Below are 71,724 nucleotides of genomic sequence, written 5' to 3' on the forward strand. Positions count from 1 at the left end.
TAAAGGGTTAGGGAATGGGAAAGGCTATTTAAAAATGCTACTGATTGGGCCCTGTTACCCTATACCAGACCTGGTGTGAAACAACTTTAAAACAAAACTCTGGATGCTGAATGTGAGCACGGGTTCCATTAACTGACAACAGTAAAACAGAACGACTTAAAACAGGGAAATTTAAACAGGGATTCACTTAATGCAAATAGGCAAAGCCGCAAAGGATTTACTAATAAATCCCATGTCCTCAATTACGTTGACTCACGTTGTTCTTGTGAAGGTACTCTGTGGCCCTTAACACTTGAATAAGACATTTTCTCAGTCTCTTACTCTCCAGTCCATTAGGAAACCGTTCCAAATCATCCAGAACAGTGTGATCCACAAACTCAAACACCAAGAATAAACGTTTCTTCTGTTTAAACACCTCAATAAGATTCACCAGGTTTTCATGTCTAAATTGCTGTCAGGTGATAAGAGAGACAGACAGAAAATTGTAATCATTCACAACTGAGACTTGTCATGCTATATTAAAAACAACAGTTAAGATAGAATACAGGGTGAAATTTCCTGGTTTCTATTTCCATGTGGTCTCACTCTTGGACAGGATTGTGAAAGGGGAGCACCAGATGGTAGGGGCAAGAAAATTCACGGTGATGTCATCATTTCCTCCCACCTGTCTCTTTTTCATTTGGTCAGCCACACTTGAAACATCCTTCCAGCAAAGCCATTGAAAAATCCACCTGATATAGAGTTCACACCCTCTCTCCACAAGGACAGCTTTCACTTTGTTAACATCAGAGAGATTATACAGAGATTTACAAGAGCTAAGGCCTGGGTAAGATGCTCTTTCAGAGAGTCACTGCAAACATGATGGACTGAATGGCCTCATTCTGCCCTGTAGGGATTCTATGGATCATGCCACATGTTCTATTTACTCACTGGTTCATTGGGGAAATTTTATTTCAAATTTGATAAATCCATCCCAATACTTTAAATGTTATATAATATGGATAAATGTGAGGTTATCCACTTGCATAGCAATAGAAGGAAGGCAGTATATTTATTACTTGAATGGATGTAAATTGGACACTCAATGAGACCTTGATATCCTCATTCATCAGTCATTGAAAGTAAGTGCACAGGTACAGCAGGCAGTAAAGAAGGCAAATGGTGTGGAGAGAGTGGATTTTAATATAGGGATAGGGATGTTTACTGCAATTGTATAGGGCTTTGGTGAACCCATACCTGGAGTATTTTGTGCAGGTTTGGTGTCCTTATCTGAGAAAGGATGTCCCTACTATAGAGGGAATACAGCGAAGGTTTACCAGGCCGATTCCTAATATGGCAGGTCTATTAAATGAGCAGAGACTAAGTCGGTTAGAATTATATTCACTGGAGTTTAGAAGAGTGAGAGGGAATCTCATAGAAATTTATAAAATTCTAACAGTGTTAGGCAGAGTAGATTCAGAAAGAGTATTTCCAATACTGGCAGAATCCAGAACTCGGGATCATAGTTTGAAGATAAGGGGTAAACCTTTTAGAACTGAGGTGAGGTGAAAATTCTTCACCCAGAGAGTGGTGAATGTGTGGAATTCACTACCACAGAAAATAGATGAGGCCAAAACATTGTCTGATTTCAAGAAGAAATGAGGTATAGCTCTTGGGGCTAAAGGAATTAAGGGATGTGGGCTGGGGGGAGGGGGGGTGTGGGGGGGAACAGGGGAGGTGAGATCAGGATATTGAATACAATGATCAGCCATGATCAAAATGAATGGTGGAGCGGGCTCAAAGGGCTGAATGGCCTACTCCTGCTTCTAGTTTCTATGTTTCTATTCTCCTCAGTCTCCACTTCCCCTTCCCCCAACCAAATTGATTATAATTCATGCTCTTACCTTCAAAAATCGTATTTCTCTGACAGCAATTTTCTTTACCAGCCTGTCATCATCTCGGTCCTGAAATCTTTTGATGGCGACTATTTGTCCTGTCTCTTTGTGCCTGCATTTCATCACTGATCCATAAGTACCCTCTCCCACCAGTCCTAGATTCTCATACATTTCCATTTCTAGGTCTGATTTTTTAAAAACCTGTATCAGAATGCATCATATGTTGCAGTTAGTTACCAGTTCTGAATTATATCCAGTTAAAACATATGGAACATTTTATTTAATGGCACTTTATTCCTATTCTGCTTTATGAAATAATTGATAATAAAGGAAGGTGTGTTGTTGTAGAATTGTAGAGCACCCCTGGCTAAGGATAAAAGCTTCAAGGTGGGGTTCCTAATGACAGTTCATTCTATCCTACTGATGTTCTGTAAGGGCAGCACTGAAGCAGAGGTAAATGTTTCTTCAGAGGGGTATGGCTGTTCTCACAATAACATTGGCATGTCACTCTTTTCATTGCCCACTGGACAATGTTTGAAACAGCCATGTTTACTGATCTAATTTCCTCTTTCAAGGACAGACATCTTGCTTTTGCTTTCTACTTAATCATTACTCACAAAATCCACTCACCTGATGAAGTAGCAGCGCTCTGAAAGCTCGTGATACTAAATAAACCTGTTGGACTTTAACTGGTGTTGTTAGACTTCTTATTGTTCTCACAAAATGAGGGAAATCATTTGACCCATTTACTTCATCCATCCATTCAAATTCTCTGTTACACAATCCCTTAAATAATTCCAGCCATCCACATCCTTGGTCTTGTGGCTCAGTGCGTCGCGCCCCTGCCTCTAAGCCAGGAGCTACCTCAGGACCCCAGACACTGCTGCCTCTTGGCGCCAGGGACTCGGGTTCAGTCTTGGGTCACTGTCTGTATGGAGTTTGCACATTCTTCTCGTGTCTGCATGGGTTTCCTCCAGGTGCTCCGGTTTCGTACCACAGTCCAAAGAGGATCAGGTTAAGTTGATTGGCCATGCTCAATTGCTCTTTAGTATCCAAAGATTGTAGGTTAGGGGATTTGTCATGGTAAGTGTGTGGGGTTCTGGGAATAAGGCAGGGGTGCAGAGGAGGGAGGGTTGCTGGGTAAAGATACTTTCTCAGAGAGTCAGTGCAGACTTATTGGGCCACTATTTCAAGAATTAATATTTCAATCCAACGGTTGGCTTAATCGTGCTTGACAAGTTTGTTTTGAAATATTGGGATTGGAATTTATAATTCATAGAATCATAGAAATCCTACAGTGCAGAGGGAGGCCATTCAGCTCATCAAGTCTATACTGATAACAATTCCACTCAGGCCCTATCCCCATAATCCCACATATTCACCCTCTTACTTATGCATCCTGGGACACTAATGGGCAATTTTAGCATGGCCAATGCACCTAAGCCTCACATCAATTTTTGAACATTCAGACAATTTTGAGATTAAAACTGGAATTATGAAAACCAGACAGATTGGAAAGTCAGTATTGTCAAACCAACTTAAGATCAAAGACTGTGAGAATCAAGCAGATGAGTTTGAAAGCAGGACTGGAGGTTGTTGGCACCAATCTTCTCAATTGGAGGACACAACTGTGTTACTGTAATCCCATTGCTGGTTACCTATTAATTTGTTGGTTTCTAATTATTGTTACAGAGGTGTTCACCCCAAAGATGCACAACAAATGAACTATTTAAAAAGAGAGCTTAAAAACTATTCATTCTCCTTAATGTAACTACTGAACATTCATGCTGTTTTCTTATGCAGAATTGCAGTCTCGGAATGAAATGGGCAATAAGATTGAATTGGTGCTTAATTTAACTTAAAAAGTTACACTGTTGTTTTGAGTCAGAATTATGTCCCATTTTACGGAACAGGACTAATAATGTTCAAGGATGGCAATGGACAAGAAAGTGGGAAAGAAAAATTAGGCATGGTAAAGAAAAATAGCCAATTGCTTTTGCAGACAAGGGTCAGAATTTTCCGATCTCGCCCACAGCTGGGATCCTCCAGCCCCGCTGCAATGAATGGCATTTTGGCTGAGCTTCAAATTCTCCATCCTTGCTTCCAGCAGCGGCAGGGTAAGTGGGATTGGAGAATTCCAGCTAAAGTTTGAATATTGGACATTTCTAAATTCCTAACATTATCCAACACTGACGACACTTCAAGAATTTTCCATTGGTTGTAAAGCATGTTGATACATCTTGCGTTTGTGAAAGTGCTGTGTAAATATAGCCTTTCTTCCCTCCTTCTTGTGGGAGATTTGGATTAGTGCATGTGAGGGCAGTGGTGTTGAGGGATAAATCTTGATCAGGACATTAGGAAAGTACTTGTCTGATGACCTTCTGAATAGTTCCATGGGATCTTTTATGCCCCCAGCCCCCTGCCAAAGAGAGCAGCCAAATAGCCTGATTTAAGGTCTCATCTGAAAAACTACATCTCTGCCAGGCTAAATATCTTTGTGTTTAAGATATAAACTTCCGCACAGTGGCAATCAGGGTTGGGTTGCCAGTCCAGCTCTTGCCTCTATAACTTGAAATTTTCCTGATCCTTCCTCGCCCTGTCTTCCAACTCAGAAGGTAGGGCATTCAGGGCTGGGGATTCCCACAGCCTTCAGTCGAGAGAGTTGGACACAGGAAGGCCCGTGACTCCTGTTTTCGCAGTACTAAGTGCCATAAATCAGGAACTTTTAAATATCCAGCCACTTTCAAGCCAGGGAATAGGTAGGTTGGTTGAGTAAGCGGTTAGAATGTGGAATGGGGAAGAGGCAGGGCACAATCAACCAGAGCTTTCACACATGAAATTGTACATATAAAAACACCTTTCGTCTACATATCCTACTTACCAATTTTCCAATTAAAATTCTGGTGTCCACAATTATAATGGAAAAGTTCCTAGTAAACTTTGCAGATTGCAACTTAATACCCAGCAGTACACAGGGTGACATGTTTATCCAGCTAGTTTCATTATAAATACAGCTAAAGGAATTTATAATTGAAATATAACAATAACTAAAGGTATGACATTAATGTAGCTACTGTACCACATTGCACATCATGGATGGATTTTTACCATCACTTTACGCCTGTGATGTGGCAGGAAAATGCCGTAAAATCGGGCGTAAAGTACCTAATGTGAATGATGCCAGTTATTGTGACTGGTGTGTTTTTACAACACCTGGATTTCTGGCGCAATTGGCCTCTAGCTGGAAAAGGGCAAGAGGCTGATGAATTTGTTTAAATTTATCTATATGTCCATTTCAATGAGTTTAATGAGCCTGGCGCTCAATCGTCTGGGCTCACTTGCCTTTATGGCCTTGCTGGGAGATGTTCTCTCCAGCCAAAGAAACACTTGCTCCCCATAAATGGGGAACAGTCATGTTGGCCTTTCCAGTAGAACCATGGGCCATTGAGGCCCCCTCCCCCACTCCTCCCAGGGGAAGTCGAGTGCAAGGCAGGGGTGTACCTTGGGCAGTGCCACTCTGGCAAGTGGGCAATGCCAGCCTGGCACCTGGATAATGCCCACTGGACACCTTGGCAATGTCCACTGGGCAGTGCCAAGGGGTGGGGCAAATTGGAAGCAGGGCCTGTGGCTGGGTGGGGCCAGTGGGGGTAGGGGGCCCACTGCCACTGTGCATGCAATCGGTGAGGGAGGGAGCGAGTCCATGATTGGTGGGACAGGGAATGGGGGGACTGCGATCGGTCCGGGCAGCTGGGGGGTGGGGGGGTTGGTGGGGGGTGGGGGGGTTGGTGGGGGCTGCATCACGGACCGCTGTCCCCGTGATTGTGGAGGCGAGGGGAGCTAGTTGAGTTGCAGACAGTTCACTCCCTGTCTGTCAAACCCCTGCGACTGATAATACTGCAAATGCACAATACCTCCCTCTGTTGGCTTTCTGGTGAGTTAAGCCCCTCCCACAGCCTGTCCAGCCAGAAACAGACTAGTCTAAAATTTCAGAGACAGAGTGCACAAGATTGGGCGTGAAAACTTGCCAAAAAACACATCAGGAACTCTCCCATTTTCAGACTAGCTGGACACTTAGAAAAAAATCTTGTAAAATTTTGCCCCGTGTTTGAACAATCCCACGTCCATTAGTTCCACTTCACCTGAAAACTAAACTTGGTATTGCTATGAAGAAGTGTTGCACAAACTATTACTCAATCATGTAATCCAGTGGAAATACATGTGGAGGGCAATTCTCCCAAAAAAGTTTTAAGTGCTGAATTTGCAGGAAAACTGATGTAATTCATGATTTTTCAGTGGGAGTTCACACTCGAATCTCCCACACTCTGTGCAATGCAGAGGTTGCAAACATGAATATCATTAAAAGCTTGGGAAGGGGGGGGTCTATTCATACAGGACTCTGACAGTTCCAGAACTCTGCACATGCGCAGTGGCTCCGAACTATTAGCCTGCAGTTTGCTGGTCAGTTCAATCACTGGCCAGCCCAGGACCCTTGCAGTGCTGCCCCCCAATGTCCTGATCATGGCCCCCCCCCCCCACATCCATTCAGGGCAAGCCCCAAACCACCACCCCACCCTAAGCGCCCTGATCTCCAAACTCCCTCAGCAGTAATGCCCCAGCAGACTCCTTGGCAGAACCACCCCGGAGACATCCTCAGTCCCCCCGGCAGACCCTCCCCCTCCATGGGAAGCAGATTTCCCCCACTCCCAAAGACCAGCTCACCCACCCCGCCAGCCCATCCGAAGACCGGTCCCCCTGCAGTCCCAACTGATCCCAATGCAGACTGGCAGTGGGACCCTACACTCCCACTATTCACCCCTGGGCCAGGGCCCAGCTGGCGCTGTCCCTAGGCCCCTGCCCCCTTGGCACTGCTGCATATCCAATGTGCAGTGCCAGGGTGGCCCCTGGGCCTGGGCAATTTGCCCTTTGGGCAGTGCCATGGGTCACAGGCTGGCACTGCCATGGTTCCCATTCCAGAGGGCATCATACCCACACTGCCCAACCCCTCCTGGGAGCCCCGATTGCCCCCCCCTTTCACTCCAGCAGTGTGTCCCACTACTTCCCTGAAAGTGGAGAGCTAGTCTGAAACCGTGCTGTCAGGATGGGAGGAGCTAGCGGGCCCAGAGACTTCAGTCACATTTAAATAACATTAAAGTAAGGTTTTAATCACTTATCTGCTGTTCCCGCCAGTTTCCAACAAGGTCCTCACTGCACCAGATATCCGGCGCTTGGAGATGCACATGCGATGGGAACACATACACAAATCCCATGAATTGGCCCACACGCGATTCTCCCAGTCCACCGTGCTAACTGGGAGAATTGGGTGGGAGAATTGCCGGTGTGAGCTTTTTGATTTATCCTTAGCAAAGCTTACAGCAGCTATTAATTACGTTGCATTTGCAAAGGACACAGGCTGTCTTATGGGGACATAAGGCAGTACTTTCCCATTGTGCCTGCAGCAGGTTTGGTGGCGGGCAGAGTGGAGATTCCATTAGGAGCTGAAAACTCTGCCAGCATAAAAACAGTGTGAAATTCTTCCAATGGGAGGGTAAAGGAGGGTCGGGGGAGGGGTACATGGGATTAATGGAGTACTACATCATTTATTGTAAGGGGATGCTTAAAATGTGGGATGGGGGCTTGTTAGTGTGGCACATTAGGAATGGTTTGCACCTGCACTCAGAAGTCAGGATAACTGAGATTTGGGAGGGTCACTGTTACCCTTCACCCTCTGGAAACAGGAACTATCGTCTTGGTTCCTTTTTAGTTCAGGGGTCTGCAGACAGGTGTCAGGGAGTGCAGACATTCCTGCTGCAAAATGGGAAGGAGTCAGATGACAGGTAGTCCAGTGGCTATGTGGACCTCTCAGCCTGAAGTCAGAGATAGGAGACGGTGCAGAAGAGTAGCGGGCATGCAACAGGTGCAACAGCACGATGTACCCCAGCTGCAGGGAAGGGCAAGGGCTGTGTGCTGCACAGAAAAAGGTACAACTTGGCATGCAGGACTATCCCTGGTCTTGGCACGCTTTGTACTGGGCCTCAGAGGGAATGGCGATGGTCACTGGGGTTATCTGCAGCTTGTAGTTTGGGAAGTCATAATACAGGAGGAGCAGGTGAAGTTCTCATCAGAGATGGTGGTGGGGGGAAGGGTTTGTACATAACTGTGCACAGTCTCCATATGGAATGGGTAGAGGTCCAGGTGAGGCCACCACATCAACGATGGGGTCCAGTATTCATGGTGGACGGCTGGACACTCACAGGTGGCATTTCTGTCTGCACATCATGAGGCTCCAGGTAAATCGGTAACAGGGAGTGAGGGAGGGCAGCTTGAATTTCACTGTAATAAACGTGAAGCACCACCATCTTGAAATCGCAATTCGAAGAAGAATGGAGTGCAAAGCTGCTTTGTTTAATATAATTTTATTCTCACCTTATCACCACTTTCCCCTCCTCCAATCCGCCAATCCCCCTTCCCACTGCCGCTCCATCCCATCCCCACTGGGCTCCAGATGTCACATCTGTGGAATGGAATATTACTCATTTCTATGCATACTAAAATCTCAGGGGTGAGGTTGCAATAGACACAATGTGATCAAGGCTCCCTGTGATGACTCAGGAAGCTCACTGCAAAGGGATGGTGTTTTAGTTAACCCATAACCCTGTGGTGCATGTACATCTGGGCCGATAGTTCACTGGATCCACTCAGGGGTCTGCTTTATCAAATGTTCTGGTGATGAGTTCCATCTGGTTAGGCACTCACTTCTTACCATGGGAATCAGATCCCATGAGTCCCACAGGGAGGTCAATTAAGGATTCCCCATGTACGTTCTGAGGATTATCACGCCTCACATAGATCTCTCAATCGCAGCTTCCCTTTCTGCACCCTTTAACCACAATTGTCTTCCATGTTTTCTTTTATAGAAAAGGTAGCAGTGCGAAGATCGAGGACTCAATGTTGTGCTTCTCCAAGGCCTCATTCAATGGAGGAGGCAAAAGAGGAAGAGGTAACAGTGCACACAGCTCCTGTAGGAGACTCAGCCTGGGGGATATGCCCCGGGGAGCCTGAGCATGAATAGTAGGATGAGGAGTAGAGGTTTGCCACATCAAGGGTTTATCGTTAAAGAGTCTCATGCTTACAGATGAGGAAGAGGCACCACCGGCGATGGCTATGCTTATCCAGAGATCTTGTACAACACATATGCTACATTCTTCATGAAGACCTGATGCCATATGGGGTTGAATGATCCCCCCTGCCAGTATCTTGAATGTGATGGGTCTGGATTTTTCCACAGAGTAACAGGGGACCTGTGCAGCATTTCTCAATTGGCAACACATCGCTGCATGAAGAAGGTGACCTCCTTTACAGGAGGGCCCATCATTATGGCAGCTCTGCTTTGGATGAGGAAAGTCAGGCTATGAGATTCACTGGCTTCACCGCTACCTCAGACATCCCAAGAGTGCAGGGAACAACTGTACCCATTTGGCTATATAAGCTCCATGACAACAGCCCTTAATGTTTAATATAAATCACAAGGGCTACCATTCCATATCTTTTGTTCATAATTTCTGCATTTAATTTTAGCTATAAAACTAACTCTTTACTTGTTTACTTTAGGAACCTAACTGGTTTATTTCTTGTACTGACTTATACACTGTTAAATATATATTCAATTGGCAATATCGCTTTCCTTTTAATTTCAAGTTAAAACCAACTCAGGAGTGGGACAAAGAAAGGAGCTAGCTCACCCCTGCTAACCTGATTGTGACGGGATTGACTCTACATGTAAACACACGCACTTTGATTATGTTCTTTTCATTACAATTTGAATAAAATATAATCTTTTCACACAATTCCTATATTACATTGGTAACTACACTTCAAGAGTGCTTCACTAGCTATAAAGTGCTTTGAATTTCCAGTGATAATGAAAGGCACTATTGTCATGAACAACTTCATATGATGTTTATGTGTTAAAACTGTCTCCTTTAATTCAAATTAGGTTAAGGAATAGATCAATAAAGATGCAGTGGCAAACATTTAAGGAGATGTTTTGGAATGCACACAGTAGATGCATTCCAAGGGACAGACCAACAATCTATAGTTAACTAGAAAAGTTAAAGATAGTACCAAACTTTAAGAAAAAATATATAATTTTGCAAGGATAGATGGCAGGTCAAAAGATTGGACCAAAATATCTAGAAAAGCAAAGGATGACTAAAAGATTAGTAAGGAGGGAAATATTAGAGTAAGAGAGAAAGTTGGCCAGAAATATAAGAATCCATAATCAGGGTTTTTATAAATATTGTGAAAAACAGAGTTAATAAAGTGAGCATTGATCCTGCAGAAAGTGGGTCTGGAGAATTGATAATGGAAAACAAGGAGATGGAAGATGAATTGAATGGGTATTTTGCATCAGTCTTCACTATAGAGGACACCATCTCCAAAGAAAATGGGAAGGGACAGGAATTTTGGAAAATACAGTCAACAGAGAAGTAGTACTGAGTAAATTGTTGGAGTTACAACCTGACGATTCAAGTCCTGATCAACTTTATCTGAAGGTCTTAAAAGAAGTATCTCATGACATAGTTGATGCATTGGTATTGATTTTCCAAAATTCCCAGATTCGGGGAAAGTCCCATTAAATTGGAAGATAACAAATGTAACTCCATTATTCAAAATGGGAGGGAGACAGAAAGTGGGATACTACAGACCCATTAGCTTAACATCTGTTACAAAATGTTAGAAGCTATTATTAAAGAAGCTACAGCAGGGCACTTGGATAAGCTCAAGTTAATCAGGCAGAGTCAACATGGTTTTGTGAAAGGGAAATCATGTTTAACCAATTTATTGGAGTTCTTTGACGAAGTATACTGTGGATAATGGGGAACTGGTAGATGTACTGTACTTAGATTCCAGAAGGAACATGATAAAGGGCCACATCAAAGGTTATTGTGGAAAATAAAAGGTCATGGTTTAGGGGATAACATTTTCACGTGGATAGAAGATTGGTGGACTAACTGGAAGCAGAGAGTAGACATAAATGAATATTTTTCAGGTTAGCAAGATTTAACAAGTCTATGCTAGGACTTCACTATAATTTTTATAAATTACTTGGATGAAGGAAGTGATGATTGTCAAATTTGCTGATGAAGTAAAGATAGGCAGGAAGATAAGTTGTGAAGAGGATATAAGAAGGCTACAGAGTGATGTAGATAGGTTAAGTGAGTGGCAGACAGTGCCCCAGGGGTCGGTGCTGGGGCCTCAGCTATTTACCATTTATATAGATGATCTGGAGGAGGGAACCGAGTGTAGGGTGTCGAAATTTGCTGATGACACCAAGATTGGTGGAACGGCAAATTGTGCGGAGGGTGTGGAGAGTCTGCAGAAGGATCTAGATAGGCTGGGCAAATGGGCCAGGAAATGGCAAATGGAATTTAATGTTGGCAAGTGTGAGGTGGTCCACTTTGGTAGGAATAATGGTAGGAAGGATTATTACTTACGTGGCGAAAAACTGCAGCAGGCGACGGTGCAGAGGGACCTCGGGGTCCTTGTGCATGAGTCGCAAAAACCCAGCTTGCAGGCGCAGCAGGTGGTCAGGAAGGCGAATGGGATGCTGGCCTTCATAGCGAGGGGGATTGAATATAAAAGTAGGAAGGTCTTGCTGCAGCTGTATAGGGCATTGGTGAGGCCGCAGCTGGAGTACTGTGTGCAGTTCTGGGCGCCGTACTTGCGCAAGGATATTTTGGCCTTGGAGGGAGTGCAGAGGAGGTTTACTAGGCTGATGCTGGAGTTGAGGGGGTTGAGCTATGAGGAGAGGCTGAATAAATTAGGCTTGTACTCGTTAAAGTTTAGAAGAATGAGGGGAGATCTCATTGAGACGTATAAGATGATGAATGGGATGGATAGGATAGAGGTGGAGAGACTCTTCCCGCTCAGAAAGGATAGTAGAACTAGGGGGCACAGCCTCAAGATAAAGGGGGGGCGGTTTAGAACAGAGTTGAGGAGGAACTTCTTCACTCAAAGGGTGGTGAATCTCTGGAATTCTCTGCCCGTTGAAGTGGTGGAGGCTACCTCGCTAAATATTTTTAAGACGCGGGTTGATGGGTTTTTGATAAGAGTGGGGATTAAGGGTTATGGGGAGAGGGCGGGAATGTGGAACTGAGCCACGACAGATCAGCCATGATCTTATTGAATGGCGGGGCAGGCTCGAAGGGCTAGATGGCCTACTCCTGCTCCTATTTCTTATGTTCTTATGTTCTTATGTAAATGGAATATGTGGAAAAATGTGAAATTGTCCATTTTGGCAGGACGAATAAAAAAGAAGCATATGATGTAAATGGTGAGAGTTTGCAGATTATGACTGAATGCCTCTAAATCAGGTTCCATTGTCATTGTCCTAGTGCATGAATCACAAAAGGCTGATATACAGGTATAGCAAGTAATTAGGAAAACTAATAGGATATTATAATTTATTGTGAGGGGAATTGAATACATAGGAATATAAGGACATAAGAAATAGGAACACGGGTAGGCCATCTGGCCCCTCAAGCCTGCTCTGCAATTCAATAAGACCATGGCTGATCTTTTCATGGACTCAGCTCCACTTTTCCGCCCACTCACTACAACCCTTAATTCCTTTACTGTTCAAAAATCTATTGATCTTTGCCTTGAAAACATTCAACTGCTTTAGTGGGCAGGGAATTCCACAGATTCACAACCTTTTGGGATAAGAAGTTTCTCTGCAACTCGGTCCTAGATCTGCTCCTGCTTATTTTAAGGCTATGCCCCCTTGTTCTGGTTTCATCCACCAGCAGAAAAAAACCTCCCTGCTTCTATCTTGTCTATTCCCTTCATAATTTTATATGTTTCTATAGGATTCCCCCCCTCCTCATTCTTCTAAATTCCAATGAGTATATTTTCAGTCTACTCAGTGTCTTCTCTCCAAGGTGTCACAATGGTTAGCACTGTTTCCTCACAGTGCCAGGGACCCAGGTTCGATTCCCAGGTTGGCTCATTATCTGTGTGGAGTTTGTACATTCTCCCTTGTGTCTGCGTGGGTTTTCTCCACATGGTCCGGTTTCCTCGCTCAGTCCAAAGATTTGTGGGTTAGGTGAATTGGCCATGCTAAAATTGCCCCTTAGTATCAGGGAGACTAGCAAGGATAAATGCATCGGGTTATGGGGATAGGGCCTGAGTGGGATTAACCAAGTACCAAGAAAATTACAGCACAGGAACAGGCCCTTCAGCCCTCCAAGCCTGCACTGACCATGCCTGCACTGCTACCTGCCTGAACTAAAACACCCTATCCAAAGAACAAAGAAAATTACAGCACAGGAACAAACCAGACATGTTGGCAACTTTGGTGCCATATTTGACCCCGATTTGAACTTCAGACCACATGTCTGCACCATGACCAAGAGTGCCCATTCCCATCTCCAATATCAATCAACTCCATTCCTCCTCAGCTCATCTGATACCGAAATCTTCATTCAATCCATGGTTAGCTCCAGACATGATTATTCCAATACACTCCGGGCTGGTCTCCCACTCTACCTGTAAATTTGACATTATCCAAAGCTCTGCTGTCTTGTGTCTTCACTCTCATTTAACCTCGACTCTGCGTGAAGTAACATCGTGAATTTGAAGTTCCCATCCTTGTATTCATATCTTATAGAGCCTTGCCCTTTCCATATCTCTGCAATCTCCTCCAGCACAATCCTGCTTTGGAATTCCCTCCCCATTTCTTGTTCCTCCTTTAAAACCGCACCTTTGGACAAATATTTGACTATCTCCTCTAATGTCACCTCGCCAGGGCCAATGTCAAATTCCAATTCTCCTGTGAAGCACTTTGGGACATTTTATTACGTTGAAGGCACTTGTTAATACAAGTTGTTGATGTGATAAGGCTAATGTCTAATGTCATGAAAGTGAAAGGACTGCATGAAAAGGTCGGCTGTCCAAAATATATACTCGCTCACACAAACTTCACTTGTAAGCAGTCTTACTGAAAGGGAGCAACTTAACCTCAAGTCTTCAAGTTAAGGGACAGCCAATTGTGGCACCTGAGAAACTGGGCAGCTTTTTGAACCAAAATGAGGCCCGTTTTTCAGTTTTCATACACCTGAGGTGAGGGAAGTCACTGCTGCTAAATGAACATTGTTTCCTTTAAAGGATTTGATTCTCGCCTGTACCATACCTGATTTATTAGAACAATGCCAGGGGTGGGTCACTTTGGTTTAGTAGAGACGAGAGAAGTTGTGAATTCCTTTCATTTAAGAAGGCAAGGATTGTGGTCAGTGCAGTCTCGATGGGCCAAATGGCCTACTTCTGCACTGTAGGATTTTATGATAAGCCAACCCCCTCAACACGGAATCAACCTAGCGAGTCTCCTCTGCACCCTCTCCAGTGCCAGTATATCCTTTCTCAAGTAAGGACACCAAAACTGTACTTAAGGTGTGGCCTCACCAGCACCTTATACAGCTGCAACATAATCTCTCTTTTTTTAAACTCCATTCCTCCAGCAATGAAAGACACAATTCTATTTACCTTCTTAATTACCTGCTGCACCTGCAAACCAACTCCTTGTGATTCTTGCACAAGGACACCCAGATTCTTCTGCACATCAGCATGCTGCATTTTTTTAATCATCCATTTTGCTGTTAGTCCTGTCAAAATGGATTACCTTACATTTACCAACATCGCACTCCACCAGCCAGATCCTTGCCCACTCACTTAAGCTATCTATGCCCCTTTACAGTTCCTCTGCACACTTTGTTCTACCACTCATCTTGGTGTCATCTGTGAGCTTTGAAGGACTACACTTGGTCTCCAAGTCCAAGTCATCTATATAAATCGTAAACAATTGTGGTCCCAACACTGATCCCTGAGGCACACCACTAGTCACTGGTCGCTAACCAGAAAAACATCCATTTATCCCCACTCTTTGCTTTCTGTTAGTTAAATGGTGGAACAGGTTGAAGGGACTGAATGGCCTACTCCTGCTTCTTGTTCATAAGTTCATAAAAAATGCAGTAACTTGCAGAAGCGAATGTGACTTCTTGCAAAATCTACCTGGAAATAATCCCATGTGACTTGCTGTTTATGGAGATAGATAATCAAATCCAAACTCTTTGAAAGTGAAGTGCAAGTTGTAACACCTGGATGTGAAGAAGAAAGCAGCTGCCACTGCTGCATGGTCTCACAGACTGTCAGAATTAGTCAGACTGACACAGAGACCTGGTGGCCTTGGCAGGGTAGATTTTCCCATGACGGATGTGACAATCCATTTAAATCCCCAATAACTTTCAGACCAGAATATCCTACCATCAAGTAGGGCCTGAAAATCCTGCCCAGAGAATTTTGGGGGATTGGAAATGAGTGTTGCTATGTGAGACAGAAAAAGAAGATCTGTTTCCAGGTTCACCACCAAGCAGCATGCGGGTGAGGGCAGATTCTTTGTTCAAAGAAATGAAGGTTGGGGACTGCAAAAGACCAAGAAGTCACCAAAGACCCCCTTGCTTCTGGAAATCTATTTGAATATGCACAGAAGGCTTACTGGAAGGTCTTTGTTTAAAAGGACACGGGAAGATTCACCCTGAGAGGACTGGGAAACATTGTGATTTAAAACACAAGACGACATTTCTGCTGAGCGTGCAACGTAATGCATAACATTGGCATGAGGTTTTCAATTGTGTTAAGGAGTTAATGGGGAATACATTTTCTGTAGTTGAGTATAATAGTCATCAAACAAGTAATGTCTGGTCAATGTTAATTTTAGTTTGTTACAGTAAATGTCTTAAAACATGACATCTTGTCATGCCATCCCATTGCATTGGCCATTGGGAAGTTCATACTTTTAAAAAGTTATCGGTCTCTACAGCGATTATAATACTATGCAAATATAAGTATTTATTACATTAATTCGATTTTCAAAACTTAAAACAATTTGGGAAATAGGGTGGTTATGGAGTATACAATTCTTATGCAGTGCAAGTTGAGTATTTGGTAGATGCGCAGCAGAGGCGACGGTGTGAAAAGCAGAATACTGGAGATGAAATAAAGAACAGGAGATGCTGGAAATACTCAACAGGTTAGATAGCAGCCGTGGAGAAAGTAACGTTTCCCAAGGTTAACTATGTCTCTCGCTCTCTCACCTCGGATGCCTGACCCGCTGAGATGCTCCAGTGCACTTTAAATGAATTGATTCTTGCTAACTCCCCCAAACCCCTCCTCTGTCCCCTAAAAGTCGGTGCTTCTATTAAATATAAAAGATTTGTGTTCGATTTTCTGGACGTTAATATATACTACCTACCTATGAGTCTAATCATTGAAAATCCAGAAGTAATTTAACGTAGTGCTCAGACACTTCCATCCCTGTGATGATTCGTGAATTTATGATTTTTTTTTCCCCTAATCAGCAGAGCAAACAAAATCCATTCAGCCGGTGGCTAAAACGCAGCGGGTGCAATATCTTGCTCTGTTTACAAACTAACTGGGGGGTGTTAATGTTACGCTTGTCCCAGAGGTCCCACACCCATCGTCCTGCTGTGAATGGTTTTGATCACTCCTTTCTGTTCTCACCCTGTTAATAATAACTTGGCTCTCAGCCGCTCCCATAGCAACTTAGATGGTTACCACAAACAATGGAATTTGGAGTGCCCATACCCGAGTGTAGAACGCTGACCCGAGCAGGGAGCCAAACACACACCCTGCTCAAAACCATTCATTGCAAATTACTATCCTCAGGGCTCATCTTCCTACACCCCAGAGAGCTACAGGGGAATCCCCCAGTGAGCATTCTAAAGTACCAAGGATGGATAGCTGAAATTCTACCTTAAACCACGAGAAGTACATTTCAGTTTACTTGTTAATGTCACAAGGAGGCTTGCATTGTCTGGGATTTTATTGCTTCCCCGCCCTGAACCAGAGCAGGCGAGACTGGCAGAATGGAAATCTCCTAAGCGAGGTCATAAAATCCCGCCCATTAACATTGCAATGAAGTTAATGTGAAATTCCCCTAGTCACCACACTCCAGTGTCTGCTGGGGTACACCGAGGGATAATTTAGCATGGCCAATGCACCCAACCAGCACATCTTTCAGACTGTGCCTGGAAACCGGAGCACCCGAAGGAAACTCAAGCAGACATCGGGGGGGGGGGGGGGGGGGGGGGACGCGGGGGAAACGTGCAGACTCTGCACAGACAGTGAGCCAAGCTGAGGATCGAACCCCGGTCCCTGGTACTGTGAGGCAGCAGTGCTAACCATTGTGCCAGTGTTGTGAAGTATCGGCAAAATTGAAGAAACACAAATCTGAAACACCTGTAGGTTTGTATAATTTTCAAAATAAGTGAATGTGGAGTGGAAAGGACTCCTCACTTGTCCCTCCTCCACAGACAGGTTTCCTGAGTGAGTACGGGAGGTGGTGATGTAGTAATATTATCACTGGACTAGTAATCCTGAGAGCCATAGTAATTAATGCTCTGGAGAGCTGGGTTTGAAAAATGGCAGAGGCTGAAAATTGAATTTTAGGGCAACACAGTGGCACAGTAGTTAGAACTGCTGCCTCCCAGCTCCAGGGACCTGGGTTCAATTCCTGGCTTGGGTCATCGTCTGTGCGGAGTCTGCACATTCTCCCCATGTCTGCGTGGGTTTCCTTCAGGTGCTTCAGTCTCCTCCCGCACTCCAAAGATGTGCGGGTTAGGTGGATTGGCCATGCCAAATTGTCCCTTAGTGTCAGAGGGATTAGCTAGGGTAAATGTATGACGTGGGATGGGGTTAGGGCCTCGGTGGCATTGTGGTCAGTGCACACTCGATGGGCTGAATGACCCCCTTCTGCACTGTAGGGATTCTATGTTTCTATGACACTCTGCAAACTTGACACCCAAGAGAGGATCAGATGTTAAAGTCACTCATTCATATTGCTTGGTTTCAGAAATGTTCTTGTATGTTGCCTCCAGATATTTAAATTCACTCTCACAAATGTCACCCTCAAAATTTGGACACCTCTTCAGCAGGTTTACTGTATTTATTAAGGAATCGGATAAAATTAAAACCACGAATAAAACGGGCAGACCTTTGCTTGTTTTCCTACATTTAAAGGAACATTATTATTTATCCAAGGACAGGAGGGGCGAGAGGTGTTGCCTTCATCTTTACACTCCCAGGTCACTTGCCCTCTTTAAATACTGCAAAATAATCATTGCAAAATGACTGAACAGAGAGGCGGCAGGCGCCAAGGAATGCACTTCACAATCTTCACTCCACCCCAGAGAGAAGCCCAAAAGATGGTACACAAGTTGCTGCCTCCCTGCTCCACCTAGGAATGAAGCGCTGCTTAGAGACACGGTAAAAAGTCTGACAACGCCAGGTTTTAGTCCAACCGATTTATTTGATAGTAAACGCACAAGCTTTCGGGGTTAGTCCCTTCGTCAGGTGAATAGAGAGTTCTGGCCTCAGACAGAGCATATAAAGCACAGACTGTTTAGAGATTACTGATTAGAATGCGAATCCTTACACCTAACCTGCTGTTCAAGACCTGAAGTGGCTGACAATGTGAGTGGAAGGAGCACTGATCACAGGTTACAGAGATGTGTATTGTCTCCAGACAGCACAGTAAGTGAGGTTTTGCAAACCCAGGCAAGTCACGGGGGTTACAGATAGTGCAACATGAACCCAAGATCCCTGTTGAGACCGTCCTCGTGTGTGCGGAACTTGGCTATCAGTCTCTGTTCAGCGACTCTGCGCTGTCGTGTGTCGTGAAGGCGGCCTTGGAGAATGCTTACCCGAAGGTCAGAGGCTGAATGCCCGTGACCACTGAAGTGTTCGCCAACAGGAAGGGAACAGTCTTGCCTGGTGATTGTCGAGCGATGTTCATTCATCCGTTGTCGTAGCGTCTGCATGGTCTCCCCAATGTACCATGCTTCGGGACATCCTTTCTTGCAACGTATCAGGTAGACAATGTTGGCCGAGTTGCAAGAGTATTTACCATGTACCTGGTGGATGGTATTCTCACGTGTGATGATGGTATCCATGTCGATGATCCGGCATGTCTTGCAGAGGTTGCTGTGACAGGGTTGTGTGGTATTGTGGTCACTGTTCTCCTGAAGGCTGGGTAGTTTGCTGCGAACAATGGTCTGTTTGAGGTTGTGTGGTTGTCTGAAGGCAAGAAGTGGGGGTGTGGGGATAGCCCTGGCGAGATGTTCGTCTTCATCAATGATATGTTGAAGACTCCGGAGAAGATGTCGTAGCTTCTCCGCTCCGGGGAAGTACTGGACGACGAAGTGTACTCTGTCCACTGTGTCCCGCGTTTGCCTTCTGAGGAGATCGGTGCGGTTTTTCGCTGTGGCGCATCGGAACTGCCGATCTATGAGTTGAGCGCCATATCCTGTTCTTATGAGGGCATCTTTCAGGGTCTGGAGGTGTCTGTCACGATCCTCCTCATCTGAGCAAATCCTGTGTATACGGAGGGTTTGTCCATAGGGAATGGCTTCTTTAACATGTTTAGGGTGGAAACTGGAGAAGTGGAGCATTGTGAGATTGTCTGTGGGCTTGCGGTACAGTGAGGTGCTGAGGTGACCGTCCTTAATGGAGATGCGTGTGTCCAAGAATGCAACTGATTCTGGGGAATAGTCCATGGTGAGTTTGATGGTGGGGTGGAATTTGTTGACATCATCATATAGTTGTTTCAGTGATTGTTCACCATGAGGCCAAAGGAAGAAAATGTCATCGATGTATCTAGTGTATAGCATTGGTTGAAGATTCTGTGCAGTGAAGAAGTCTTGTTCGAACCTGTGCATGAAGATGTTGGCATATTGAGGTGCAAATTTGGTCCCCATGGCTGTTCCATGTGTCTGGATGAAAAACTGGTTGTTGAAGGTGAAGACATTGTGGTCCAGGATAAAGCGGATGAGTTGTAAAATTGCATCTGGAAACTGGCAGTTGTCAGCATTGAGTACTGAGGCAGTCGCAGCAATGCCATCGTTGTGGGGGATGTTGGTGTAGAGCGCCGAGACATCCATTGTGACGAGGAGTGTCCCTGGTTCAACTGCTCCGTGTGTGCTGAGTTTCAGTAGGAAGTCCGTAGTGTCGCGACAAAAGCTGGAGGTTCTTTGTACAATGGGTTTCAGGATGCCCTCGACGTAGCCGGAGAGGTTCTCACACAGAGTTCCATTGTCCCATACGATGGGACGGCCAGGTGTGTTTGCCTTGTGTATCTTTGGGAGGCAGTAGAGATCTCCAATGTGGGGAGTACGTGGAATGAGAGCACGGAGGGTGCTCTGAAGGTCCGGATCAAAGGTCTTGATCAGATTGTTGAGTTGACGAGTGTGTTCTTTGGTCGGATCTGTGGGTAATTGTCTGTAGTGTTCCTCATTGTTTAGTTGTCGGTACACTTCTTTACAGTAATCCGTTCTGTTCAGTATGACGATGGCCCCTCCTTTGTCTGCTGGTTTGATGACAATGTTGCGGTTTGTCTTGAGAGCGTGGATGGCGTTGCGTTGTGCTTGGGTGATGTTCGGGGCTGTCTTGTGAGTGCGGCTGATGAATCTGGTGTTAACGCACCTCCTGATGGTTTGGGCATACAAGTCCAGTCGAGGGCAGCGGCCTTCCGGATGATATCAACAAATTCCACCCCACCATCAAACTCACCATGGACTATTCCCCAGAATCAGTTGCATTCTTGGACATACGCATCTCCATTAAGGATGGTCACCTCAGCACCTCACTGTACCGCAAGCCCACAGACAATCTCACAATGCTCCACTTCTCCAGTTTCCCCCCTAAACATGTTAAAGAAGCCATTCCCTATGGACAAGCCCTCCGTATACACAGGATTTGCTCAGATGAGGAGGATCGTGACAGACACCTCCAGACCCTGAAAGATGCCCTCATAAGAACAGGATATGGCGCTCGACTCATAGATCGGCAGTTCCGATGTGCCACAGCAAAAAACCGCACCGATCTCCTCAGAAGGCAAATACGGGACACAGCGGACAGAGTACCCTTCGTCGTCCAGTACTTCCCCGGAGCGGAGAAACTACGACATCTTCTCCGGAGTCTTCGACATATCATTGATGAAGACGAACATCTCGCCAGGGCTATCCCCACACCCCCACTTCTTGCCTTCAGACAACCACACAACCTCAAACAGACCATTGTTCGCAGCAAACTACCCAGCCTCCAGGAGAACAGTGACCACAATACCACACAACCCTGTCACAGCAACCTCTGCAAGACATGCCGGATCATCGACATGGATACCATCATCACACGTGAGAATACCATCCACCAGGTACATGGTAAATACTCTTGCAACTCAGCCAACATTGTCTACCTGATACGTTGCAAGAAAGGATGTCCCGAAGCATGGTACATTGGGGAGACCATGCAGACGCTACGACAACGGATGAATGAACATCGCTCGACAATCACCAGGCAAGACTGTTCCCTTCCTGTTGGCGAACACTTCAGTGGTCACGGGCATTCAGCCTCTGACCTTCGGGTAAGCATTCTCCAAGGCCGCCTTCACGACACACGACAGCGCAGAGTTGCTGAACAGAGACTGATAGCCAAGTTCCGCACACACGAGGACGGTCTCAACAGGGATCTTGGGTTCATGTTGCACTATCTGTAACCCCTGTGACTTGCCTGGGTTTGCAAAACCTCACTTACTGTACTGTCTGGAGACAATATACATCTCTGTAACCTGTGATCAGTGCTCCTTCCACTCACATTGTCAGCCACTTCAGGTCTTGAACAGCAGGTTAGGCGTAAGGATTCGCATTCTAATCAGTAATCTCTAAACAGTCTGTGCTTTATATGCTCTGTCTGAGGCCAGAACTCTCCATTCACCTGACGAAGGGACTAACCCCGAAAGCTTGTGAGTCGATTATCAAATAAATCGGTTGGACTAAAACCTGGTGTTGTCAGACTTTTTACTGTGTTTACGCCAGTCCAACGCCGGCATCTCCACATCGAGACACGGCAGACCAGCCCCTGAAGCCACCCCCAAGGCCACGCCCAGCGCTCTCAGGCCCCGCCCACTGCACGAGGCCCCGCCCATTCGCTGATGCTCGCCCTCCTCTTCCCGACAGCTGGCCGCGCCCACACAGCGGGGTCACGCCCATTGCGCTGATTCTCCGGCGCCCTCCCTCCCCGGGGAGGAGGCTGAGCTGGAGGCCACACCCACCGTTGCCAAGTGACGTTCTCAGCAATCTCAATTGCGTCAGATGCCGGGTGAGGCAGCGGCTTCATTTTGGACAAGAGGAGGGAGGAAATGTGTATTTCCGCCTGTGGATCTGATCACATATATCTCATACCAAATAATGGATTTCCTTACAAAAATAACTAAATACATTTTATCAATCTGGATGAACATCAACTTCTGTAGATGGAGAAAAAGATGACATTGAAATGTTGGTAAGTAGATGAATCTCCCTCTGCTTGTGGAAATGGACTTAGCCACACACCCCTTTCCTATTGGATTGGTGTCTGCGTCAGCAAGCGGCTGGATTCTGATTGGCTCAGAGGAGGGGAGGCTAGTCTTGATTGGCGCACCGCGCTCTGAGCTGTGATTGGTCACTGCGGGAGGCTGAATGTGGAGAGTGATTGGCTGGTGGGGTCAGTGCTGGTTGGTGATTGGTTACTGCCGCGCGGGGGGCGGGGAGGGGAGGTTGCTGTTTACTGGGAGCGGAGGGAGGGGCGGGGGAGAGGGACTGGGGGCTGGCCGGCCGGGGGTTTAGGGTGCGGGGAGAGTGAGCGAGTGGTGGCGTCGGGCCGAAACCGGAACCCAGCGGGCTTGCTGTCAACGCGGAGGCAACTGAAGCCCCGCAGTGGCTTCTTCGCCGCGGCTTCACTTTCGACGCTGATCATGTCCACTCCGGCGAGGCGGCGGCTGATGAGGGACTTCAAAAGGTGAAGGAGAGAGTGAGGAGGGATGGGGGGAGTTTGTCAAAGTGTCCCCGGGGCTTGGGCTTGGGCTTGGGCTTGGGTTATTGGATTGGGGGGGAGGAAGTCTGGGGCTCTGTCTGTCTGTACCTAGGCTGGGGGCGGCTGCTGTGTGTGCCAGGCCTCTGGGTGTCCCTCAGCCTCAGGATGTACCCTGCCTATGGCTTGGGCAAATGTGAATGAGGCCGGCCTCCTGTGTTGTTGAAGGTTAGGGTACAGGGTATAGGGTAAAGGTACAACAGCTGCTGGAAAGGTGCAGTGTGTGAGTGTACATATTTTATTTATATATATATCAGTGGCACTCGTACTGCTGACTTTTACTGTCTCTGTTAATTTCCCTAACTCAGTAAAGGATACCAAAACAACAAGGTTAAGTCCCTGCCACAGCAAGTGTGAGTTTGTCATTCCCTTTGTTCAGTGTAATACCTAATAAGACAGACATGCTGGAAATTGATTTGGCAAGTTCTTCCGTCTCAAACTGGTGAAGCAGTAAAAATGTTGTTTGTTGAGTTTGTGATTGTTATATTATTGCAGGCAAATTATTATTATTGCAGAGGAGGTTTACTAGGCTGATGCCGGAGTTGAGGGGGTTGAGCTATGAGGAGAGGCTGAATAAACTGGGCTTGTACTCGTTAGAGTTTAGAAGAATGAGAGGAGATCTCATTGAGACATATAAGATGATGAATGGGATGGATATGATAGAGGTGGAAATACTCTTCCCGCTCAAAAAAGACAATAGGACTAGGGGGCACAGCCTCAAGATAAAAGGGGGGCGGTTTAGAACGGAGTTGAGGAGGAACTTCTTCACTCAAAGGGTGGTGAATCTCTGGAATTCTCTGCCCGTTGAAGTGGTGGAGGCTGCCTCGCTAAATATTTTTAAGATGCGGGTTGATGGGTTTTTGATAGGAGAGGGGATTAAGGGTTATGGGGAGAGGGCGGGAAAGTGGAACTGAGCAGCGACAGATCAGCCATGATCTTATTGAATGGCGGAGCAGGCTCGAAGGGCTGGATGGCCTACTCCTGCTCCTATTTCTTATGTTCTTATGTTCAAAGGTGCCCAACACTTGGCACTGTTTGTCTTCCCATCCACCAATTTTCCTCTGCTGCTTCTAATGGCTCCACAATTACCAGCAGCCCTCTATTGCATTGTCTAGATTGCCATCCGTCATGAGTGAAAGTGGACAATATGAGCTGACACAATTCTGCCTTGCACTTTCCAGCAAGGATCAGTGATGAATGTGTGTTATGATTTAGGGCACCCTGAGATCATTATAAGTGCAGGTTATTTATTTAAAACTAAACATTCTGACCAAACTGCTGAGTTAGCTGTGATTAGCTCATTTAACATAGCTCATTGAACCAGGGCCCTGGCTCAATGCCACAATGGATAATATATTCACTGATAAACTAGTACAATTTTGGTGTGATTCTTAACTTACTAACTCAAGTTGCAAGCAATACCAAATGTATAGCCATTAGATCCTCAGTTGAATGTTATTTAGTTAAGCTGCATTTGAAAATAAAACATTTAAATTGTTGAATGTTTTCATAGGTCAAGTGGACATAGTGCAGGTATTTCCAACCACCATTGTGGTTTTACTTAATCCTGTAGAACTTTGAACTAGGGGTACTGTTTGGAAAAAGTAGTGATTTTTAAAAAAGAAAATCTCTGGCTGGATATGTCAATCTTGTGAAGTGTATGTGGGAGTGATTGTGTCTTTTCGTCTGGTACAGTTCTCCTATCAATTGATGTAACTAGAATATCAGTATTTCAAGTTAGTTTTCATGTATAGAAGTTACAAGTGCTAAGTTAATGACAGTTGATGGCAGGGGAGCAATTCATGTAAGTGCTACAAGAATACATGTTTCTTCTGTGAACTTTAGAAAGTTTGTGATATTTAACAAAAAAACTTACATTTGTATCAGTCTTTTCAAATCCTCAGCTCATCTCTTGAGGTCCTTCAAAATCAATTATGTTAGAAGTATAGTCACTGTCTTTGACCCTGTTTGGCATGCAGATTTCAAACCAGTTAATGAAAGATCTGCACTCCTGTTAGATTTATCTTTGCCCAATGTGGAGGGTGCAAATGTCTTGCCTCAAGTCTAGAGATATTAGGACTCAGCCTTAGATCGCCTAATGTGGAGTATTATCAATTAAAATCATGCAGCTTACCAGCACCTTGCTGTTTCACCTGTCAGTGGTGTTTGCATTGAATAGTTATCTGTAAGCAAGTGCAAGGTATCCTGGCTGTAGATTTCATTAGCGAATGAGGCTGTCTGCTCAATCATTAATAACGTTATAGAGTACTGCTTCAGGAATCAAATTACTTGGTCCACTATATAGGATTAGCTTGGTTCCTTACTTGCATCACTGTTCCTTTTATCATGGAACTGCCTAATTTTAATGAAGTTCTTGTTTCATTTGTTGAAAAGCAGCAAAGTAATTTACACGTGCTTAGTAAAATAAATGAATCCCTCCAGACACAATTCTAATGGGAAGAAGTAGGCACCCATCTTTTGTGGGAGAGTTAGGTGACGAGTTTTTTAACGGCAGTGGGAAACAAAGTGAAGCGGAGGAGATTCCATCAAGTAGAGTCAAGATGGTTGAAGGCTCTGTCATTATTACTGGAGTGGATGGAGAGAATATGAAAGGGAGACCGAACTACAAAGAGGAGTGAATGTAAAGTTAGAGATTGTGTTGGAGATATTGATTTGTAGATGAATGAGGGTTTTAAATTGGTAGAGCATAGATTTACAGTAGTAATTTCTCTCCCTACCAAGTCCATTCAGTTCATAACTACTGCTGTGTGTTCCCTGGGTAGTTTAAGCAGCAGTGCTGAAGGGTTAGAAACAAATTGTGCCCTCTGAACCTCACAAGGATGACAGAAGGGAAAATGTTTCATATTCTTGTCGTAATAGAGTAGCTTGTACAGGAACTGATTGGAATATTTTGCTATCTTTTTGCCAGGCCTATATTCTGATTGTCCTGCTGGTGATTCTTGTAGCTCTATTTTATGTATTGCAAAATGTTGTCTGTTGTTAAAATTGTTTTAAAATTTATTTATTAGTGTCACAATTAGGCTTGCATTAACACTACAATGAAGTTACTGTGAAAATCCCCTAGTCACCACACTCCGGCGCCTGTTCGGGTACACTGAGGGAGAATTTAGCATGGCCAGTGCACCAAACCAGCACATCTTTTGGACTGTGGAGGAAAACCAGAGCGCACGGAGGAAACCCAAACAGACAGGGGGAGAACATGCAGACTCCAGACAGTGACTCAAACTGGGAATCGAACCCGGGTCCCTAGCGCTGCGAGGCAACAGTGCTAACCACTCTGCCTCATTGTCACCTTCTCTTCAATTTCCCTTCTCCAAGATTTTAACTCCTCCTTTGGGTTATGATTTGTCATCCAATTAGCTGTAATTCACCTATGATGATTGCCTACACTATAGGATGTTGGACATTATGGGATGTTGATAACTAGTGTGATCCCTCTCTGGTCTAATATCCTGATATCCACACGTGTGCTTTCATCAGCTTTAACTGTAGTTATTGAGGGTGGAGTCCTTGGCTGATTTTTAACTAATGTTTCCTTTTTTTCTTTACTCGTTACTCTTTCTCTTTAACCAATTGTCATTTCAACATGGTGCGGACTAGGCAATTGAACCTGGGACCTACTATTCTTTATGGCTCAGAAGTAAAGTGTGTCATGTTAAGCCATCAAGAGGATCCTGCATTCTGATTCATTAAATGGCAACTGTTTGTAGATTTAGTAATCAGTTATTTTTATGGGACTATTGAAAGTACCATAGTCCAGATCTACATGTTACGGTACAGCTCTGTAGGGTGGGCAGTTGAGTTTATGTCCAAACAATTGCTTTGGCCTTCTGATTGCTGTTATGTTTTAGGAAAGTAAGAAACAGAGACTTGCCTTTTTACCTCAAAGGAGAGAGGTGTTGTGGAAAATTTTAAAAAGCAATCCAAACTCTGAACAGCAGGATGGCACACTGGCACAGTGGTTAGCACTGCTGCCTCAGTGCGCCAGGGACCTGGATTCAATTCCCAGTTTGGAGTCTGCATGTTCTCCCCATGTTTGCGTGGATCTCCAGGTGCTCTGATTCCCTCCCACAACCTGAAAGATGTGCTGGTTAAGTGCATTGGCTATGCTATATTCTCCCTGACTGTACCTGAACAGGTGCCAGAGTGTGGCAACTAGGGGATTTTCACAGTAACTGCATTGCAGTGTTAATGTAAACCTACTTGTGACACTAATAAATAAACTTAAGCCATGTAGAGCTTTACACTGTAGCCACCACGCACGGAAGTATGAAGTAAGCAGAAGGGGAATAGGTATCTTTGTGTTCATCACACTGTTGCAGGAGGTGAAGTTCAAACTAAGGTTTGTTGTTGGGGCAAAGGTCTCTCTGACTTGGAAGTACTAGGCAAATGTAGATGTCGAATTTTGCACAGCAATTAACCCATGCAGCTTCTGGCGTGGAAGCAGTGTAGAAGAAAATGTAGCTATCATGCATAATCCATAAAGCAAATATGCTCATTCACAGCACAAAAAAGCCTGGATGATGTTTTATGTACTTTTTTTATCATCTTGTTTCTACTCTGAAAAACTTGGTAAAAGCAATTAAAAATGTGACACTTAACGACACCATAAATCAGCACATGACGTCAAATAGTCAAGGTCTTTTTTGGCTTATTTAAAAAGAGGGCACTAGCTCTTAATTACATGGGATTAAGTAGAGTTAAAGCTTGACCTCTATTTATACTGTCCATTTTCTAAAAATAACTTGTTTTAGAATCTATATTCGGACTATTATGAACATGGAGGATGTTCCAATAATTTCTGTAGTCATGTGAGTTGGTTTTCATTTCAGTCTAGATTTGTGAAAACTCTATTGTGAACCACTCTAATCAGTCCTTTAACTGAAGAGGAAGAGGTTTATAATCATGTAGCAAAGTTAAACATTTTTAACTCAAAGATTATACTGACAATCTAGGGCAGTGTTAGGGGCTACAAGCAGCATTTGTTTGGCAGCTCTGTTGTGCCACAAGACTTGGCAGGACATGGCAAGTCTGTAATCTTAGGGGAGTGAAGATATTGGATGGCATCCACCCGAGTGGTTGTTTTGAGAATTCGTTGATCTCTGGAATGAAATTTAGCTCTACCTTCCCTATTTTTGGCACAGGGTCATATTGCCCAGTCTACGTCCAGAGAAAAATATATAATTATGCATGTGGATGGGTAATCTAATACTTAGTCAAGTGTACACGGCTGATCAAGAAATTATGTACATACCTCTTGGGAAATCTTTAAGCTCGAGCGCTGCCACAAGACATGCTGAGTGTGGAGTCGTATTCTTTTTATTCTGTTTAAGCCTTATAAGTTATTATAGGGAATGAGACATATTAACTTTGTTCTTAAAATGCACTGTGTCTGACTAGGCTGCAAGAGGATCCTCCGGCTGGCGTTAGTGGTGCACCTTCCGACAATAATATAATGTCCTGGAATGCAGTTATATTTGGGTGAGTAATAGAGTTGGAGTTGATCAAGATGATCTATGTTGCTTTGCTTTTAGTGTTAACCAAGGAATGGGGCCAAACAAAAACTGTACAGGGGCTCAACCACCCACTTGATTATTAACTGCTACTATTGGAACAGCTACCATTGGAATGGAGGGAGAATGTTTGGTTTAATAATTAATGATAAACGTCTGTCTCTATCTATTAAACTAGAAAGGGTGCAGAAAAAACTAACTAGGATGCCACCAGGCTTGATGGTTTGAGTTGTAAGGAGAGGCTGGATAGACTGGGACTTTTTTCTCTGGAGCGTAGAAGGCTGAGGGGTGATCTTATAGAGGTCTATAAAGTAATGAGGGGCGTGGATCAGCTAGATAGTCAATATCTTTTCCCAAAGGTAGGGGAGTCTAAAACCAGAGGGCATAGGTTTAAGGGGAGAAATACAGAAGTGCCCAGAGGGGCAATTTTTTCACGCAGAGGGTGGTGAGTATCTGGAACAAGCTGCCAGAGGTAGTAGTACAGGCAGGTACAATTTTGTTTTTTAAAAAGCATTTAGACAGTTACATGGGAACGATGGGTATAGAGGGATATGGGCCCAATGTGGGGAATTGGGATTAGTTTAGTGTGGCATGGACAGGTTGGGCTGAAGGGCCTGTTCCATGCTGTAAACATCTATGACTCTAATTCACCCACTGACTTCTTTTCACCTCTCTTTGATTTGGAATTTAGTTGATTATTGTAGGGTGGCTTAGCCAACAGCAAATAGAAAATAATTCTTTAACTTTCAAGACCTTGTATAAAGCAAGGTAGTACTTTTAGATTATAGCTATGAGAAATAATGAAAAAATAATTATACACCAAGATGCTTCAAGCAATTAAAATGTATATTTTGAGGAAGGGTGGTGCTGTGGGTTAATGTATAGTTGTTGCACTGTTGATGCCTTGGTTCAAATGTAGCTCAAACTAATGCCTGCTGCTTGTAATGAAAGGGGTTTAGAGCAATCACAACATCTTAATAAATGCACAACTTCTCATACTTTGCTACCATATTCAGCAATCCCACACAAAAAAAATCTTGATGGTAGCTGGTGTGTGAAATGGAGCCATCATACAATTTTCAATTCAGATTACATTAACATATATTTGTTTAAAGATCAGAAATCACACATGATATGAGTGCATTAATATAAATATAAGTTTAGTATTATTTTGAATACTTTATGAAGTACAAAACACTAACAGACTAAAACACTTTTACAGACATGGTCAGTAATGCATTTATGTTTTTAGTTCCAGTTTTCTCCCCTCCATTTGTTGATTCATGATGGCGCTTTATCCAATTGGCCATTTCTTTCTTGTGCGCTTTGTGCAGAGATACCTCAGTCGCTTAACATACTCACTGTCTGACACAAAGGCTTTGGCCGATGATGTGTATTCTCCAGCATGGCTCTTTCCAGAGGGTGTTTGGGGTGAGCAAACTGATGCTTTTCAAACAATCCCTCCATGAATCCTTGCTGTTTTTTAAAAAAAACTTCAATGCTAAATTACTTCTGAGGAAATGAAACTTAACACCTGTAAAATCATTCATTTAGAGCCAGATAACATGTTCAGTAATTCACACTTACCATTTAGTTAAATTTCATATCTGGATGCAATAGCCTTAACTTTCCTGCAGGTTTTAGGATTGAGTTAGCAGGAAAGTTATTCAGATCATAGGAAATAAGAGTAAAAGAGGGTCATTTGACCCATGGATCATGCCTAAAATGACTAAGGCCTTAACTTCACTTTCCTGTCTGGCCCTCCCTAATAATCCTTAACTCCCTCGTCAGTGAAACATCTATTAAACTCAGCCATATTCTATGACCCAGTCTCCGCTGTTCTCTGTGGAAGAGAATTCCAAAGACTAATGACCCTCTAAGAAACCAAATTCCTCCTCATCCCCTACTTAAATAGGAGACCCATTCTTTAAACTGTGCACCCTGAATCCCCCATGAGGAAACTCTTTTTGGCATCTACCTGTCAAGCCCACTCAGAATCTTATGTTTTAATAATTCTACTAAACCCCATGAGTATTGGCACAACTTGCTCAACTTTTTCTTGTAAGATAGGCCCTTCATCCCAGAAATCAGCAAAGTGAACTTTCTTTGAACTGCATCCAGTATAAATATATCTCATAAGGAGACCAAAACTGTACAACTGCTCTGGATATGGTCTCACCAAAGCCTTCTACAATGGTAGCAAGACTTTTGCAATAAAGGCCAACATTCCATTTGCCTTCCTAATCATTTGCTCTACCTGCATATTAACTTTTTGTTTCATATACAAGTACATTTGGATTCCTTTGAATTGCAGTATTCTGCAGTCCCTGATCATTCTAATAAAATTGTCCTTTTCTACTCTTTCCACCAAAGTGAACAATCTCACGTTCTCCCACATTATATGCCACCTGCCAAAATTTTGTCTATCACTAAACCGATCTATATCCTGTTGCAATCTCTTTGTATCCTCTTTCTTTCCTACCTATCTTTGTATCAACAGCAAATTTGGCTATAATACAGTCTGTTCCTTTATCCAAGTTATTAAAGTAGATCATAAATATTTGAGGCTTTTGGTTATAACTTGCTCATCTGAAAGTGACCTATTTATCCCAACTTTGTTTCCAGTTAGTTTGCTAATCCTTCATCCATGCCAATTTATCAACCTCAGCACTGTGAGCTCCAGTGCAGTAACCTTTTACATGGCAATTTATCCAAGATTTTATTCCAATGTCTTTTGGAAATCCATCTACTGATTCCCCTTTATCAGCATGCTTGTTACATCTTCAAAGAATGCCGATAAATTTGTCAAACGTGCCTTCCCTTTCATAAGAGCATGCTTGCTCTGCCTGATTGTATTAAGAGTTCCTAAACATCCTGTCACTACCTCCTTAATAATTAGTATTTTTCTCAATGGCAAATGTTAAACTAACTGGCCTATAGTTTCCTGCATTGTCTCTCTCCTTCCCTGACTAGTGGTATTTTTGTGGTTTTCCAATCCATTGTTGTCATTTTGGGCCAAGACTAGTATCTGTGCATGAGCAGAGTATCTGGATGTCCAAGTTTAATTGCATAGGTGCGTCCTCCAGACGATTAGACTTCTTCCATTATAACATTGGCTTTCGGTGTTCACAAATTTATCTTCTGTATTGCTTTGCATGCTGTATTTGTTCACATTATGGGAGAGCTGTAATGTTTTAAAATAGACCCTGTAATTGTTATCTACAAATTTATTTAAGTAACCTGATATTGTAATTATTTTTGCATTTTTCTGAAGTATCTGGAATTAACAAAAATTAATCTGTTTGAATAAATATAGAAGAATTTTTAAAAGATTTTCAAAGCTTGTAGATAAATTAACTGCATGGTAGTCGATTGTATGGACTGGAAATGTCCCATGTTCAATCCCTGAGCTGTATTGGAGCACTACAGTTAGACCCATTGTTCCAGTTATAGCATGTTGCGCTTGATCACAAGCCTGTGATCGCTGGGTGGGAACGTGCATGTATTTATTGGATGAGGAAAGATCAGTTAATCACTTTGTTAGATGACCCAACGGCATTCACTGTTGGGGCTAACACATGAAAAATAAGCATCGAGACATAGTGATACTGCTGCCACATAAATGATTTGGTACTATGGCATGATTTAAGTTTCATGAATGGAGGGAGGAAAATGGACAAAAATAAATTGAGTCCTTAAAGAGGGGATGTTCTACTTTTTTTGAATTTGACAATTAAAGGAAATAATAATGACAATCACTAAGTTGCCCCGGTCATTGAGAGTGTGAATTAACTTGTATAGAACCTGAACATATCTAAATTAGGGCAAATCTCAGTAAGAATGCAATTGGAGACCCAGTACAGAGGGGGAATATTTACAGACTTTTTCCAGCAAAATTTTAATAATTGTTTCTGGTGGACAAGTCTTAGACCAATTCAAAAATAGCTACGGCTGATTTAGCCTCTTGTCACTGTAATTTGTGGATGACTCAGTTGCTCTCACACACCATACAGCAGAGTAGTCTTAAAAATTGTGCAAATTTAAGTACATAATGTTAATGCACTAATTTTACAATGTTATAAAATATTATTATTTTCTGCATCAGAGTATAGATGGTATGTGCTGTTCCCTAGTGTGTTTAATATTTCTAATATTAGTCTTCTTTCCCTTGAATTTTTTTTCTATTTCTAGACCAGAAGGAACACCTTTTGAAGATGGTAAGTAAACCCATTCAATCTGTTTTTGTTGATTTGGAAGATTAACGGAAAACAGGGAGGGAGATTAACTTGCTCTATTTTGCTTGGCTTTCCCTATTGGGTAGTTTGTGCAGCTGAAATTAAAATTAAATCTGTTCACAGTTGACAAAATGAACAATGTCTTACAGTATACAGAGGAGATGTTAGGGGTAAGTTTTCCACTCAGGGTGGTGAGTGAGTGGAATCGGCTGCCGTCGGTGGTGGTAGAGGCGAACTCGCTGGGGTCTTTTAAAAGACTTCCGGATGAGTATGTGGGATTTAATGGGATTGAGAGTTACAGATAGTCCTATGGCCTGGTAGGTATGCATATGAATGGCGCAACTTGTGGGCCGAAGGGTCTGTTTGTGCTGTAGTGTTCTATGTTCTACGTTGGCCTGTTCATATGTTGGGTCTCCAGACTGACTTAACATTCTGTACAAAGGTACTTGGTGTTGTATACCATAGGTAGGTTAAAGGATTCCACCCTGACTCACTACAATGTGTTCATGTTCACGCTCCCAGTGACCATGCACGACAAGGATAGCGTGCATATTGATGTTGCTAATTTCTTGAGTAGGAAGGTACTTATTTTACATCCTGAATTGTTTAGGTGGCAGAGAGTCATTTTCTTGAATTGCAGCACACTGGTGTAGAAACACAAGAATGCTGTTTGGAATGGAATTCCAGGATTTCATACCACTGCCAATGCAGATACAATATATTTCTTTGCCAGGTTATTGTGCCTCTTCAAGAGGAACTTGAGCCTGCTACCATTTAGTTAGTAGAGGTTACATGTTTATGCGGTGCATCTTGAAGAAGCCTCAGATGGTATGCACTTCAACCACTGTCATTTATGGAGGGAGTGCATGTTTAAGTGAGATGCCACCAAGCCAAGTGCTTTTTCCTGAATAGAACAGACCTGCAGGTTTTTTTCAGCGCTTTGGCATGGGGAGGAGGGTGTTTGGCACTGGTAATCCTGTTCAGTGTCAAAGGAAAGTGTTTAAACTCTTATTAGATTTTTGTTTATATTTGGGAGTTATCTGTAAAATCAGTGTACACAGAAAATAGGAGGAGGAATAGACCATTCGGCCCTGGCTCCACTAATCGTTATGATGATGGCTGATTATCAAATTTGATACCCTTATCCCATCAATTCTCATCACACACACAACACCCCCTCCTCGCCCCTCCCCCCCACCACTCCATGTACCATGGTCCCTTTAGCCATAGGAGCTGTATCTAATTCCTATATACATAAGAACATAAGAAACATAAGAAATAGGAGCAGGAGTAGGCCATCTAGTCCTTCGACTTGTCCATAAAACTGCATAACAATCAGAATGTCTTAATGATGAGGCAGAGTAGCATGAAAGAAAAGGAAGCAAATTCTAGATTGTATTACCTCCTGCTTCATATGCCCAAAGATCTGCGAGTTGAAAATTGGCCTGTTCAGTTGCTTGAAGACCCATGGCAGAAACTTATGATTCTGAATTGATGTTATCCTCTAATTGAAAGAGAGTCAAATATGACGCTCTGCACTTATTGCAGCAATAAATTACATCTTACATAATGCTTTGCAGCAGGGAGTTGGACATGAGGCAAATGCTTGGGGGATGGGGAAGAGACTTGAATCTTGTATGTTTGTAACACTGTGCCTTATACAACAACTTTCATGTTGCAGAAATTCCCCTTTTGTATTTTAGTGAAAAGAAATAATTGAAATTTTATACAGTATTGCAAACTTTTAAAGGTTTTCCTTGAGTAAAGTTACCCAGGCGATTGAATGATGGTTCTAATTCATGACCACCATCTGCACGATAACTTAATTTTTTTGTTAATATTACGTGTGGTAAAGAATTATTTGGGTTTTTTTGTTCATAGGTACTTTCAAATTGGTCATAGAATTTACAGAGGAATATCCTAATAAACCTCCAACTGTTCGATTTGTGTCAAAAATGTTCCATCCAAATGGTAAGTGTTAAAAATTCTTTCTTTCAATTTATTTTTTCATAATGTGTATGTAATAGCCTCATGGGACATAGTACCATGATAGTTTCCTGGTGTTTTGCCCAATTGGCCATTGTTCACATGTGAACCTAGATAGTATAAATTAGGTAACTGACCATAGAAACTCTTAAAGCAGATCTTCCCCTGCAACTTTACGCACCTTTCTAGTTAACAATCTTTAGACAATCATTGGCAACCTTGAGATTTTTCCTCATTCTCGCCTATCCCAAAATCTGGGAGATACTGAAACCAATTATATAAATAAAAGTCCCTGCAGACTTTGGATAAATCTGTACCGACCAGCGATCAAATTTGTATAGTTCACTACCACATTTGTGGTTTTTGCCACTGAGCCATCAGGGGAGCTTACACACGAGAAGAAGGAAACTTGCAATGAGCTGAGAGGTTCTGAGTTGCAACATTTATTTTAGGAAGCGTGGAGGTGAGCCTGTTTATCCCTTAAACACCTGCAGCTTATCCTGCTGTGTATTCTACCTGATGTCTTCAATCTCCCACCCCAAGTCACACTTCAAAGATAAATTTCCCCAAAAGTTTTCATTGACCTCCAAGTAATTGAGCAATACTATAGAAAGTTATTTTGATAAGATTGTGATTAATCTGAATTGTTTTACAGTATGTTGAAAGCTGGGATAACTGAATGATCTTTATTAGAGCTTTATAGGCTGCAGCTAATGGCAATGTGCAGTTTTTAATTCTCTGTCCCTCTAGATTCCTGCTCTTCTCCCCCTCTCCCGATCCAGTGAGGAAAAAGTGTTTTGCACTAATGGAGCGGAGTATTCTTCACTTCTCCAGAATGTATGCTGTTGAGGTTTCTCAAAAATGCAGTTCATAAGCAGTCAGTGAATTGGTGAAAATTTTCATTTTGACATTTAGTCTCAGTGTGAAATTCTTAAAGTCCCCATTTTTTTGATTGAGGTGCAACTGGATTTTTAATGGTGTACTAAGTTCATAGTTACTGCTAAACAAGTTCACTGGGCCTGAAAAGCTAATTTATCATTTGTGGACTGTTGGATTTCCCTATTTATGATTTAAAAAATCCACATATTCTGAAATCCACAAATTCAAATATTCTGAAATCCACAAATCTGGTCGCCTCACTATAGGAAAGATGTAGAAGCTATTGAGAGGGTACAGTGGAGATTTACAAGGATGTTGCCTGGACTGGGAGGCATGCCTTATGAAGTTAGGTTGAGGGAGCTGGGACTCTTTTCCCTGGAGAGACGAAGGTTGAGAGGCGACCTGATAGAAGTTTACAAAATGTTGAGAGGAATAGATAGGGTGGACTCTCAGAGGCTATTTCCCCGGGTTGAAATGGTTGCTACGAGAGGGCACAGATTTAAGGTGCAGGGAGGGAAGTTCAGAAGTGATGTTAGGGGTAAGTTTTTCACTGAGGGTGGTGAGTGAATGGAATCGGCTGCTGTCAGTGGTGGTGGAAGCGAACTCGCTGGGGTCTTTTAAAAGACTTCTGGATGAGTATATGGGGTTTAATGAGATTGAGGGTTATAGATAGGTCTGTAGGTTGGTAGGTGTTGATGTGATCGGCGCAACTCGTGGGCCGAAGGGCCTGTTTGTGCTGTAGTGTTCTATGTTCTATGTATATATTTTGTTAAATTCGCGAGTCATGAGAATGGTTCCAGGGACAAGGAATTTTAGTCACAAGGGTAGTTTGGAGAAGTTGGGTCTGTTTTTCCTTGGTAAAGAGACGGCTGTGAGGAGACTTGGTAGAGGAATTCAAAATCATGAGAGACCTGGATAGAGTAGATAGGAAGAAACTGTTTGAGAATGACAGGGCACAGATTTAAAGTAATTGGCAAAAGAAATAAATGCGGTGTGAGGAAAAAAAATTCAGTGTAGTTAAGGTCTGGAAAGTGGTGAAGGCAGGTTTGATCAAAGCATTCAAAAAGGCATTAGACTTAGCTGAAAAATAATGTATAGGATTACAGGGAAAAGGTGGAAGAAAGGAATTTATAAATTGCTAATTCGGAGAGTCTCTACAAGCACTATAGTCCAAATGTTCTCCTCCTACACTGTAAAAGTGATTCTGTTCTTTATAATACTTTTGCTTTTATGTTAATCCATTCAGAATTTGTGTTGCCATCTAAGCTTAAAAAGTGAAGGGATTTAGTGCCTTAACTTCCCAGTTTGGTGACTAAGAATACTTCCATAGGATTGGTTGCTTACCTTGTTTGCTAATATGCTGCTGGACATCTCGGGATCCCCTTTACTTGGTGCCAGATATAAATTGCTGTTGGGAGAGGGAAATCCATGCCTCAGAGATTGCTAGATTGCTATGGGCAGCTTTCTTTAAGGTTAACAGTGGGTGCACACTGTTGCTTAACCATTGATTGCCAAACACAAGCTTCAAATTTTGGCTTAATCTTTTGATGTGGTCCTCTGCAGACAGAGCTGTCAACCATCCTCTGGGCACTCCAAATGCAATGCACGTCGAGTTTCCTTTCTTGACAGTGGTTTAGCAAGTATATTGGGTGTTAAATGTCAATTTTATAAAACTTCTATAGCACAATCTGATTGTGATATATTGCGAGGAAAAAGGCAATAGTGCAGTTACTGAATGTCACCCTCAATGGTCTGGTTCAGAGAATTTGGAAGAAAGAATTGTTGGCAATTTTCAAAACACTGAACGTGCTGTATAAATACTAAACCTATTAAACGTGTGAAAAAAAGATGAGTAACTAAAGTAAACAGTGGTCCCTTAGTAGCAGAGATGGGATTAATTATCATGGGTAACGAGAAAATAGCAAAGAACATAAGAACATAAGAAATAGGAGCAGGAGTAGGCCATCTAGCCCTTCGAGCCTGCCCCGCCATTCAATAAGATCATGGCTGATCTGTCCTGGCTCAGTTCCACTTTCCCGCCCTCTCCCCATAACCCTTAATTCCCTCTCTTATCAAAAACCCATCAACCCGCGTCTTAAAAATATTTAGCGAGGCAGCCTCCACCACTTCAACGGGCAGAGAATTCCAGAGATTCACCACCCTTTGAGTGAAGAAGTTCCTCCTCAACTCCGTTCTAAACCGCCCCCCTTTTATCTTGAGGCTGTGCCCCCTAGTCCTATTGTCTTTTTTGAGCGGGAAGAGTCTCTCCACCTCTATCCTATCCATCCCATTCATCATCTTATACGTCTCAATGAGATCTCCCCTCATTCTTCTAAACTCTAACGAGTACAAGCCCAGTTTATTCAGCCTCTCCTCATAGCTCAACCCCCTCAACTCTGGTATCAGCCTAGTAAACCTCCTCTGCACTCCCTCCAAGGCCAAAATATCTTTGCACAGGTGCGGCGCCCAAAACTGCACACAGTACTCCAGCTGCGGCCTCATCAATGCCCTATACAGCTGCAGCAAGACCTCCCTACTTTTATATTCAATCCCCCTCGCTATGAAGGCCAGCATCCCATTCGCCTTCCTGACCACCTGCTGCACCTGCAAGCTGGGTTTTTGCAACTCATGCACAAGGACCCCGAGGTCCCTCTGCACCGTCGCCTGCTGCAGTTTTTCACCCCGTAAGTAATAGTCCTTCCTACCATTCTTCCTACCAAAGTGGACCACTTCACACTTGCCAACATTAAATTCCATTTGCCATTTCCTGGCCCATTCGCCCAGCCTATCTAGATCCTTCTGCAGACTCTCCACACCCTCCGCACAATTTGCCGTTCCCCCAATCTTGGTGTCATCAGCAAATTTAGACACCCTGCACTCGGTTCCCTCCTCCAGATCATCTATATAAATGGTAAAAGCTGAGGCCCCAGCACTGACCCCTGGGGCACTCCACTAGTCACCATCCGCCAATCCGAATAGCACCCATTGACCCCCACTCTCTGCTTCCTATTTGACAACCAATCCTCTATCCACGCTAACACCCTACCCCCAACTCCATGTCCCTCGACCTTCTGCAATAACCTCTTGTGAGGTACTTTGTCAAACGCCTTCTGAAAATCTAGAAAGACCACATCCACCGGCTCTCCCCTATCCACCGCCCTAGACACATCCTCATAGAACTCCAGTAAATTTGTCAAACACGACTTCCCTTTAATGAAACCGTGCTGCGTCTGCTCTATCAAGCAATTCCCTTCAAGATGCCTCGCAATTTCCTCCTTAATGACAGATTCTAACATTTTACCTACCACAGACGTTAAACTAACCGGCCTATAATTCCCCGCCTTTTGCCTGGCACCCTTCTTAAACAACGGCGTAACATTAGCCGTTTTCCAATCATCCGGCACTTCCCCAGAATCCAGCGACGTCTGGAAAATAACCACCAAGGCATCCACTATCACCTCCGCCATTTCTTTCAGAACCCTCGGATGCATTCCATCCGGTCCTGGGGACTTGTCCACAATCAGCCCCTCCAGTCTGTCAAGCACCGCCTCTCTAGTAACAGTAATGTCATTAAGACCCTCCAGTCCTACCACCTTTCCATTGCTAACACCCGGCAAATTATTCACGTCCTCCTCCGTGAAGACAGAAACAAAAAAGTTATTCAATACCTTAGCCATATCCCCATCCCCTACCACTAGGTCCCCTTTCTCATCCTCTAAAGGACCAACATTCACCCTAGCCAGCGTCTTCCTTTTTATATATTTATAAAAACTCCTGCTATCCTTTTTTATATTAAGCGCTAGCCCAGCTTCATAGTTTCTCCTACCCTTCTTTATCAACTTCTTTGTCAATCTTTGTTGACATTTAAACCTCTCCCAATCCTCTTCTCGCCCACTACTCTTAGCTACTCTAAATTCCTCCGCTTTTAATTTAACACTTTCCTTCACCTCCTTCATTATCCACGGCTTATTACCTCTCCTCCTACTATCCTTTTTGACCATCGGAATAAATTTCCGCTGAGCACCAAGAAAGATCTCCTTAAAGATCCTCCACTGCTCCTCAACAGACCCTCCCTCCAACGCGCTCCCCCAGTCCACATTCGCCAATTCTTCTCTCATCCTACCGCACTCCCCTCTATTCAAACAAAGGACGCGTGTCCGGGAACCCACTTTCTCCTCCTCCATCTGCACCAGAAACTCCACCATACAATGATCACTCTCCCCAAGAGGATCCTTCACCACAAGGTCCCTAATTCTACCCGCCTCATTACATAGCACCAGATCCAAGATAGCTCGCTCCCTCGTCGGCTCCAACACACATTGTTCGAGGAAACTATCCCGGCAGCATTCCAAGAACTCTTCCTCAAGCCCCCCGCGTCCAACATGGGTCGACCAATCAATATGCAGATTGAAATCCCCCATAACTACGGCCGTCCCATTCCTGCACGCCGCACTTATTTGCGCGTTAACAGCCCGCCCCACCTCCAGATCATTATTCGGGGGCCTATAGACGACACCCACCAGCGTCTTCCTCCCTTTGCTGTTCCTAATCTCCACCCACAACGATTCCACCCTCTTCTCCTTGGCTCCAATATCATCCCTTGCTACCACCGTGATGCTATCCTTAATGCTTAAATGCTATCCTTAATCCTTAAAGACTTGACCAAATATTTTGTGTCTGTAGATGACACAAGTTATGTACCAGAAATGGAGGCTCCCTATCAGACTAAGAATGAGAAACTTAGGTAATTAAGATCAGCAGAAGAAAAGTATTAGAGTAAGTTGAGACTAAAAATGGACAAAAACCGAGTGTATGGCGTAGCGCAAAGATAGTTATGATTTTCCAAAATTCTGTAGATTCTAGAATAGTCTGAATGGATTGGAAGTTATAAAGTGTAACTCCACTGTTCAAGAAAGGAGGGAAAGAGAAAACAGGACTAAGGTCAATTAGTCCTATGTCAGTTGTCAGGAAAATGCTGAAATCCATTATTAAAGAAGTCTTGATACACTTTTAAAAAATTATCATACGATCAGACCAGAGTCAGCAAGGTTTTATGAAAGGGAAATATTTTTGTCAAAGGTTATCACCTTATTTGAGGATGTAATTAGTAATGTTGATAAACGAGAACCAGGAGGTGTATTTGGATTTCCAAATGGCATTCAATAAGATGGCACACAACAAGTTAGTGTGCCAGGTAAGGGTTCATGAAGTTGACGTGGATGGAGGATTAACAGACAGGAAACTGAGAGTAAGAATAAATGGTATTTTCACGTGAAAGGCTCTAACTAGTCAAATGCCGCAAGGATCAGTGGCATCTCAGCCATTTACAATCTATATTCATGGGTTAAACAAAGAGTTTGAGAGTAATGTATCCAAGTTTTATGTTACAAAGCTAGGTGGGAATATAAAAATAAAGTTACCGTAGCCCCAGATGAACATAAAGCTGCTCTCCCTTTTTAAGGGGAAGGGCTGACTGGTGGTGGTTTAATCTGAGGGTCACCACACCTTGGGTGAGGAGCAAGGTTGAGTAGGCAGCACTTCGATTACAGGAATTGAACCTGTGCTATTGGCATGGTTCCGTATCTCAAACCAGCCAGCCAGTCAACTGAGCGAACTGACCCCCAGCGTAAGAATGTATGTTGCGAGGAGGATATTGTTACAGGCAGGTACTCAAAGGTTCACAGCTGGAGTATAATGTGGGAAGTGGGAATAGAAAAGCAGAATTTGTTTAAAGATGTGAAACTCATAAATGTTGTTGTTCAGAGAGATTTGATTACTTGTACGAGGAACACAAAGTTAGTATGCTGACAGAGCATTGGGAAGATAAAAGTTCAGGTAGCCTTTCTTGCAAGAGGATTGGAATGCAAGAGTAAGGAAGTCTCGGTACAATTGTGTTGGGCTTTGGCGAGACTAGTGGAATACTGTGCTCAGCTTTGGTCTGTATATGTAAAAAAGGATGAAGTCTTGTTTAGAGGAGGTATAGTGAAAGTTCACTAGCTTCATTCCTGCAGTGAATGGGTTGTCCTGTAATGAGAGGCTGAGGAAATTGAGCCAAAGCTCTTTGGAGACTGGAAGAATGAGAGGTGATCTCACTGAAACATGGAAGATTCTGGAGGGCCTTGGCAGAATGGAGACTAAGGTTGTTTATCTGGGTCGAACACGTGGGTACAGTCTCAGGATAAGGAGGTGATCATTTAGGACTCGAGTGAGAAATGACATCTTGTGGAGGACTTTGACTTTGAAATTGTCTACCTGTTGTGGGTGCTGTATCACAAAATCAGAATCATAGTGCAGAAGAGGCCCTTCGGCCCATTGAGTCTACACATGAGAAACACCTGAACTATCGACGTAATCCTGTTTGTCAGCACTTGGCCCGTAGCCTTGAGGGTTATGGTGTGCCAAGTACTCATCCAGGGACTTTTCTAAGGATCCTGTTTCCAAAGGATGTGAGGCAATCTGCCTCCACCACTCTCCCAGGCAGCGTATTCCAGACTGTCACCATCCCCGGGTAAAATTTTTCCTTGCATCGTGCCTAAACCTTCTACCCCTATTCTTGAACTTGTGTCCCCTTGTGACTGACCCTTCAAGTAGGGGGAAAAGCTGGGCATGGGGCATCCATCTTGTTCATGCCCCTCACCTTTTACACCTTAATCAGGTCACCCCTTAGTCTTCTCTGCTCCAACAAAAACAACCCAAGCTTATCCAACCTCTCAACTTAAATGTCCCATCCCAAGCAGTACTCTGATGAATCTCCTGCATCCTCTCCAGTGCAATCACATCTTTTCTATAATGTGGCAACCTGAACTGCATGCATTGCTCCATCTGTGGCCTCACCAAAGTTCTACACAACTCCATCATGACCTCCCTGCTTTTGTAACCTATGCCTCAGTTGTTAAGGCAAGTGTTCCATGTCCAATGGACAAACCTACTAATGCTCCTTTGTTCCTCAAAGCTTCCTAGTGTCATTGGCATTCTTTGAAAATTTCTTGTCAAATTACTCCTTCCAAAATGTATCACCTCTCACTTTGCAGTGTTAAATTCCTGTTTATACGACCATCTTCCTGTAGCCCAAGACACATGCCTCCATGTTAACCACCCAGACAATCTTTGTGTCATCTGCAAGCTTACTAATCTTACCCGTGCGCCCCCACCCCTCCCACATAGTTACCATAGTTGTCATTGATAAAGTGACATAATAAGGAACCCAGCACAGAACCCTGTAGTATACCATTGGACACTGGCTTCCAGCCACTAAAATAGTTGTGTCATGCTCTGTCTCCTACAACTAAACCAATTCTGAATCCATCTTATCAAGTTACTCTGTACCCTGTGTGCATTTGCCTTTATAAGTCTTCCATGTGGGACCTTGTCAAAGGCTTTGCTGAAATCCATGTAGAATACATCAACTGCACTACCCTCATCTACACACCTGGTCACCTCAAAACTCAATTAATTTGTTGAGCATGCATTCTGATCAAACCTTGCCACTCCAAGTCGAGAGAGATTCTCTCCTTTAGAATTTTCTCCAGTAGTTTCTTGAGCATACTCAAGTTTGTGAAAAGTAGATGGTTTTTGGGGTCTCCAGGGACTCCATAGACATGGGAATGGGTGGGAAAGTGAAGTTGACATAAGGTAGCTATGATATTGAATGGAGGAGCAGGCTCAAGGGGCTGTTTGAACTATGCCTACTCCTAATATGTTGTTATCATTTTTTGTTATCACTGCTGTCTGGATATTAACCAATATTTTAATTGTAAAATATATTCAAAACCCAAAACAAAAAGGCAGTGTTAACTTTTACAGTTGGAAACAAAATTTGCTGCAATGTTTTCTGTTTTCAGTTTATGCAGATGGCAGCATATGTTTAGACATTTTGCAGAATCGCTGGAGCCCAACCTATGATGTTTCATCAATTTTAACGTCTATTCAGGTAATTTGTGTCTCATTAAATGTTATCTATCTAGGCAATTGACTGATTGGCGTCCCTGAAGTCACTTAGTCCTTTTCATAGTTAATTTGGTTCTCTCTCTATCTTTACAAATTGATACTTTTGTCCCCATAGCCAACCTACATCAAATGTTTTTATTTATATAAATCTTTCTATGTCGAGCAGTGATCCCAGCACAGACCTTTGTGGAACACTGCTGTTTTCCTAATGTCCAAAAGATGTCCATTAACTAATTTGTTTTCTATCCTTTAAACCAACTCTCTAGCCACAGTGCTGTACATGCTTCAATACAGTCAACTTTCATTTTATTAACAAGCCTCCGGGGGAGCCTTTTGACAGTGCACATGCATAATATTCGTTGCCTTCCTTCCATCAATATACTACATTGTTCCCTCAAATAACACAATGTAAGAAATGGTTTATGGAACCATACCATTGAAGCATTGAATCCCTACAGTGGGGACGAGGCCATTCAACCCATTGAGCTTGCACAGATTCTCTGAAAGCTTATTTCTCAATTGGCCCTACTCTTTGTTTTTGTTACAAAATTCTTTCAGTTTTTGTTTACTTTTGTTCATATGCAATTATTCATTTTACTTCTATTTTTATACTGTATATTGGCCTCAGATTTGTCATATGCCCAAGTCTGGCTTCAATTTTAATTATTCATCTCCAAAATTTCAACTATTAACCGCTGCCTTATTTCTAACCGAGGAAAATTGGTTTGTATGTTATTCCTCAGTTTGGAAGTTTCCCATTAGCTGTATAATTTTTTTCAGTTTATTACCCAATCTTAAACTCCTTTCTGCCTCATCCCCAAACAAGGCCATGTGTCTAACCCCATGTCTTAATTATGTACTTTAACTCCAGTAGTAGAAGGGTATATCAGTAATGGTGACAATGAAAGTACCAAATTGTCATAACAATCCATGTGGTTGTGTAATGTCCTTTTAAGGAATGAGATCCGTCACCCTCGAAATCCACGTTAGCGTGGTTCTTAACAGCTCTTTAAGTGGCCTAGCAAGTCACTTGGTTGTTACAAAAGAGTTGGAAAAAAAACAAATGGTCCATCTGGTATCGAGCAAGGCACTGCAAGTGACAAAGGCACAGTCAGCCCTGCAAAGTTGTCTTCACTAACATCTGGGGAAAATTGGAAGAGCAGTCCCACAGATAGGTCAAGTGACAGGCTACCTGGTCATATTCACAAAATAATACTTTCAGCCAATATACTAGTCTCCTCTATCATCCATAGATATGTCCTGGCCAGTTGATGGACATTCTGATTACTGGAGATGGCAGAGTAGTATGGAGTCAGGAGAGGGTGGTAAAGGCAATCCTCTACATTAACCCTGGACCCCATAAACGCATTTGGTCAAACAAGGGTAAGGAAACATGCTGTGGATTACCACCTACCTCTTCCCTCAACTGATGAATCTTTTATTCCTCCATGCTGAACAGTACTTGGAAGAAACATAGGTATAGAATGTAGTCTAAGTGGGGTCTTCAATGTTCACCACCAAAAGTAGCTCTGAAGCACCAGCAGTGACCAAACTGAGTCAGTCTGAACCAGCAGAAGATGGTGGGAGAACCAACACAAAGGAAAACCCCATTTTCCTCACCAATCTACCTGACGCAGATGTGTTTGCCCTTGACAGTATTGATAGTTTCACCAAGCAGTCCTGGTGGTGACAAAATCTTGGCTTCACACTAAGGCCACCTCCCCATTCTGTTATGGACACTATCACCATGTTAAGTGGGATATGTTCAGAATAGACCTGGCTCAAAACTGGGTATCCATAAGGTGCTGTGGACCATCAACAGCGGCAGAATTTGAATTACATCAAAATCTCTCAACTCATGATCTAGAAATCCATCAAGTCTGGAAGCAGTAATGAAGAATGCAGGAAAGCATGCTTGGAGCAGGAAAAGGCATACCTAAAAATGAGGTGCAAACCTAGTGTAGCTAAAATACAGGACTACATGCATGCTATAATCAAAGCTAAGTATAACCAACAGATCAAATGAAAGCTCTGCCTTTCTGCCACATCCTGTTGTGAAGATGATGAATGATACAATTCCAGTTACTATAACTGGAAGGGAAGATCCCAGACTGGAACCCTGGGTCAAAAAACTAACTTTTAGACATGGAGAAACAGAGTCACAAGACCACTAATCAGTTTTAACAACAGGAAGAAACCTGGAAAAATTGGTTTGAGACAATACTCCTTTACCATCCTCTTAGTTTAACATACACACAGATGTTAAGATTAACACAACTGACAAAATACATTTGAAGCTACAATGGTCTCATTAACATGCAAAGTCTTTTAAAGTACACATTGACAGTGGTCAAATACGTGCTCCTCTCTGAGCCAGTATTTGTGGTTTTCTGAATCCCTCAGATGATTGTCATGAGTTTCCAAGCTCCACTCCCAAAACATACTTTAAAATCTTCTAATATTAATGTTTTCCCTTGATGGTTTGCATTCCAAAACCCAGTCCATGTTTTACAAATGACAATTTTAAACAAAGCTTTTATTTATGCCAACCCTTTTAAGATTTTTGCCTTGACTGACTTCCAGTGTTACACACAGTGATATCCAGCCAATACCCTTTTCCCAATTTACAATTTGTTTCGTGAAAGGTAGTAAGACATTTCAGACTTTAAGATTACTGTAGAAACCTTTCCCTAACATCCTTAGCAACTGACTCCTTCTCAGCTTTGTTTGGATGCCCATAAACAGTATCCTGTTCTGTTTCCAGAACCAACCATTCTTTAGTTCCTCTGCTGCTTGCACATTACTCCATTGTGCACCTTTTCTGGCATATCTTTTCCTGCTTTGGATTCCAGCTAAAACTAAGCACAAAGGAAAGCTTTTTGTTTTACCTTACGAGGACCTCTAGTTGCTGAACCACATCTCATACCTCTGCTGACCTATTTTTCCACACCTTAGCATTCCTATCACAATAGAATCCCAGCTGGAATTGAAACCAACTCCCACACATACAAGCACCTTTGTCCAGCATGAATCTACAGGTCCCTTCCAAGCAGAAAAACATTAAATTAAACCCTCCTAAAACTATACCTTATTTCTAATAGTTATCAGTATAAATATAAATTCCTTAATTAACTTTGGTTTCCCAACATAGACAATTAAACTATTATGGAAGGAAGAAACTCCACAAACAACCTGATGCTCAGTGGCAAAGCCCAGCATGGCTCTAGAGCTCAATGCAGCAATGTCTGAGCAAAGGTGAGGTTCAAATGACTTCTCTTGAAATCAAAACAACATTTAAAGAAATGCTGCATCAAAGCCCTAGTAAAATTAAAGTTAATAGCAATTAGAGGAAAACTCTCCACTAGTTGGAGTGATACCAGGCACAAAAGAAGATGGTTGCAATTGGTGGAGGCCCATCATTTCAGCCCAGGGCATCGTCAGCATAGTGTCTAGCCCCAACCATCTTCAGCTGTTTCATCATTTACCTTCATTTCATCATAAGGTCAGAAGTGGGGATGTTTGATGGAACAGAATAATGCTGCAGTTTGGCCCACTGAATCTCCACTGGCTCTTTTGAAGAATAAGTCAGTTTGTTCCACTCCCTTATTCTATCCCGACCTCCCTGCAATTTTTCCCTTAAGTATTTATCCTAATCCATTTGAAGGTTACAATTGAATCTGTATTTGCCACTCTATCTGGCAGTTTATTCCAAGAAAGTGTTTTTGTCCTGTTGCTTCTGGCTCTGTCATTCACTTTAAATGTGAATGGGGAACTGTTTCTCTTTTTATCTAAACACTTGTTGATTTTAAACACTACTATCAATTCTTCATCTAGCCTCTTCTGCTCTTAAGGAGAAGAACTCTAGCTTCTAAAGTCTGATGCATTTGCAATCCCTCATCCCTGGTTAGTTGAATGATTAAATGTTTTTACCTATAAATATAAAATATAGTACTGTGTGCTGCTATGAAATCAGCATGCAGCATAAACTTCATAAACTTGTGTTGAGAAAATCTTAATTGGGTCATTCATTAGCAGTGAATATATATTTGGAGAATGCAGCAATAATGTTGACTAAGATGGTCCAATTGTGTATTTTAGTGATTTGAAGTTTATTATTTAAATAGGCTCCAGCATTTCCTACATTGCAGCAGTGACTAAATTCAGAAGTAATTAGTTGGTTATGAAGCATTTTGGATCATCCTGTCAAAGGCATTTTACAAATTCAAGTTATTTTGTTAAGTCACTGTAATTGTGCTAATTGGTAACTAGTTTTGGTGTGTGAAGTCCTTACCTATTAAGAACCAGGCTCTTTCCCAAATTATTTTCCTTCACAAATATATTTTTACTGCAGGTGTTTTGAGGAAAAGATGAATTTTGATCTACAGTACTCCGTTCTTTAGATAAAATCAACAAAATTGTGACATGATCTAAGCAAAGGTAGCAGATAAAGAAATTGAAAAGATAGAATATGATCTAGCTGGTTAGCAAAAAGCATTTCAGCCTGGGCTGATTGGTTTTTTTCCTCCATTCCAGCAAATGTTTGTGGCAGACTCAGCCTAGCTCCCACTATATGAAAGTACCCAGCATTGAACTTGCAATTCAGACTCACGACTAGAATGGTGCAATAGTGTTTTTTAGCTTTTGGGGCTGGGTGTTGAAATTTCACTCTTCATCTAGTTTATGGTACATTTCATCTGGGAGAACTCAGACTCTCCGATTCTTAGATGTGAAGAAAGAGCAGCTTTGATTTTAACCATAGCTGTTCTTTAAATATGTAAAATATACAGTAATTCCTCATTTTATCGCACCAGAATAAAGGAAGCTATTGTGATCCCAATTAGTATATCCTACTAGACTTGCTTAATTTAATCAATTCAAATAAAGTTATCTAATTAACATATAATAGGTGTCAAGATAAAATAGGTCGATCATTTCAACAGACTCCACTCCCTGAAATGGAACTGGGTGTCTTGATTCTAACAACTGCACACATTGACTTTTGGGTCATTTTCACTGAATAACACAGTAGGAGAGCTGAAGGAAAATCAGGGAGCAGCAGTGAGCATCTTGTACAGTACTGTGTGGGTGGCACGGTAGCACAGTGGTTAGCACTGCTGCTTCACAGATCCAGGGATCTGGGTTCAATTCCCATCTTGGGTCACTGTCTGTGTGGAGTTTGCACATTCTCCTCGTTTCTGTGTGGGTTTCCTCTGGGTGCTCTGATTTCCTCCCACAGTCCAAAGATGTGCGGGTTAAGTTGATTGGCTATGCTAAAATTGCCCCTTAGTATCCTGAGATACGCAGGTTAAAAGGGTTAGCAGGTAAATATGTAGGGATATTGGTTAAGGCCTGAGTGGGATTGTGGTCGATGCAGGCTCGATGGGCCAAATGGCCTCTTTCTGCACTGTTTCTATGATGCACTGTATAATCTGCTCTGTAGCTGAACAATAAATGCTGGCCTAGCCAGCAATATCCATATCCCATATATGAATTTAAAAACTTGTTCAGGGTTGGGACTAAAAGTCATTGTCACTTTTGTCGAGCTCCTGTTTGTGAAGTCTGCTTGAGGGCTGTTCTGGCTGAATATCAATTTAAGTATTTTTATTTGCAGTTTTGTTCTAACAAAGTAAATGAAAATGATCATTTATCCATCCCTAAAGAACTCTACCTTTTGGTAAAAAATTAATTCTCTCCCAGTTTATCTGCCAACCAAGTGGAACTGTGTCCAAGATTGACATGTGGCAAATTATAATCTGACCTCTGCCACAGAGTCTATACTAACTGGAAGCTACACAGTGAAACTGAGGAAAAATCATGTGATGTTGTCATGGATTTTGTTTAGTAAGAAGTCTCACAACACCAGCTTAAAGTCCAAAAGGTTTATTTGGTAGCAGAGCTTTCGGAGTGCTGCTCCTTCATTAGGTGAAGGAGCAGAGCTCCAAAAGCTCATGCTACCAAATGAACTTGTTGGATTTTAAGCTGGTGTTGTGAGACTTCTTACTGCTCCCACCCCAGTCTAACGCCAGCATTTCCACATCATGGATTTTGTAGCAACTGGTCCAAAATTCTATTGGCAAACATCTGGAAGAAAATCAGATGCCCACTGCTTGGTTGTAGTGTGATATAGGGCATGTAATTGTTCAGAGTGGGAGAAAGATTTCTATTTAATTAAGCTTTATTTACTCTATTAGAATAATTTAAAGAGAATCAAAATGAGTGATATGAGGTGAAAATGCCCACATTTAACTTTGACTCTTTGTTCTTCTTGTCTAGTCCCTACTTGATGAACCAAACCCAAATAGTCCAGCAAATAGCCAGGCTGCACAGCTTTACCAAGAAAACAAACGGGAATATGAGAAAAGGGTATCAGCTATAGTAGAGCAGAGTTGGAGTGACTGCTAACCTACAGCAATAACAATCCACTGCCAACTGCCCAGTGCATTATTTTACCTGAGTAATTGCAAACAAAGTGTCATAAGACTGGCAGAAGAGTCTGCATACGTTCTTTGCTGACATTCTTAAGGAATTTTAACCCTTTATCGTTTGTGCTGTTAGAGGGTTCTTTTGTGTTGCATGATGTGAATTTGTAAGCAGTATTTGATAAACTCGTACACTCTATGGTCTCTTTCCTTGTTTTGGTTTCATCACTGATCCACCTTTACATTAACCAGTGTATTAACACCTTACTGATGAGTGAGTGTGAAGTGTTGAATTGCTAACAGCAAAGTCTGATTTGCTTTGAGACAAATCCTAGTTTTGCATCTGTTAACTTAAATTTCAAGTTCAGCATTACATACTGGTGTTCTGATCACCCAGTTGTAACACCCAATGTACATTTGAAGAGGAGAGCAATTGGAATGTAATTTGCTCAGCAACAGCGAACAACCTGTTATGGCATGGCTTAAAGGAGAGCTGCTTTTTACAGCATGTCTCTCTGTAGATTGGTAGTAAGTTGGCATTTTTCTTTTTATACAATTTTTTTGCAGTACAATTAAACTAGATCCCAATGGAAGGATATTTTTCCACATTATCTTGCATTTTATTTGGAGGGAATGCATCTACTTTATCACATGGGACAACTCTACCATCTGTCAAATCTGATTGGCACAATGTGACTAGAGGCAGCTGTGTTTATAGCTAGCACTTTGTCATGTAGATTAAATCAGAGAATGCCTGGTTTACACATTCAAGCTAAGGGCAGGTGCTTCTATTATTTGGGTGCACACACAACTGTAATAATTTGTTGCTTTGTGCCTGCTTTGGATGACTAATGCCTACCTGCACTTTGATATATCTCTCATTTGTAAATGCTCTGCACAGCTAAATTCATGAATACCCCAAAGAAAATTGGAAGATTGCATATATTTGATACACATGTCAGCTTACGAGCGTCAAGTACTTTCTTTGGGGAAGGTCTTCAAATATTTTTATCACACTGGACAATCTGTTCCAGCAAAACAAGAACTTCCTCTCTCTCAAATTATTTACTTTCACCGTCGAGATATTTCTGGGAGGTGAGACCCCGTAAGTGCTGTCACAGCGCTGGTGTCCTTTTTTTTTCATGCAAGCTGAGAGGTGGTGTGTGTAAATTATCTGATGGTAAAAATATCTCTGCCAAATCTGATTTCACCTATTGCCCATTCAAGTGAGGTTTTTCATTAAAATACCTAATTTTTAAAAATCAGTTGATAATGGGCACCCAACAACTCCAGAGCAAATATTGAGTTTGTTTTTAAAAGGAACAATAATCCTAATTTTCTGTAATCTTGTAAATGTTCAGTATCATCTTTATCTCCATTTTTGATTAGTGACTGCTGTAAATGAGGACAACTTTTCAGTGCTCCTTCCTGTGCTGAACAAAAATTAAACACACTGCTTGGGAATGTCCTCTATGTAAAGCTATTTAGACCAGCAGAAAATAAACTCAAACATTTCTAAATTTGACTGGAAACTATCTTGTATGGAATATGCCCCAGCTTTTTTTCTTTCCAATTTTTGTAGTAGTGCAACCAATTAACCTATAAACATCTTCATCAATCTTCCTTTGCAATAATGCTGGCTGGCTTCCCCAACAGACAGCCAAACTTCAAGGTAAGTCGGTTACCATTTCTCACCCAGAAAATTAATAGTATCTACCTTTATTGGCTTGGCAGGAAGCACCCACAGTTTTGTTTATTTTCCAAGAGGGAATAGTTTTAAGGCCTAACCATGAGGTTTGGGGGGGTGGGGGGGTAGCGTTGGGGGTAACCATGGGTTGATAGCCCAGGTGAGGATCAATCCTTTTGAGGAGTTTTGGTTTAGTAATGCATGTATGTGTGAGAAAATATTTTTTCTTTTTGCTGTAATTAACTTTACTGTAATTGCCCGTTGTGTTTCCATTGGAATGTTGTAATGTTTTCCAAATGGTTAGGTTTTCTGCTGTGGTTTGTGAAAATCAATTATTTCTGTTGAAGCTGTACAAAGGATTCCTTTTCCTATTTGTAAAGATGTATTTTTTTTCTTTTGAAACTTAGCTCCCTTTCAGGTGCATCAAACATTTTTGTACCCTATTCTATAGTGCTTTTTATAAGGAAGTCAGTGACGGAAATGTATTTATGATTCTGTTCCAAGTAATTCAAAAGTAGTAACTGGTTGCCATCTATTTTGCTGAAGAAAAATATGAATTATTCACTTAATGTAACAAGTGTTTTATACAAAAAGTGATTAATGATATCAAATATGTAATGATTTTTGCCGAGGTGTTCTTTTTTTGTCTTGTTTTTACTCTAATCTCCCTCTTGGAGGCGTGGAAAACAATTGAGTAATTGATGGGCTTGTGTTCCATTTTTATAAAGTAACACTGGCAAGAACGTTTGTAGCCCCTTGGGCTCTGCAGTTTCACGATGCTTGTATGTTGTACAATATGTATTGATGCAAACACTTTTTTTCAGATTTTTTTTAAATAAAAGCTTTACTTTGAGAATATAAGTACTTTGAAGATGTATAGTAAGGAACTTTATATTGTCTTGTAATTGCTTTCAAGATAAATGGCAAAAAAAAGTATTTGCAGGATGATTCTGACTGCACCAGGCAATTTTGTTATCTTGATTCATCCATCTAGAGGTCCCCAATGTCAGCCTAGTGTTGTCTTGAATTGTTTCTTAAATAATTTTGGAGTTTATTTCTCAGCTACTCACTCTGACTATTCATTCTACACATCGGTTACCCTGTGGAAAGAAAATTGTCCTGGCATCAATCATAAAAGTACCATTTTGTTGCCTGAACATGCCCCCAAGTTCTGCTTGTATAGTAAAGTAATATTTTGGGTTAAGCTTTTTTCTATAATCATAACCATCTTGTTACTTATAACACCACCTGTCGATTGCCCTGTGAAAAGCCCAAGTTTCTCCAGTCTTCTCTTAACAGTGGAAATAGCCCTATGATTCTTTCCACTTAAATGCCTCTCTTGTTTCTTGACCAGAGAAGCATGTGATAATCAAGGTCAAGTCTGATCACAACACAAACTTGACAATTACTGCCTCTGACTTGCATTTCATTTCCTTGTTTTAGCTGTTTAATGCAACACTTTTGTTGGCTTTGGAATCATATGTTACAGCACAACCGACTGTTGGCCCACCATGTCTGTGTCAGCCTTCTTCGGGAGCTACTCCCAGTCACCTGCCTTTTCCTTAGATTGATGCAAATCTGTGTTCTCATAATTTATATATATCTTTTTTAAAAGCCACAGTTGAATCTGCCTCCTATTATTGCTCAGTATTGGTTTCATCCGTTTAGCTTCAAGTTTAATAAGATTCCTAGCTCTCTTTCAGTTTCATCCATAGCTAGTTCAAGACCATTCTTGGAGTAGGTGTGCCAAGTTTTCTGTGTAGAACTGTGTTGTCTATTTTAACAACTCATCAATTCTCACTTCCCTTCTTTAGTATCATCCAAATTATATGAATTAGAATTAGTTGTGGTCCCAACACTGAGCCCTGAGGTATCCCACTTGGGGCTTTCCCACCCTCCACACTGACCTCACTAAGTGTCATTTCCTACAAGATTTGCAAGTTATTGCTAAATATCTGGCATACATAAAAAGCAAGAGTTATCATATGGTATATCATAAGTTAGATCTCCCCCTTGTAAGTGCCCTAACTGTCCACCATCCACTGTGCAAACTCTCATCCAACATTAAATGTTTTAGGTTGTGCAAGTGTGGGCTGGTTGAAGGCTGAGGGCAGAGTGCAGAATGCATATTATGAACATGCTGTTTGATTTGATCAGCCAGTCGCTGCCACATACAGCTCATGCACCTGACATCACAGTGACACTGAAATTCATGCATGATGTTACACGTGTGCTGTAGGCAGAACATCATTTTGGACTAACAACAGCATCCTGTTGGTGGGAAGTACAACTCGCATAGCTATAGCAACATGAAACAACTTCCTTAACTTTGACTTTCCAATAGGTAGAGTCCAGACTGTATTCCACTAGCGAAACAAAACATCTACTATTAGATGTGATTCCACAATTGTGCAGCACTTGCTAATCGAGCCTGATTAAGCTAAAAGCTACACTAACAACCAATTTAAGATAATCAGTTAAGCTTATTCAAAGGGATATACATTCATAAACAGGAACTAGTTTCTGCAAACAAAAATGTTCAAACCTTGCACCTGTTGCTTTGCCATGGCAATGCTTCAGCCAATCAATTGACTTGCTAACCAATCGAAGATGAATTAGCATTCTTGCATTTGTTCTTGAGTGCAGGACTCAAAGCTTTGGCAGTATTCTCAGCATTGATTTTTGTTGCTGGGTAGACAAAAAGGGGACAGCTACTCCAGCTGAAATCATGTCATGAATTGTTTTAAGATTGAAAACAAAAACTGCTGGTAAATCTGGAAATCCTGGTCAGGCATAACCCCCTTTAATGTATGAACGTGGATGATGCATTCTGAAATGTGTTTGGCCTACTCATAATTTCTATGTTTCTCTCCAGTAATGTTTTGTTCCTTACCTACAGTACCTTTCAAGGCAAAGACAATTTTATAGAAGCTACAGTGACTCCATGTTTAAAAAGTCTGTTTATTGATCTCGCTACAATTTCACATGAACAAATATAACATAAAATGACTTGTAAAATAGTGTTATGCTTTAATATAGATAGAGTATTTTTTCTACTCTTCCTGTACTTCAAATCAGCCCCAGCCAAGCAGTTGGTTCGTCTATTCTGTCTACTGGGAGGTACACAAGTTCAGCCCATGAATACTTGTAGAGAAATAGTACACAGTTGAGATCTATCTGGTACAGAGGATGGCAGCAGGCATGATTCCAGGTGCTGCTGTGGCCATATGTTAGGTGATAGCATGCCATATCCAACAATGAATATTAAAATTTGAACTTTTCCTTTTCTTTGGAATATACCAAATCCCTTTCATTTTTCTTGTTAATTATGTTTTTGAGCTGACCACTAGGAAGTCTATAACAGTCTAGTATCAATATCCTTGCTGTATTTTCTTTCCCCTCTTCTGTGAGGCAGCCATTGGCCTTGATTTAAAAATAGATAAGGGAAAAGGTGCTAAACCTATACTCAACTGGTGCAGTTTCATGTGTTGATGCTCCAATAATTTGCCCCAAACATATTATTTTAATTCCCCATCGACTTTGTTGATTAAAAATATCACATGGTGCAACACTAAGCCATATAGTCAGGCTGTGTACTGAGTTAGTTATTCTTAGCCAGGCAGCAGTATGGGTTTACAATCTGTATCAGCGATCAGAACTGAATGAAAATAAATCAGGATTCCTGCATCCAATTCACATCCAGTGATCTGTGCTGCAATGCAAATGCCAACCACAGAGAGGATGCACCAGGCTGTGATGTCCTCCAGAGTCAAATAGCTTGTTGCTGAGCGCTTTACATGAAAATGCCTCCGTGAACAAAGTTCTCCATGTCTGTGAAACTGCTCAACAGCTATAATAGAATGGCAAAACAGGCTCAGGGAGATGAATAGATTACTCCTGTTCCTAACTATTTTTTGAATAATACGTCTCATCCCAAATCTTAGTTGGCCACAGGAATCATTTTACCAAGAAGCAGAGAAGGTAATAAGCCCACAGGATACAAGTACCACAAAACACTGGATGGCAGCACACACTGCTATGACGGTGCAAAGCACAGATTTGATTTTTCCACATCACTGAACTCACCCAGTCAAACTGACACAGGGACTGAGAGGGAAAATCAGATTTGCCAAGTCTCTACTAGACTGCTCTTGTAACTCAGCCAAGAGATTCTGGGAGCAAGTTGGGTGGCCCATCCCCTTCAGCTACAATACCTGGTTTGATTTAGAAAGAACAATAAAAGTATAAAAATAAAAATGTAAAGAAAAACATGCCCCTGTCTACATCAACGGGGATGAAGTAGAAAGGGTCAAGAGCTTCAAGTTTTTGGGTGTCCAGATCACTGTCCTGGTCACCCTATGCCAACACTATAGTTAAGAAAGCCCACCAGCACCTTTACTTTCTCAGAAAACTAAGGAAATTCAGCATGTCAGCTACAACTCTCACCAACTTTTACAGATGCACCATAAAAAGCATTCTTTCTGATTGTATCACAGCTTGGTATGACGCCTGCTCTGCCCAAGACCACAAGGAACTCCAAAAGGTTGTGAATGTAGCCCAATTCATCACGCAAACCAGCCTCCCATCCATTGACTCTGTCTATACTTGCCGCTGCCGCAGCAAAGCAGCCAACATAATTAAGGGCCCCACGCACCCCAGACATTCTCCCTTCCACCTTCTTCCGTCGGGAAAAAGATAAAAAAGTCTGAGGTCATGCACCAAGCGACTCAAGAATGACTTCTTCCCTGCTGCTGTCAGATTTTTGAATGGATTTACTTTGCATTAAGTTGATCTTTCTTTATACCCTAGCTATGACTGTAACATTACATTTTGCACTCTCTCATTTCCTTCTCTATGAACAGTATGCTTTGTATAGCACGCAAGAAACAATACTTTTCGCTATGTTAATACGTGTGACAATAATAAATCAGATCAAAATAGATAATTAAGGTGAGGGTAGTGTAATTCTCCTCATTGAAGAGGGAGGACAATTACACTAAAAAGAACCTTACTAAAAAGGTTTTCTTACCTTAAGGAAACTTTCTAAAAACCTAAAAAGACCTTAAGGAATGACTTCCAGTTACATTGGAAAATTGAATGGAAGCACCAACCAGCAGCTTATGCCTTTAGTAAAATAGGAACTAGTATGCTGTATCAGCTATTGGTTATGAAAAAACAGCACACATATTTTCATGTTTTAGAACACTTGTATTTGAACAGATTGCATAATTATAGAAACTAAGTTGGAGAATTAACTGAGCTCTGCAGTCTAACAGGACTAGTAGGAATTCACTGAGTCCAAAAAGAGTTGGCATTACTCAGGCAAGGCACAGCTGGGAAATGTTGCAGAATCTGGTAAAACAAGGCTGGAATCAGTGAAGGTTGTCACTCATAGAGGATGGCTGGGAAGTTAATGTCTGCCAAATGAATGAAGGACTTGGATTGACATTAGTAACGAAGTAATTATTTACAGTGTTCTTACTGAGAGGAGTTGGGGAAGCAAAATGTGCTCGCGTCACTTCCATTCAGATTTTAGCTTTAGACCAACATTTGGAAAGTCAGAGTGAAAACATGAGAGTTTTGGCAATGAGGTACTTTTTCTAAAAAAGAGACAAACTCTATTTAAATGTTAAATGGAATGTAAGATGAGGTTAGAATTTGCTTCAGTCAGAAAATACTTAAACTTAACATGAAAAAGCTAAGAAATGTAGCCGTAAGGTCCTGAGATGTGATGCATTAATAAACTGTAGGCCAACAATGGAATACCTGGCATTAGTAGCAAAATTTCCACACTAATTCAAAAAAAATCCATGAGAAACAAGGTACTAGGGCTTCAAGAATATGTGCAGAAGGGGCCAGAGTCTGAGTCGCATACAACAGGAAAAGCAAATTGATACAAAGATAGCATTGTCAATGAAAGGGATCAATTAATGATAAAGGGATTGTAAAATTCAGCTTGTGTGCAATCTGTGACACAAACGTAAATGATGTAGTGATCGTCAATTGGCAGGATAAAAGATAAGAGCCTGAATTCTTCAGCCATTCATGCTGACGGGGTTCTACGTTCCCGCTGCAGTGAACAGAGATGTGGCTGAGTGCCAAATTCTTCATCTTCGTCGGCAATGGCTGTGGGGCATGAATGGCTGGAAAATTTCAGCCAAGGAGTAAGCAAGCATATCATCATGCTAGTGAACAAAGAACATTACAGCACAGGAACAGGCCCTTTGGCCCTCCAAGCCGGTTCCGAACTAGAACAAAATCAACTGGATTACTTTGGCAGAATCGACCTTTAACAAATCCTTACTATGATCAGCTGATACTTTTCACTGGCTCAGTTATGGTTTCTGAGATTCCAATAATATCCGCATAATTGATGTTCCACATATACGGGTTTATCTATCTGATTTCTCCTTCAATATTAGAAACACATTTACACTTTTCCGATCCTAGAGCAGTTTTTGAATCTAGAGCTTTTGAAAACTATGACTAATGCATCTGCAATTTCCATTATTTAATTTAGTAGCCTGAGGAGTCATACAGTGCAGAAAAGGCCCTTTGGCCCAACAAGTCTGCACCGACAATAACCACCACTAAAGTCGCGCTAATTCCATTTTCCAGTCCAAGACTGGTGGTGAGAGCCCTGTCTTGTCAGTTTGGATCGGGAATGTCCCAACTTGTTGGGACTCTGAATTGGCTTTAATTTGACTTGATTGGATTGGAATAAAGTAAACAAAAAAAATTTCCAGAACTTGTTCCTATCCTCAAATGTTATGATATTTCAAGCGCTCGTCTAAATACTTTTTAAAGGTTGTAAAGTTTCCAACCTCCATTACCTTCCCAGGCAGTGCATTCCCGATTCCTACCACCCTGAGTATTTTCTCCTTCTCAAATCCCCTCTGAATCTCCTGCTCCTCACTCTAAAACGATGCCATCTTATGATTGACCCCTTAACCAAGGGGAACATCTGTTTCCTATTCACCCTGTCCATACCCCTCATAATTTTATAGACCTCAATTATGTCCCCCTTAGCTTTCTCTGCTCTAAAGAAAATAATCCAAACCTATCCAGTTTCTCAGGCAACATCCTGGTGAATCGCCCCTGTACCCACTCTGCTGCAATCACATTCCTTCCTTCCTATTCAGGTGACCAGAATTACACACACTACTCCAGCTATGGCCTAGCCAACATTCTGCACAGCTCCAACATAACCTCCTTGGGTCTTATACTCTATGCCACATCTGATAAAAGCAAGTGTCCCATATGCCTTCTTAACTACCCTATTCAACTGCTCTGCCACCTTCAGGGATTTCTGAATAAGTACCCCCAGATCCATCTGTTCCTCTGAGTTTCCTAATGTCCTGCTTTTCATGAAATACTCCATTGTTTTGTTACTTCTTCTAAAATACATCACTTATCAGGATTAAATATCATCTGCTACTGTTCCGCCCATCTGACCATCTATAGCTTCCTGTAACCTACAACTGTCTTCTTCACTATTAACAACTCTATCAATCTTGGTGACATCTACAAACTTACATATCACTTCCCCACATTCTCATCTTTATAATTCATATATATATAAATAACTAATAATAAGGGACCCAGCACTGCTTTGTGGTACGCCACTGGACATCCGCCTCCAGTCACTCAAACAGCCTTTCTACCACTACCCTATTACTAAGCCAGTTTCGGATTCATCTTGCCATGTTCCCCTGAATTCCATGTGCTCAACCTTCACAATCAGTCTCCCATGTGGGACCTGGTCAAAGGGTTTGCTAAAATCCATATAAACCACATCACCTGCACGTCCCTCATCCACACACTTGATCACTTTTTGAAAAATTCTATCAAATTTGTTAGGCTTCACCTCCCTCTGATAAAGCAATGCTGCCTATTCCTATTCCTAATCAACTTGCCTTTCCAACTGGAGATTCTCTCCTTCAGAATTTTCTCCAATACTTTCCCTTCTACTGACATGAGGCTCACAGATCTGGAATTCCCTGCTGGCACAATGGTTAGCAATGCTGTCTCACAGTGGCAGGGACCCAGATTTGATTCCCAGCTTGGGTCACTGTCTATATGAAGTCTGTGCATTCTCCCCATGTCTGTGTGGGTTTCCTGTGTTCTCCAGTTTCTTCCCAGTCTGAAAAACGTGCTGGTTAGGTGCATTGGCTATGCTAAATTCTCTCTCAGTGTACCCAAACAGGCACTGGAGTGTGGCAACTAGGGGATTTTCACTAACTTCATTGCAGTGTTAACGTAAGCCTACTTGTATGGGGTGTCAAGGAGGGGTAGTACCTCCAGTGGGGGAGCATGTCGCGTCCTTTTCAGGATGGTTTCTCCACTCTTTGGCCCAGCCTGGCACTCAGCTCTCACCTGTGGCTCACTGTAGCTGTTTGCATGCAACAGAGGCCACACCCCGGAGAACGGCTTCAACAAGCCGGCTAAACCAGGTGATGGTAGCCGACGGGTCTCAACCCTCGGTGAGATAGGGAGATGTCTATCCCAGCATGTGAAGACAGACTCCAGCGGATTGAGCGGACGAGACCAATGGAAGGTCCAACGGTCAAGAAGACAGTCTCTGCAAGCGTCGTGGAAGGCAAAGAGCAGGACAAGATTCAGAAGACATCCTGGTCATCCACTGCACCTAGTCCTACCTCCAGCCGTCTTGACCCTTGTCTTGCCGCTGGATTCAGATGGGAATTGGGAAGAGAGAGTGAGGCTGACGCTGCTCAACTCTCTCTCACTTTAATCCAAATCAAGCGCTAGTTTCGACATCATCATCGTCCTGTTCAACCTTTGAAGTCCTGTGGCAATGGGCGAGCGACGAAGCAGCAGGTGCAGATACACTGGGAATTGTAGTCACGGACCTGCGCACAGGCAGCTCAGGTCTAATGGTCGTTTTCTGCTGACCAAAGCAGCAGTGAAACTTGGCATCTGAGCAGTCCTCTTCAGGGACTCACTGCTCACCTCCGTAGAATGAGGAAGGGGCTAGAAAAGGTGCGCTAAACATTGCCTGCTTCACTACACCCCGGCCAGTTTACCACGGCTGGCAGGGATCCCATCTTGCGGTCGAACAAACAAAATAAAACACAAAGTGACACCGCTCACCATTGGCACTTGGAACATGCGCACACTTTTGGACAACCCTACAGCAAACAGACCAGACAGAAGAATAGCCTTACTTGCGAGAGAGCTTGCAAGATACAACATTGACATTGCAGCTCTGAGAGAAACTCGTCTTGCCAACATAGGTCAGTTGACTGAAACTGGAGGTGGATACACTTTTTTCTGGAGCAGTCATGGCAGTGATGAGTGATGGTATGCCAGTTCCATGATGGCCAGAGTACTGAAAGGCGGAGAATCCCCTGAGGCATTCCCAGTCACCAATGGTGTCAAACAGGCTGTGTGCTCGCACATTGTTCAGCATGACGTTTACTGCCATGCTGAATGATGCCTTCCAGGACAGTGTTGCTGGAATCAGCCTCAAGTACAGAGTGGATAGGAAGCTCTTTCAACCTGAGGAGACTTCAAGCTATTACCAAAGTGAAGGAGACTGTTCTGAAAGACTTCCTCTTTGCCGATGACTGCGCCTTGTATACTGGTTCAGAGCCAGAGATGCAAGTCAGTATGGACAAATTTTCCATGGCTTGTGACAACTTTGGACGCACCATCAACATTAAAAAGACCAAAGTCATGCACCAGCCTTCTCCTCATGCACCGTACACAGAACCCATAATTACAATCAAAGGGCAAAAACTACAAGCAATGGACCAGTTCACTTATCTTGGCAGCACCCTCTCCCAAGCAGTGACTATTGATGCAGAAGTTAACTGCAGAATAGCAAAGGCAAGTTCTGCTTTCGGTAGAATGCGCTGTACTGTCTGGGAACATCAAGGATTCAGCCTTGCAACAAAATTGAAGGTCTACAGCACCATGGTACTCACTACCCTTCAGTATGCCTGTGAAACGTGGACTGTGTATTGAAGGCATGCAAGACAGCTCAATCATTTCCATATGACTTGTCTTCACAGAATATCACGCATCCAATGGCAAGACAAAGTACCAGACACTGAAGTTCTCTCTCGAGCAAGTGTACCATCAGTCCACACACTGCTGATGACAGCACAGACCCAGTGGGCAGGTCATGTCATCCATATGCCAGATGAACATATACCCAAACAGCTCCTTTTTGGGGAGCTGTTTGCTGGAAGATGCTTGCACACGGAGGGCAAAAGAAATGTTACGAAGTTTCCCTGAAACTTCACTCTACGCTCAAGGTCTCCCTGAAGTTGCTTGACATGAACAAAGAACAAAGAACAAAAACAGCCCGGGAAACAGGCCCTTCGGCCCAACGAGCCCGCGCCGCCAATTTAACATTACCAGACCCCCCCTCCACCCATGACCCTTATCTATGCTTATGGCATTCCACATTGAGGGAAAACTAATTTAGGGACAATTTATTACCTCCAATCAGCCTAATAGCACATCTTTGGGGTGTGGGAGGAAATCGGAGCACCTGGAGAAAACCCATGCAAGCACGGGGAGAATGCGCAAACTCCCACAGACACGGGCCCAAATCCATGTGTCTGCACAGCAAACAGTGATAGTCACTGAGCTGTCGTGTTGACCAGCATCTGGTCCAGTTTAAGCACACACTAACGACATGAAGTACTAGGCTATTCTCGAACATCCTAGAGCAGCCCTAGTACGACCATCGCATGTATGCCCCTCATTGGACAACAAGGCGGACCAACTTAAAACCTGTGAATTAAAAGAGAAAAACATTAGTATCATTCTACATCCTTATACATTACCAGGGACGTCCCAATGCTAATGAACCTCATTTAAAACAATCTCCTATATCCTCCCATCTCCAACCCACTCGTGTGCCTGTCTAAGTAACTCTTAAACAACTCCAGCTTGGTAGAGCATTCCATACCCCCACTACCCTCTGTGTGAAAAACCTCCCTTTAATATCCGTGTTATACCTCTCCCCCCTCACCCTAAGCCCGTGCCCCTTGTACTGTGCGTTTCTAACATAGAAAATAGCTTACCACTGTTTACTCTATCTATACCCTTCATAATCTTATATACCTCTATTAGATCCCCCCTCAGTCGCTGTCTTTCAAGGGAAAACAGCCCCAATTTGCTCAATCTTTCCTCATAACCCAGTCCTTCCATACCAGGCAACATCCTGGTAAACCTCCTCTGCACTCTCTCCAGGGTCTCCACGTCCTTCCGGTAGTAAGGCGACCAGAACTGGACGCAGTACTCCAAATGCGGCCTAACCAACGTTCTATACAACTGCAACATTAGACTGCAGCTCTTTTACTCTATACCCCTTCCTATAAAGGCTAACATACCATAAGCTTTCTTCACAACCTTCTCCTTGTACTGTCACCTTCAAAGACTTGTGTACTTGCACCCCCAGGAACCGCTGTGTTTCTACACTCCTTATAGGCTTACCCTTTATCATATAACTCCCCCCTACATTATTCCAGCCAAAATGCATCACCTCACATTTGCCATATATCTGCCCAATATACCAGCCTATCTATATCCTGTTGCATTGCCAGACACTGCTCCTCACTGCCCGCCAATCCAGCCATCTTAGTGTCATCTGCAAATTTGCTGATCACACCACTTATTCCCTCTTCCAAGTCATTTATATATACTACAAAAAGGAGGTCCCAGTACTGAGCGCTGCGGCACACCACTCGTGACAGACCTCCAGCTAGAAAACGACCCTTCCACTACTACTCTGTCTCCTCTTAGCAAGCCAGTTCTCAACCCATCTAGGTACCTGGCCTTGTATCCCACGAGAAGAATGAGGGGAGATCTCATTGAGACGTATAAGATGATGAATGGGATGGATAGGATAGAGGTGGAAAGACTCTTCCCGCTCAAAAAAGACAGTAGGACTAGGGGGCACAGCCTCAAGATAAAGGGGGGGCAGTTCAGAACGGAGTTGAGGAGGAACTTCTTCACTCAAAGGGTGGTGAATCTCTGGAATTCTCTGCCCGTTGAAGTGGTGGAGGCTGCCTCGCTAAATATTTTTAAGAAGCGGGTTGATGGGTTTTTGATAAGAGAGGGGATTAAGGGTTATGGGGAGAGGGCGGGAAAGTGGAACTGAGCCACGACAGATCAGCCATGATCTTATTGAATGGCGGGGCAGGCTCGAAGGGCCAGATGGCCTACTCCTGCTCCTATTTCTTATGTTCTTATGTTCTTATGAGCCTTTATCTTTTCAACCAATCTACCATGAGGGACTTTGTCAAACGCCTTACTGAAATCCATATAGACGACATCAACGGCTCATCCTTCGTTGACCGTTTTTGTCAACTCCTCAAAAAATTCTACCAGATTCGTAAGGCAAGACTTCCCCTTTACAAAGCTATGCTGCTATCCCTAATCAGATCGCAACGCTCTAAGTGCTCATACATCCTATCCCTAAGAATCCTCTCCATCAACTTGCCTACCACTGAAGTCAAACTCACTGGCCTATAGTTACTAGGGTTATCCCTCCTACCCTTCTTAAACAACGGTACCACGTTCGTTATCCTCCAGTCCTCTGGGACCTCACCTGTGTCCAAAGAAGAGACAAAGACTTGCATCAGAGGCCCAGCAATTTCATCTCTCGCCTCCCTAAGCAGCCTAGGATAAATGCCATCGGGCCCCGGAGCTTTATCAGTTTTAATGCTACCTAAAAGCCCTAACACTTCCTCCCTCATAATGGGTAGTTCCTTCAACTGGTCTACAGCTCCCTTGAAGACTGTACCAGACATCAAGCCCCTCTCCTTCGTGAATACCGTTGCAAAGTATTCATTCAGGATCTCCCCCATTCCCTCGGACTCTAAGCACAATTCCCCTTCTCTGTCCCTGAGAGGACCATGGACATGACCAGCTGGGAAACGCTGGCACTAAACCGCTCTACCTGGTGCTTCCTCATCCACAAGAGTTGTGTTTTGTTCTTGTACAAAAACAAGGTGCATTGCTGAAGCACAACTTAAGCGCGAACTGCACAAGTCCAGAGCCATCGGCGCAACAACTGCAGTGCCTACACAAGTCTGTCCAATATGTGCCAGGACATTCCGTGCCTGAATTTGGCCTGATCAGTCATCTTCGGACACACTGCATCCAGCTTCAAAATGACTAATGGTGTCAAGGTCCTCATCGATGGCGATGGACGAACATCAGGGAACCTAAAATATTGAAACAACTTGTGTCACTAATAAATAAATTTTAACTCATCTCTACCACTTCTCTGGAAAAGTGAAGCCACATTAACTGTCGCCAGCAAAGAATTAAAAATGTGTCAGAGCCTCTATAATTTCCTGCCTTATTTCCCACACAGCATGGGATGCAATTCATCCAGGATTTGTCCGTTTTTAAGACAAAGTCTCCAATACTTTCTCACTTCCTATGTCAAACTGCTCAAGGTCCTTACAGGAGGATACCATTAAATCCTGGAGGTTTGACTATCTCAGTATTTTCTGTTATTGGGCTTTTATTTATATTGAATCTATTCAACGTCTCCCCTTCAATGTTTTAGGTTCCCTGATGCTACTCCTGTCTTATCCTTTTCCTCAACTGTGAAAACATTCACTTTCATAAATGTATAATCCAAAGCATATCTGCTGCACACTATTGCACACGTTATAAGTATATCTATAGTGAGCTGGGTAAAGCCATTTATCCAGGGGACAAACATTGCAATACCAGACAGGAAGTCTTAGCAATGCATAAAGTCACTGAAGAAAATTATAAGCACTAGTGGCAGGTCTTCATGCAACTCAGGTGGGAGATCGTTGTGATGAATAGTGTTTTAATTTCATTATTGAAATGTAGACTCATCATATTGATTATTAATTTGAACTGAGTCATTTAATTTTTGTTATAGCCAGTCTGTTTTCTTGAGGATGTGAATGATACAAGTGATGGTCTGATATGAAAATACTTTTTGATTCAAAAGTAATGAGAAGTCATTTACCAGTTTGTTGGTTAGGTTTTAAAATCTATCAAATTAAGACAAAATCTTGTTTGCAATGCAACAGTCTGTTGTTTTGAGGAACTGGTCTCCACCAAAGCTGTATCAATATTTCTATATCTTCAAATAGAACAAAAGATATACCCTAGGCAAAAAGCCTCTTTGGTTTTAAATCATGATAGCTTTAAATAATGGTGATTTATCTCTGGAAACATGCTTCCGTGCACTAGTTTTTCACATTCGACTATACTGCAAATGTGTGGTGTGGGCGTGCCTGTGTTTTATAGGCCATCCAAATCCACATGAAAAAAGTGTTACTGTTCAAATACTGGATGGTGCTTACAGTTTGTAAAGTATCAAGTTTTTTTTTCCACATGCAAGGATGAAGTACAGGTTAAAGATTGTGTAAAATACTAATCTGTATTGGCTTTGCTACAGATTATCTACTGATAAATGGTTTATAGTCTAAACCACAGCCTGGTATTATAAACAATGTAACTTTCCAAAGCCTAGAAAAATCAAAAGACTATTATATCTAGGAGCCTAAATACAGTGATAAAGTCTCCTGTTCAATACCTGCACTTGCTAAAGTAACCAAATATTGGGCAGTCCGAGATACACACAACTTCAAGGGAAGGCTCATTTACTTTTGATACTGAGTGCATGTAAATGACTTCAACACTTAAAATGTAAGATTGCACATTCATTCTTTAAAAGGAACCTATCCTACTTGCTCAAGTTCAGAGACCTTGGGTTCAGGTTGACTAGCAAAGACATGAGGATCCCCAATTATGCACAGGGTACTGCTCGCATTTAACCAATTAAAACTGCACACCTTAACAGTACAGATCACTGGTAAGCTTCACTCACATTGACAGTAGATGGGAAGAAACCCAGCTTTTGGAGATCTCTCTCTGCACGATCCATTCGTAAGCTAGACCATTGCTCATTCAATACCCTTTCTTACAAATTATGAATTTATAAATATTTGAAGCAGTGAAACAAGTAGAATCCTGTGGAGTCAACAGTTTAAATTAAAGGCCGAAATCTCCAATCCAATGAAATATACATACTAAAAACAGAATTTGTTCAAGAGGTCCATTTATTGCATTCAGCAATTATAAAATGATGCGAAGACCCTGTTCCAACTGATGCTTAATAAAAACAATGTGAAAATGTTAAAACAAAAGTAAATATTCTTATCAAAAAATAATGTAGTACATGGCAGTAGAAAATCAAAATTGCAATAATGACAAGGTAGAGTGAATCACATCATGCATATTGGTTAAAAAAGCACAAAGATCTATTATGATCCAACACTCCATTTGCAGATCATCTTTAATTACACGGAACATCGTTAATTTCTGTTGTACACTGGAAAGACAATCAGTATCATGTAATAGATCAAGAATATATTATTATGAGAGATCAAAAGTATTTAATTCTGCATCCAAGACTCTAGATATTTGAAATCTTTATCACATTAAAAAAATGACACTGGGTAATAAATATTCTGTAGTTTGACCAAGAACAGAGATATAATCAAGTGTTAATTTCACTTATAAACTAATACTTAAGACAGTGAATCATAAATAGATCTTTAGACCCTTTTTAAAAACCTAAACAGCATCAGATAATCTTATCATGAAATACAGCTGAAACTAATTCCATTAATACACCTTTTCCAAATGCAGTAAGTGTTTGCTTCAAGCAGTTAAAAAACACACTTCTTTCTCCTCCTGTAAAATCTGCAAAAAGAAGGCTTGTAATTACCCGTTATTTAGTTTTGGCTCAGGAACAGAGTAACCTGGTCATCGATTTAACTGACGCATTTGAAAAGCAAACATTTGATGCCAATTCTGAAATAACTTAAGATGAGCCCTGACTGAAGATATTCCGCAATGTTACTGTTACTCCCTCACCAGTTCTAACCCCATTACATAATTACAACACATTTCTGTAATCTTTATGGTTAACAATGTAACCAGGTAAACAAAATAGGTTCAGATGAGAGACATCCACAATAAATGTGATTGTTTGCTGCATCAGAGACAAAAGACTCAGTGCACTCAGTCCGTCTTCTTTGCAACTCGCAGAAAACTTGCAGTTGAAACTGCAGTTCCATCAAAAGACCTCTGACCTCTTTTACCGTTTCTGAAACAGAAAAAAGACATGCATTTATATAGTGGTTTTCATCAGATATCTCAAAGCACTTTACAGCCATTGAACCACTTCTGAAGAGCAATCACCGTTGGGATGGATGAAACGCAGAAGCCAATCTAAACACAGCAAACATCTACAAAACAGCAAAGTGATAATGACCAGATGTTTGCTTTAAATGATGTCGATCGAGGTATAAATATTGGCTTGGACAGTGAGGATAACTCCTCTTCAAAATAGTACCATGGGATCTTTTACATCCAGCTGCTCAGGCGGATGCAGTCTCAGTTTAACCATCTCATCCAAAAAACAACACTAATAGTGCAGAGCTCCCTAGAGTGTCAGCCTTCCCTTTTGTATTAAAGCCCAATATTTTAGATTTAATAACATCAAACATTCTCCATCTAGTCCACGCAAGTGGGTGAAAAATGTTGCATAATTTCACATGATGTTGTGACCTCGGATCAGCATTCACCACCTCACTTCTTAACATCCGATATGTTTGTTCTTGATTTACTTTTAAAAGATCCACTACATATTAAAAACCTGATCTCATGATTTTGAGTCCCTCAGAGCTTTGTTACAATAACTCTAACAGGATGGATTTCATGCTGTATTTCATTCCTGTAGAACTTTCCATCTTATCTGATGTAACAATGGTAAAACAAACAGACTAAAGTAAATATCGTCTACACAAAACATAATAATGTACTACATGGCAGTAGATGATCAAAATTGCAATTATGACATGGTAAAAGAGCATCACACAAATGCTTTTTCATTCACGTTGGTTTAAAACAAAAATAAATGTCTAATCCTCCATTTGCAAATCAGCCTTAATCAACAAATAAAAAAAAGTTACAGGACAGGAACAGGTCCTTAGCCCTCCAAGCCTGCACTGACCACGCTCCCTGACTTAACTAAAACCCCCTACCCTTCCGGTGACCATATCCCTCTATTCCCATCCTATTCGTGTACTTGTCAAGATGTTCCTTAAAAGTCACTACCATATCCACTTCCACTACCTCCCCAGCAATGAGTTCCAGGCACCCACTACTCTGTAAAAAATCTACTCATATCTCCTTTAAACCTTACCCCTCGCACCTTAAACCCATGCCCTCTAGTAACTGACTCATCCACTCTGGGAAAAAGCTTCTGACTATCCACTCTGTCCATGCCTCTCATAATCTTGTAGACTTCTATCAGGTCTCCCCTCAACCGCCATCGCTCCAATGAGAACAAACCAAGTTTCTCCAACCTCTCCTCATAGCTAATGCCCTCCATATCAGGCAACATCCTGATAACTCTGTTCTGTACCATTTCCAAAGCCTCCACATCCTTCTGGCAGTGTGGCGATCAGAATTGAACACTGTATTCCAAGTGCGGCCTAAGGTTCTATAAAGCTACGGCATGACTTGCCAATTTTTAAACTCAATACCCAGGCTGATGAAGGCAAGTATGCCTTCTTGACTATCTTCTCCATCTGCATGGTCACTTTTAGTGACCTGTGTATTTGTACACCCAGATCCCTTTGCCTATCAATACTCTTAAGGGTTCTGCCATTTACTGTATATTTCCTATCTGTATTAGACCTTCCAAAATGCATTACCTCACATTTGTCCAGATTAAACTCCATCTGCCATCTCTCTGCCCAAGTCTCCAATTGGTCTATATCCTGCTGTATCCTGATAGTCCTCATCACTATCCGCAAATCCACCAACCTCTGTGTCGGCCATAAACTTACTAATCAAACCAGTTACATTTTCCTCCAAATCATTTATATATATTACAAAACAGCAAAGGTCCCAGCACTGATCCCTGAGGAACACCACTTGTCACAGCAGTATCATACAGTATATTGTTAATTTCTGTTGAATCTATTAGAATCAGCACTAATACAGTTTAACTCTACATCCAAACCTCTAGGTATCTTAGGCTGTATCACTTCAAAAGAAAAATGACACTGGATAACAAATACTCTGTATTCAGGTCAAGAACAGAGATATATCAGGTATTTAACACATTGAAGGAACCCAACTGATGCATCTTTAAACTAGTGTTTTCACTATCAAACTACACGTACCATAAAAATGTGTCCCCAGACATGTAGTTTGGCCACAACACAATGAGGACTTGGAAATCCAGCGTAGCTTAAGAAATGATATGAAGTCTGTTTGCATCTTTACGCTAAGGAGACAATTTGCCTACAAACTGTATTGTGGTACGGTAAGATCATGAATGGATCTCAGAATCCTTTTTAAAAATCAACAGCATCATATAACCTAATTAATTGTAAATGCTGCTGAATCTAATCGCACTAAAACACATCTTACCAAATATAATCTTACGTTGGAGAGATGAAAATTTCTACAGGCTGTGAAAATGAAAAATGGCATGATTCCATCCCATTATTGAGTTGGGACACAAAGCTCTGACAGACTGGAAAGGTCATGAGATGCTGATCAGACTTTTAATATTGAGTGGGAGTAGAGTGAATAGAGAACAAATATATTGGGGATGTTATATTATCTCTGTTGAGACTTTCATGATTTGAAATGTCCAACTTAGATAACATATGGCTGAGTTTCTGAAGGCAAGCTCTAGAATTTAATAGCACACATTTACAAAGCTTCCAAAACAGAAGAAAACTTGCTCTAAAATTTAGCAGCAAACGCATGACCTGCAACTCTCCTAATTCTCTCTCTACCCTTTGCCATACTAAGCTCTTGATCACAATCTGATATGTGAAAATCATGTGGAAAGGGGTGGTATGGTGGCAGAGTGGTTAGCACTGCTGTCTCACAGCGCGAGGGACTCAGATTCAATTCCTAGCTTGGGACACTGTCTGTGAGGAGTTTGCACCTTCTCCCTCTGCATGGGTTTCCTCCGGGTGCTCCAGTTTCCTCCCACAGTCCAAAGATGTGCAGGTTAGGTGCATTGGCATACTAAATTCTCCCTCAGTGTACCCCAACAGGTGCTGGAGTGTGGTGACTAGGGGATTTTCACAGTAACTTCATTACAGTGTGAATGTAAACCTACTTGTGATTAATAAACAAACTTTAAATCATCATGCAGATGACAAACAATAGTTTTACCAAATTAAAACAACATTGTGGCAATAAACAAAAGATGTGTTTTAAAAAGAACAGTTTGTATTTATATAGCCCCTCTAACATAGTAAAACACTTAAAAAGGTGCTTCACAGGAGCGTTATCAAACAAAATTTGACATTAAACCACATAATGAGATTGGAGAAGACTGAAAAGGCTTAGTCAAATAGATAGGTTTTGAGGAGTATTTTAAAGGAGGAGGTAATAAAACTTCCTTGCATTAATCCAGTAATTCCAGCAAGTCAAATAAATACTCAACATTCACCATTAAAAAAGGTCAAAGTTGTTTAGTTGTAAAACAGCTAATAAGTCATAGTGAAACAATACCTCTTATATTCCAGTGCCATTTTCAGGACAGAGGCAGGAATATCATGGGTGCAGAAGCAGCACTTAAAATTTAGATAGCAGGGTGCAGAATCAGCTGCCCCACTAAGATTCATAGCACTGATCAACCAGTTCACATCAGCATCTGCAGTAGTTGATCACTGTCAGTGAGTGTGGAGAAAAACATAGGAGCGTTTAACTGATTAAGAAGTTATCCACTTTGACATTTTTTGAAATTTTTTACAAAACGGTTTACAGTGCTTTGGAGATAACAAAAGCGGGAAATTGAAGACGCTGATCGTTTGCAGATTATTAATGGAACAAAGGAGGCTTAGGGCACATTTAGTTGTATGAAACTATGAGGGACCTAGATAGAGTGAATATGAAGGAACTATTTCTGTTAGCAGGAGTGTCAAGAATAGGAGGCATAAATGTAAAATAATTAGCAGAAGGGTCAGAAGGAAGTTGAGGGGAAATGGTTCCATCCTGAGGATGAAGGGAGTTGGGACTCCCTGGTCACAATTTTAACAACATACCCGCCTGAGGCTCGTATCCGAAGTCAACAGAGCAGGTAAAATCAGGGCCACTGTCTTCAACAGTGGA

The 71,724-nt window shown here is 42.2% G+C and overlaps 3 protein-coding genes across 3 annotated transcripts in view; 1 reads left to right on the forward strand and 2 right to left on the reverse strand.

Moving 5' to 3' along the window:
• Positions 1-2,051, reverse strand: part of LOC145351654 (cyclin-dependent kinase-like 3) — a 20,537-nt gene extending 18,486 nt beyond the window's left edge. Inside the window, exons 1-2 of the mRNA XM_080201213.1 lie at positions 1,884-2,051; positions 257-451 (exon numbers count right to left, since the gene is read on the reverse strand). Coding sequence (XP_080057339.1) covers positions 257-451; positions 1,884-2,051 — 363 coding nt within the window. The remainder of the gene's footprint in view (positions 1-256; positions 452-1,883) is intronic.
• A 20,539-nt stretch (positions 2,052-22,590) lies between these two features.
• Positions 22,591-51,145, forward strand: LOC145351794 (ubiquitin-conjugating enzyme E2 A-like). Its single transcript, XM_080201434.1, has 6 exons — positions 22,591-22,778; positions 28,272-28,352; positions 32,576-32,601; positions 34,501-34,590; positions 43,326-43,414; positions 49,705-51,145. Exons 1-6 carry the CDS (start codon positions 22,735-22,737, stop codon positions 49,831-49,833), a joined length of 459 nt encoding a protein of 152 aa, XP_080057560.1. The 5' UTR covers positions 22,591-22,734; the 3' UTR covers positions 49,834-51,145.
• A 15,465-nt stretch (positions 51,146-66,610) lies between these two features.
• The window catches only part of cdkn2aipnl (CDKN2A interacting protein N-terminal like), a 6,820-nt gene continuing 1,706 nt past the window's right edge, over positions 66,611-71,724 (reverse strand). Inside the window, exon 3 of the mRNA XM_080201074.1 lies at positions 66,611-67,681. Coding sequence (XP_080057200.1) covers positions 67,673-67,681 — 9 coding nt within the window. The 3' untranslated portion in view covers positions 66,611-67,672. The remainder of the gene's footprint in view (positions 67,682-71,724) is intronic.

This window comes from Carcharhinus amblyrhynchos, chromosome 13 (assembly GCF_965287045.1).
Source record: "Carcharhinus amblyrhynchos chromosome 13, sCarAmb.v2.hapA, whole genome shotgun sequence".
Classification (NCBI taxonomy): Eukaryota; Metazoa; Chordata; class Chondrichthyes; order Carcharhiniformes; family Carcharhinidae; genus Carcharhinus; species Carcharhinus amblyrhynchos.

Coding starts and splice junctions, on each gene's coding strand:
- LOC145351794 (XM_080201434.1), top strand. CDS start 22,735: ATGTCCACTCCGGCGAGGCGGCGGCTGATGAGGGACTTCAAAAG. Junction 22,779..28,271: donor CTGATGAGGGACTTCAAAAG/GTGAAGGAGAGA, acceptor GTGTCTGACTAG/GCTGCAAGAGGATCCTCCGG. Junction 43,415..49,704: donor CAATTTTAACGTCTATTCAG/GTAATTTGTGTC, acceptor CTTCTTGTCTAG/TCCCTACTTGATGAACCAAA.